The 72,089-nt window shown below is 37.6% G+C and overlaps 3 protein-coding genes across 6 annotated transcripts in view; 2 read left to right on the forward strand and 1 right to left on the reverse strand.

Annotated features, from left to right (window-relative positions):
* The window catches only part of LOC117993385 (uncharacterized), a 21,311-nt gene extending 21,064 nt beyond the window's left edge, over window positions 1-247 (reverse strand). For all 4 annotated transcript variants that reach the window (XM_069506866.1, XM_069506867.1, XM_069506868.1 and 1 more), the window contains exon 1: window positions 151-247. In XM_069506866.1, coding sequence (XP_069362967.1) covers window positions 151-168 — 18 coding nt within the window. In that variant the 5' untranslated portion in view covers window positions 169-247. The remainder of the gene's footprint in view (window positions 1-150) is intronic.
* Window positions 248-1,313: 1,066 nt separating this feature from the next.
* Window positions 1,314-13,753, forward strand: srl (spargel). The gene is made up of 8 exons (XM_034981522.2): window positions 1,314-1,519; window positions 5,232-5,449; window positions 5,866-7,302; window positions 7,382-9,915; window positions 10,846-10,965; window positions 11,805-11,945; window positions 12,342-12,478; window positions 13,197-13,753. Exons 2-8 carry the CDS (start codon window positions 5,234-5,236, stop codon window positions 13,355-13,357), a joined length of 4,746 nt encoding a protein of 1,581 aa, XP_034837413.1. The 5' UTR covers window positions 1,314-1,519; window positions 5,232-5,233; the 3' UTR covers window positions 13,358-13,753.
* A 14,659-nt stretch (window positions 13,754-28,412) lies between these two features.
* Window positions 28,413-59,092, forward strand: LOC117993628 (homeobox protein HMX3-B-like). Its single transcript, XM_034981430.2, has 4 exons — window positions 28,413-28,712; window positions 35,559-35,867; window positions 49,760-49,863; window positions 57,515-59,092. The coding sequence occupies exons 2-4, from the start codon at window positions 35,590-35,592 to the stop codon at window positions 58,156-58,158; spliced, it is 1,026 nt and encodes a 341-aa protein (XP_034837321.1). The 5' UTR covers window positions 28,413-28,712; window positions 35,559-35,589; the 3' UTR covers window positions 58,159-59,092.
* Window positions 59,093-72,089: the final 12,997 nt, after the last annotated feature.

Below are 72,089 nucleotides of genomic sequence, written 5' to 3' on the forward strand. Positions count from 1 at the left end.
GATGTAAGTAACATCCGTAAGATCGATTTTGTTCGTATAAAATGTAGCCTATGTCACCTGAAGATCAAAATCGGCCCAAAAGTTTAGCTACTGTGGAATACACATAGATACAAACAGACAAACATGCATACCTATTACCTACATACATACCAAGACTGCTAAAATCATAACCCTTCCTTTGAGCTTTGCCGTAGTCGGGTAAAAAAGTGAAGACAAATTCGTACGCTTCGTTTGTAGCTAGTTATGGTTCACACATAAGACGTACTACCTATAGTGTTCAACGAATATGTGGAATGTGCGAGATCAGCATCTAGACACTGTGGCGACCTGCGCGTTACATCATTATTAAAGTAGCCTCAATATCGGCGTCACGTGTTTTAATTAATCATTTTCCCTGATCAAAATATCAGGAAGACCCCCAAAAGCTCCCTTAATCAAAATTAGCTTGTGTATACTATGTGATACATAATAATATATGCGTGGCATCTAGCAGCGACACAAACTAGTTTTATTCATATTGGCACGGGATGTTTCTAGAACCTAAATCCCCGCGGACAAAGTCGCGAATATCATCTAGTATTATTTTATTGTCACCACGTAGTAATCAACACGTACGTTACCTATCAACTTTTTCATACAATTTGATGTTTGATTTGGCACGATTTATAAAATTCCGATGCATAATAGCAGTAGGTACCTATTACCTACGTAGTTACGCGTGATATCTGAATACCTACTTATTATCTACCTATAAATACCTAATGTGTATATTTTAGAAGTTTGACTATTTCATGAGAACGTTTCAAAAATTATAAATAAGCTACCTTCATTGATTTTCTTTATTTAAGTACTTAAGTATTATATATCGATGGAAAACCCATATTTACCATAGAAATTATCCATACAGAAAGGAACCCCCAAGAGTATTGCCTTAACGGTAAAGGAAAACATCGCGAGGAAACCTGCATGCCTGAGAGTTCTCCATGATGTTCTCTTGGCCAGCGTGGTAGACTATGGTCAAAACCCTTCTCACTCTGAGAGGAGACCGGGCTCTATAGTGGGCTGGCGATGGGTTGCTCATGAGTCATGAATCATGATGTTAAGATATTTTCTTTTACCTCTGGGGACACTTAGTTCAACGAAATAATACCTTTACTTAAGCAAAACTTTTTAGATAGGAATGGGGTCCTAAAACCTCCGCTATTGTTTCAAATCCGAGCCCGCTACTATACCAATGTTACCCGTTTCTATTGTAGCTGTCAACAGGAGCTGTCACAAATGTTAACAACATTTGGCAACATTGAAATAAAATTTGCTGTCGTGCGTGAAGTTTGTAGCATGTGATGTTTCGTGAAAAGTTAATTTTTTGCGAATAATTTAGAAAAATATTGGACTGTGCTGTGCCTGAATGTGTTAGAAATATTATAGTTAGTGCGCCAAAATTAGTGTTTAGTGTATAAAGTGTTATTGCTTCGGAATACAAATACATGGATAAAGCCGTCACTTAGGGTTGGTTAAGGTTAGTGCTTTTTCCGTCTGTTGTTTTCTTAAAATAGATTTCAGTGCGGGTTGCAATGATATTTCAGTTTTGTTTGTGTAACGCCTTCATGTGACTTCTCAGTTTTTTCATGGGACCTTGAACTACAAACTTGTATCAGTATCTTGTATCTCGATATCAAGGTTAGGTTAACTAGCGCGCGTTTTATGTCACTCGCCTAATGTTTATTTTGCTTTACATAATAACTTCAAACGCACTATTCGAACATTAACTCGCATTAATTAACTTCTTTGTTGTTGATTTTAATTGATTATCTATTAATTTCGAAGTTGCAATGTCCGTTTTCGGACCTAACCTATATTCGGGATAGTACAGATTTTTTGTGTTAGTTTTTGTCTAAAATAACGGTCTGTCACTAAAAACAAGGCATTGAGGAAGTTCGAGGTATTCCAATTGCGTTTTTTGGCACAAATTCTGGGTTTAATAGCTTGTTTATGTCACATGATCAGTTATTTAATAGTCACTCTCAGTTTGACAGGTAAAACCGTGGTATCTCCAAAAGTTTGTCAGTATCACAATTATATCTCTTGATTGATAGCAAACAAATTCATAAATTGTACATTTCTGTTCATTTATTAGATAACTGGGTATCAATGTCATGAGTGAATTTTAAACAGTTAGGAATGGTAAATCTGGAAATGTCTTGTATGATTGTAATGTGAGTGTAATTCCAATAATCCTCACGTCCATACAAAAACAAAACCTTTATTACTGACTAGCTTATGCTCGTGATTTTGTCCATCTGGACTACACAAATATCAAACCTCTATTTCATTGCCTTAGGGATTGAATTTTCAAAAATCCTTTCTTAGAGGATGCCTATGTCATAATAGCTATCTGCATGCCGAATTTCAGCCCAATCCTTCCAGTAGTTTGAGCTGTGCATTGATAGATTAGTCAGTCAGTCAGTTAGCTTTTCCTTTTTTATATATATATAGATAGAAGATACACATCTACTTCTTTTTACATAGTAGCTGATGCCCGCGACTATGTCTGCATGGAATAAGGTTTTTGAAAATCTCATGGTCTTTATAGATCTATATATGCACGCAAAAAATCACGTCAATCCGTTGCACCGTTGCAACGTAATTGTAGGACAAACACACTTTAGCATTTAAAATAAGGGTACATATAAATGTCATCATGATTTTACATATTATTAGAAACAAAATGAAAATTTTCACAGTAACCAGGCAAAATTACCATAAACAATTTTATTATTCTTTGTCTTAAATTAAGTCAGTCATAGAAGTGGCCTTTAGGAACAAGGTCTTTGTAATTATATGTATCTTCAGACCAAATATTCAAACAAGCTTTTGACTCAATAGTTGTTTAATTGTTTGGCCAAAGTCTACCACATTGGCCACATGCAGATTGGCCCGTAAGATGATAAGTATAGTTGGTGACAGGTCGAGATGGCAATCAGGGTGGTGACGCTCCACACACCGGCATAGCCCTAAGGCCCGGTATCCACCTAAGCGGGACGGAGAGGAGATGTGTACAGTAAACCAATCCGATTTTTAAAAGATGACGTGATAATTTTTTCGCGTCATCTATTTTGAATCTGATTGGTCGATTGAACGCATCTACTCTCCTCTCCGCTTAGATGGATACTTGGCCTAACCCGGTGCGGGCGAGCGCGGGTGACGTCCCCCCGCCTCATACCTCATATTATATACGGGACAGGTCTAGATTGCAATCGGGGAGGGAACTAATGATTTAATGGGGAGGTAACGCCCTGCACACCTGCGCGAGCCCCGCGCTAACCCTCCCTAAGTATGTGTGACGTGTGGGTATGCAGGGCGTCCCCCGTCTCGTACTCTGATGGCCATCTCAACCTGTTACGGACTAAACATAATATTTATTTTTTTGAAAATTTCTATTAAATAATAAAAATAATTAATTCATGATTCTATGTACCTTTAACTAAGTATGTCCTCTTCTTAATAAACTTTCTTCATTATTTTTGTTGCTTTTTGGTTGTTTTACTATTTTTTTGTTGTTTATTTGCATATTTTTTTTGCAATGTCAAGCTGAATTTTATCAGCTGTTAATTGACATTTGACACATGGTTTGTTATTAGAAAATATTACAATAAAACCTTAAGCTAGCCTTATTGCGAGTGCTCGGCGCAATTTCGAAATACGTATAAACGGCCACCACAGCACTGTCTCGGCCGAGTGACATTTTACTGTCTCGCTTCACTACTCGGTAGGTGTAATCAGTGTTCGGTGTAAAGCTTTTCCAGGTTATCTTGAGCATTTTCCTGTAGATCCACATCTCAAAAGCGTGCAGGTTATTTGCTTCCTTCTTGAGAACCCAAGTTTCACCCAAGTATGTTATCACTCCACATTTTATAAATGGAACTAGCGACCCGCCTCGGCTTCGCATGGGTGCAACATAGATACTAATGTGGTGTCATTGTGTCATTGCCTCGGAAACTCTCAAATGAGAGGATTTTTTTCTGAGCTAATTCACATTACTTCAATTTCTCTAGGGATCTCTAATTTTTTGAGAATTAAACTATAGCTATAAACCTTACTCTTGAATCACTATCTATTGGTGAAAACCGCATTAATATCCGTTGCATAGTTTAAAAGATCTACGCGTTCTTACATACATACATACAGACGCGGGAAGCGACTGTATTTTATACTATGTAGAGAAGTGAATTTGTTTGTTTGTTGGTTTATTGGTTTGTCATTGTATGGTTCTGGGGTGGTATTCTAAATGTGAGCTATGTAGTAGGTTGTCCTTAAGAGAAGTAAGTTGCCTTCTCCCTCGCACATTCTAACATGTTCAATGATTGTGAAAGAATCAGTACACTTTTAAGTTTTAACAAATGTGACTCAACAAAGTCTTAAGCAATAATATTATGTTTATTTCAGACATATTTTTAGGGTTCCGTACCTCAATAGGAAAAACGGAACCCTTATAGGATCACTTTTTTGTGTCTGTCTGTCTGTCTGTCCGTCTGTCTGTCAAGAAACCTACAGGGTACTTCCCGTTGACCTAGAATCATGAAGTTTGGCAGGTAGGTACATCTTATAGCTGACATATAGGGAAAAATATGAAAACTGTGAATTTAGGGTTAGATCACACAAAAAAAAACTGAATTGTGGTCATGAACTAATAATTAGTATTTTCAACTTTCGAAGTGAGATAACTATATCAAGTGGGGTATCATATGAAAGGTCTTCCTGTACATTCTAAAACAGATACAGAACAGAAACAGAAACTAGACATTCTATTTTTATGCATCATAGTTTTTGAATTATCGTGCAAAATGTCGAAAAATACGACTGTACAGAACCCTCATTGTGCGAGCCTGACTCGCACTTGGCTGGTTTTTTATTGTAATATAAATGTTTTGACAAAAAAATGGGGATTAAAAAATACTACTGATATTACAGTAAAAATATGCCTAAAATGAACATAATTTTATTGTTTACGACTTAGCCAAGCTACATTTGTTAAAAATGTACTGAATTACTGATTCTTTCTCAATTATTGAAAATATTAAATTGTGCGAGAGAGAAGGAAACTTCGCTATTCACGGCACCTTAACTTATTTGTATTTGTTTTTCGATTTATACTTATACAAGTGCTTACGAAAGTCAGATCGGCATATTAAGAGCAAAGTAACATAACTATTCTCTTTCTATCTTTACAGTCATGGAGTCGCATATTCTAAATGTGTACCATCAGACCCCATACCGAAGTATAGGGCACAAGATTATGCGCTCGACGAGCGAGTCCCTATCTTCTGAGAGCAGTTGCAACCAGAATAGTCCAGAGTACTCGCAGAGTCAGCAAACAAATAGGTATGATGATGAAGGGGAGTATTGGGACCCTCAGGAGCGCCGTAAGGTTTGGAGTCAGAACCAGAATGTGAGTAGTACATTTTAGGTGGAGGTATAGTCCGCGCCAATTAAATAGTCGTTCTACAAGTTAACCGCAAGACGCGAGGGAGTGGAACACAACAGCCCGCTCGCCGCGTCGAACCCCGCGTTTGACATCTGCATTAGTGTGAGTGCTACATTCGTACACCACTATTCGTGTACTACGAGCGCGTCTAACAATACCTGCGCGAGCTCACACTTGCACTGTAGGTCAGACGCGACTATTTAACTGCCGGGCTATTAAAAATAAATTATTATGTTGAAGAATAAACAATAGATTCAATCGTGGTCAATCCCAATGGAGACTAGCCAATTATGTAGAAGATATTTGATTGTCCACACACTTGTGCACTATATCACAAACACACATATTTACATTTTTTACTTATTAAAATTAATTTACAGGTCAATATAACACAGTCTAACCTAGACACAAGTATAGATGAAGATGAAAACATAGAAGTACAGGAAATATCTATAGATGACAAGAATTCTGATTCTAATGACAATACAGATTTGCTAGAAGCAGACAACATGGAGGAAGACTCACTTGTGGAAGGTGACGATTATGATGTAATCCAAGTCTTTGCTGTCGACCCTGACTTAGACCTTGAAGCTTCATCAGATGAAGAACAGGAAGATTTTTGCATAAATGAAGATGCTAATAATTCTGATGACGGCGAATACTTAAATACTGCAGAAAAAGAAGAGCTTACTCGCGCTATATATGGAACAAAAGGCAGAACAAACAGTATATGCCAAGATAGCTTAGGAATTAACTTTGACGCACCAGTAGTTTCAAATGTCGATGAGTATTTCATTAAGGCCAATAACGAAAAACGTTTATTGGAGATCAAAGACGAACCGGTTGTCAAAGATGTAGACGAATACTTTATCAAAGATACAAAAGAGGATTTAAAGGTGCCAAGTGTTGAAAATTACTTAATCAATAAAACCAAATTGCCAAAAGACACTGACTTTCGGATATCAATGACCGTTCCAGACAAAATTTTCGCCGATGCTGATACTGTTGATCACAAAAAGCCAGAAACTGGAACTGAATATGTAGATCATGTGGCAGATGTATCAATCAATCAGTCTGATTTAGAAGTGCTTCCTAATATTGAAGAGTTGAAAAGATTTCTTCTTGAAGATATGTCTTATAAAAAACTGAGAAGTGCACAGAAACAATGTTCAGTCTCTCTCCCACATTCTCCCATGCATAATATTTGTATGGACATAGAAGCTAAAACATGTTTAAGTTTCGAAGATCTCAATTTGGATTTGTCCGATCTAACATTTGAAAATGATAAAGAAAAGTCAGGTACCAGTACTAAAAGTGACGATGTTCCTCGCACTTTGACAGAAGAAGACGTTAACAGTTTCCTGATAACGGACAATAAACCAGAGCCGAAAAAAATTGTTAAGGAAGAAGATGATTTGAGCCCTCAGGACATGGATATAGATAGACCGGTTGATGCGATCATTAGCAGTGTTGAACAAACTCCCATAATAATACCTGACATGAAATGCACTTCCACACCTATTCCAGAACCAAATGTTTTAGATTTCTGCATAGAAAAGCAAACTGTTAAGAAGGAGCCAGATATAAAAGTGGAGCCAGATGACTTTGTAGATGTAGAATCGTGTAATGATACTGTCATCCCTGTTTTGGAGGCAAACAATTTAAATTCTCTTCTTGAGCAATTTGAGGCAACTGAAAAATTTAACATAAAACCTAAAAAGCCTGGTAATGAGCCGAAAGTGAAAAGTTTGACAAGTGGGATGCGTTTGCAGGATGCGGGCGTTCAACTGAACAAGACTAAAATGCGTCAGATATTGGTAAGTACTGCGACATCAGTTTTAGGGTTTTCTCAGGTCCATTTGAAGAAAGCATTATCCTACTTTGACATTATTACAGATGCCGTCGACAGTTAATACGGTGATCAGACGATCGCCTAGCCCTGTTCACTCTGATCACGACTATTGCTCCTCGAAAAAGCGGCTCAGCCTTCCCAATCTAAAGGGTGGGCAAAGTCTGCTGAAACCAGAGGTTCTTTCAAGCAACAGCAGGATATTAAGCTCTAGACACAGGGCTTGTAAGAGTAAAAAAGTAGTGTATCATCTTAGTAGTGATGAAGAAGGTGAAGTTAGTGATGCTAAGAAAAATAAACTCATGTATAATCGCGCTAGTGATGATAGTGACATTAAATCGAGTAAGAAATCTAGTTTAAAGGTAACTGTTAAGCCGACAGTAAGTTCAAACCATCGTAAGAAACTATCACCTCCACATAGTGTATCGAACGATAGTGGTATTGATAAAAATAACGGTTCTGTGATTGCGAAAACTGCTTGTAAAGCAAGTGATACTCCTTGTAGTCAAAGTTCTAATGGTAGTATTAAGTTAACGATTAAAAATAAATCAGAAGTTATCATTAAAAACTGTGATGTTAAGGACAAACGTAAAGACACGGTTTCTGAAAAACATAGAAGTAGTAGTAAGTGTAATAGCACAAATAAATTATCTAACAATAAAAACAATTCTATTAAAAATGTTGAACCAGTAGATAGGAACAAAAATAAAGACGTGTTTAGTGTAGAGAAACATGCTAGTGAACAAATAAAGCAGGAAGTAAATTCGAATCCTGAACACTTTTATACGGCACTGTTTAGTAATAAGCAAGACGTTCAAGTTCCTCATTCAATACCATTGAAAACTGAGAAGACAGTTAATGAAGAAGACAGCAAAGTTGTTGCCGATGTACCCTCAAGACAAGACTTTGAGCAACCACAGAAAAAGAAAAAACTGAATCTCCAAGAATACAAATTAAGGCGAGACGGCAATTCAAATAATAGTTCCGCACAGGTCAGCCCAGAGTCAATATTTCCCGATATGCCGTGCAATCTTAACTTTGACAAGGACATCAAAAGCTCTAACATTATAAATACTAGTAACTCTTTACTCCCTAAAGAGCAAGTAAGTCCTGAAACGGAAAATATCATCTTTGATCCGATAAGAGAGGCTTCTCGGAAAATACTAATGAATTCTAAAAAGCACAAAGCCGAGGCTACGAGAAAAAGAGATGAAGATATCGTGATGAGTAAAATCCCAAAAATGGAAAACTTAGAGCTTCAGCCTCTCATTAGTGATGCAGAAATGATGAAAATTGTAGGAATGACTGCTGAAGTTCTACCTGTTCCAATAACGACTCCACCAGGACTTCAAGAAGAGAAAGTAAAATTGGCCACGAAACATCCTCCTACAGATTATGATGAAATGGTTTTGGTCAGCGTCGGAACCAATACAGAAGAAAGCGTTTTCAAACAATTGGAACAACAAAAGTCAACTGAGAGCAAGAAACGGAAATCGGAACCACCTCAAAACGAAAACAAATCAACCATTAATTTTAAAATAAAGAAATCCGATCATGTTTCGAAGCACAATGTTTTTGCTCCCGTCAAAGGCAACAGGCACAGTGCGGACGATAAAAACCATACTGATATCAAATTCAATAAAGCAAGACTCAAAGACATCACAGCTACATTGAAAAGTGTTGAGAAACAGGTAGACACAAAAATATCAAGTAACTCTCTATTTGCAAGTATCCAAGATGTTGTAATGAAAAAGACTCCAACTTCAAATGGGGAACAAAAATCCTCGAAACTTACTTCGCCAACTGAAAAACGTGAATTCAAATATGCAAAAGCAATAATATTTCGAGAGTACGATACTAAAATTGAACATGGTGAAGATAAAATTATACTTCATCTTGAAAAGAATAGAAGGAAGCCCGACGTTGCTTCGATATATATCCAAACTGAATCATCATCAGAAGTTATAGCCCTAACTAAGATAACTCAAAAAGCAAGCCCGAAAGAGCTGAGTACATCGCCGAGGAAAAGAAATGATAGTGATATGTCAATGTCAAGCGAAGATAGTCCAGTGCATGTTAAAAAAGTACAAACATCACCTAAATCAGACGAAAAAGTTGTAAGATCAAGACCTGATACTAATACAAGGCGAGAAATAATCAGACCACAGTCCAAAGAAAAGAGGTCTCGGTCAAGAGATCGATATGATGTGAAGTATAGACGCTCCAGATCACATTCTAGAGGGCATAGAAGGAAAAGATCACATAGTCGGAACAGATCGAGGTCTCGTGGACGTTTCCGGCGGTATAGAAGATCAGACTCTCCTTACAGAAGGAAAAGACGATCACGTACCAGATCACCGTATCGATCCAGACATTCACCCTCCGTTCGAAGAGACTACCGATCGAATAGGTCGCGATCAAGATCGAAACACACCGATCTGAATAGAACGAAAAGTCCTGTTAAGAAAAGGCCTAGTCCGCAATTCAGTGTAAATAACGAGAAGAAACCGGTCAAATCGTTAACGCCACCGTTACGAAAACCAACAGTTTCTGAAAGTTCAGAGTCGTCAACTTCTTCCAGGTATGTGCAGTATGTTAAAAAAATGTGTAGGTATGTGTCTTTTACTGCCGTACTCAGAGTCGCTAATCGTTACTTAAGATTGAGTTAAAACGATACAGATTTATCTCGTTTTAACTAAACTTCAGTAACGATTAAGCGACTCTGAGTACGGCAGTTAGTGGTATTTCTCACATAGATCTCACCCTTAGTCTCGACCATGACGCAGTCTACATTACGCACACAAGTGCGTTACCCTTATCGGTACACTCACTTATTTTACCAAGACTGAGCGGCCATCTTGAAATGGAACAACTGAATAACATAGTACTAGATATGCAGTGAAATACGACGAATGCAATGCTATAACATAAGTATAGTTGGGCCATTAGGAACGTCCGAACTGGGTCATAAATCATTTTTATCAGACATCTCGCTCGCACTTACAGGCCTTATGGAACTGGAACATGATGCTCTGGTGTAGTGTGTAACAATAAAAAAAAGAATTTGTCTATAGTTGATAACAGGTTACAAAGAGCGAGGGGAAGCAGTACAAAATTAGCTATAAGTCTCGCAAATTGCTATTGCGCTGGAACCATGTCTGTCAGCCGAAATAAAAATTATACCATCAGCTCGAAACTTCTGTCTAGTGCTGACGTCACTGAAATGGCGACCACGCGCATTAGCAATTTGCGGGACTTATATCATATTATAGTTATCCTTTTATCAATAACAACTTATGCGGCATTCTTACAACAACAATAGTCGTAATGATTTATGACGCTGTGCGCACATTCGTAATGGCTCAACTATAGGGCTAGGGGTGTTGCTGTTTTTAACTTCTTTTTTGTGTTCTTCCTTATTTTAAATGATGAGTACTTTAATTCTTTATTTGGATCTGAGAACCGCATGCACCAAAAGAATATATGTCTCAATACTTTTTCATGTTTGTAGTTCATCTTCGTCCAGTGGTTCGTCCGCGTCGTCTCACTCGCGCAAGTCTAAAAGTCCTGTGCGGAAGGAGGATAGCTATAGGAAAAAGGACTACCGGAGTTCTTACAGCTCGGAGGATAGGTATGCTTTATATTTAATTATCTTCCATAACTATACATCATCATCATCATTGTCAACTCATCTAATTATATTAAAGGAAAAGGTTACTGAGTGACTGATCTAACAACGCACAGCTAAAACTACTGGACGGATCTGACTGAAATTTGGCTTGCAGAAAGCTATTATGACGTAGGCTAAGAAAGGTTTTTTGAAAATTCAACTCCTAAGGGGTAAAATAGGGGTTTGAAATTTGTGTAGTGCACGCGAACGAAGTCGCGAGCATAAGCTAGTGTTAAGGCTCAACCCGAAATTCATTCAGGTAAAGCAGTGGGCATAAATAATGAAAAATATACATAGCTTTTTAGAGTTTCATATCTCCAGAGAAAAAGGAATCCTTGTAGGATCACTACCCCCACTAGGTCGACGGACGACATCAGACGAGTCGCAGAGAGCCGCTGGATCCAGGCGGCGCAAGACCGTGGCGTGTTGAAGTCCCTACAAGAGACCTATGTCCAGCAGTGGACGTCTATCGGTTGATGATGATGATGATGGTGATGATAGGATCACTTCATTGTCTGTCAGTTGTTTCAATCAAGACTTGTCAAAGGATCCAAAACCTATAAGGTTGACCTTGAATCATGAGGGCAGGTAGCAATGTCTCATAGCACAAGTAAAGGGAAAAATCTGATAACTGTTAAAGATTAGGTACAACACAAAAAAAACTAAAAAGTATTATTTTTTATACGATGGTACCGAACCCTTTGTGTGTGTATCCGACTTGCACTTGACTGGTTTAAAAAATAATCTATGAACATGAATCAAAAAGCAAGTAGTAAAAGCTCTGAATTTACTATTTCTAGGGAGAGTAACACGCCAGTGGAAGAGAGACGGATAGTATTCGTCGGGCGGTTAGAAAAGGACGTCACGAAGGCCGGGTTGCGTTCGCAGTTCGTCAAGTTTGGACCAGTCACTGAAGTGAGGTTGCATTCTAAGGAGGACGGGTAAGTAAAGTGGGAGAGGGACAGATAGTGTTCACATGGCGAATAGAGAAAGACGTCACGAAGGCCAGGTTGCGTTCGCAGTTCGTCAAGTTTGGACCAGTCACTGAAGTGAGGTTGCATTCTAAGGAGGACGGGTAAGTAAAGTGGGAGAGGGACAGATAGTGTTCACATGGCGAATAGAGAAAGACGTCACGAAGGCCAGGTTGCGTTCGCAGTTCGTCAAGTTTGGACCAGTCACTGAAGTGAGGCTGCATTCTAAAGATGATATGTAAGTAAAGTGGGAGTGATCCTACTGAGGAGAGAGTGAAGGGCATACAGATTTGTTTGTTTCAGCTGTTTTTTTTTAACTAAGCAAACTAAGCTTTTGCCCATAAATGTTTGTTGTTTTCGTTGTAGGTCCCGCTACGGTTTCGTGACGTTCCAAAGGCCCAAGGACGCGTGGTCGGCCGTGGAGGCGGCTAGTACGTTTCCACAGTACGACGTCGGGTTTGGCGGACGGAGAGCTTTCTGCCGGCAGAGCTATGCGGATCTTGGTAAGACATTTTTTAATTACTTATTTCTTGAATTATCGATATTTCGAGTCAGTTGCATGAGTCGTGATGCAACCGATTTTGATAACGCCTCGATGGCGCAAGTGTCACTGGGTAAATAAAATTGCATGCAGTGCAAACCGCAGTCAGGGTTTTTTCAAATATTTTTAAATTTCTTGTTACATTTTCATTATCAATGTTCTTGGCTAATATTCTTTTTTAGGGTTCCGTACCTCAAAAGGAAAAACGAAACCCTTATAGGATCACTTTGTTGTCTGTCTGTCTGTATGTCAAGATACCTACGGGGTACTCCCCGTTGACCTAGAATCATGAAATTTGGCAGGTAGGTAGGTCTGTAAAAATCTGAAAACCGTGAATTTAGGGATACATCACACAAAAAAATTAAATTGTGGTCATGAACTAATATTAGAGTTTTCAATTTTCAAAGTACGATCAAATGGGGTATCATATGAAAGAACTTTACCTGTGCATTCTAAAACAGATTTTTGTTTATTTTTATGCATCATAGTTTTTGATTTATCGTGCAAAATGTCGAAAAAATACGACTGTAGTACGGAGCCCTCGTTGCGCGAGCCTACCTCGCACTTGGCCGGTTTTTTTTTATGTTTAAGATGGCAGAAAGATGCAAGAATAGCCCAACTGGTCATACGCAATTCGGCACTGTTATTTGGATTTAATACTAACATTTTGTCTTCAACAGATGGTCTGGAAGCGAAATATACAGAGAGCACTTTCCACGGCCAACCGGCGCTGCCGGCGCGCAGAAACGACGACATGTCGTTCGAACAAATGTTGCTAGACATAAAAAAGAAACTAAACAAACGGAAAGGCGACAAAAGTCGCGACGACGCCACGGCTTGACGTTTACTCCATATTACCCCGTTCAGTGTAATAAAGTATGTGATATCGCTCGCGTTTGTTTATCTGTGCTTGTCAAAGTGACGTTTGATATCTGACACATGTCAGATGTGGTTAGTTTATCTGTGACAAAGTGAATCTACCATAGAGATAGAAATCTACTGTCGTGGTTAGCTCGCGGTACATTTATACAGCTATATCGTTTTAACGCCGTTTTATATGTGAAGTGTCGTTGCGCGTGACACCTGCTGCTCGATTGCGGAAAACCTGTATCAATTATTATTACAATCGCAATTGGGATGATGTCAAAAATAAATTATTTCTTAGGGATTACTAAATAAAGGGTCTTCCAAAATTCCTAAAATCCACGTCCGCTGTTAGTTTTAAGTTTGTCAACCATTTTAATTTTTAAACTATAGATTTAACTAAAAAAGTACGTCAAATTAAGTCAAACGAATTTCATACAAGCTTCCTGCTAAGCGACCGTTTTGACGTTTGATAAAAAGTCGCTGATTTGACTAGAAGTCATCATCCCTATTGTTGTGATTGGCTGAATTTACGATATTCTTGTTGCAACAATGGATTGTAGCCAATAGTGAGCGAGCGTCAACCAATAAGAGATGATTGCGATTGTGACATTGTAGCTGCCATTCTACCGCAAACGAGCTGCTGTTTTTTTTATCTATGCTTGTCAAAATGACATAGTGAAAAAAAATTATTGTCTGTTTCGTTGATAGCTGTCATATTTTACCTTTAGGCTGCTTTTCCACCAGAGATGTGCTATGCAGCATGCTGTAAGGAAGTCAAAGCCAGGCTAAGGAGCAGCGGGTAAGGCCCGGTATCCACCTAAGCGGAGAGGAGATGCGTTCAATCGACCAATGAGAAAATAGATGACGTGAAAAAATTATCACGTCATTTTTAAAAAATCTAATTGGTTTACTGTACACACCTCCTCTCCGCTCCGCTTAGGTGGATACAGGGCCTAAGATGTGCTATGAAGATGCGTGGCCGCGGCCGTAAGGAAGCTGTGCGCGGTAGATGCGCGACTCATGTGTCTACTGTAGGAGAGCATGGAGCAATGAAAATGATTGGTGTATCACCACACACATTCATAGTAACGTTGCATAGCACATCTCTGGTGGAAAAGCAGCTTTAAACTGGAATTCATAGTCAACATAGGGGCTCTTTTAGAAGACAATTCAGACGACATGTGTCATACACAACTTAATGCATTGCATAAAGGTTGAATATGACACATGTAGTTTGAATCGTCTAAAGAAGTTCCTATCTTGACTATGAATTCCAGTGTTAGGCTGCCTGTCCACTGGTGCGGAGCGGAGATGTGTTGAGCAAACCAATCAGATTGTCAGTAAATAACGTGATGATTTTATTCCGTCGTCTGACAGAACTGATTGGTCAACTATACACATCTCCGCTCCGCTCCGCATCAGTTGACAGGCAGCCTTAGCCTCTTTTAGGTCTAGAGCAGACCTGAGCGCATGTTAAATATTTATTTATCTGTGTCAAAAGTGACATTTGGATGTGAATGACAGCTGTCATTTTAACGGACATATATTATGTGCAATGAAAAATAGACTAAGGGCCAGCGTGTGCCAGACCTTAGTTATTTTTATAAAAACTGAAATGTCTGTATATTGTCCCCAACACTGAGAGGAACTTCTTCAAAGGGCAGAGAAATTTTCAGCTTTTATAAAATAACTAAGGTCTTGCACGCGCTGGCTCTCTCTCTAAAAGACATTACGTAGTGTTTTTTTTAATAGTTAAATTGTTTTGTACATTTTATTTAGTTTTTCGTCGTATTAATTTTTCTGTACATATTTTTTTTTAGTTTAGTCTAACGCTACCTCACAAAACGAAAAAAATGATTTGAATTTATAAAAAAAGAAGTCAGCAAGTCATTTTTTAAACCGTTTAGCCGTGTTGAGTTGTTCTGCTTTTTTGTAAAATAATTACTTTATAACTGCATCAATATGAATTAATTGTTATTAGCATGAAATTATGTTAAAAAAACTTTTATAAAGAAAAACTGTTTTAAAAAAATGTAAAAAATGGTAGGTAATAAATATGTGAAAAAATAAATGAGAAAAATTAAAATTAGATTAAGATTGAAATTAAAGACCGATTTTCATGTGTTATATACATAGACATACCTAATAAAACATTATTATAATAATGTAACAGCTGAGTATTGAAGTATATGTTGATACTTAAGTTTGTTTAAAAAATAAGTCTAATTTTTTTCTGTATAACACATAATCCATCCATATTAATATTATAAATGCGAAAGTGTGTCTGTCTGTCTGCTAGCGTTTCACGGCTCAAGTCTCAACCGTTCAAGCGATTTTGACGAAATTTGGTACAGAGATAGCTTGCATGAAAATTAAAGAGTTCCCACGGGATTTCAAAAACCTAAATCCACGCGGACGAAGTCGCGGGCATCATCTAGTATTATGTATGTCCAAAAAAGCAGCGTTACGGATGCTCTAAAGTATTTTTTTTATTCAGACACAAATTAAACCTTGACTGCAATCTCACATGGTGGTAAGTAACGATGCAATCTAAGATGGAAGCAGACTAACCTGAAATGGGTATGACAGTTTTTATTAAACCCATACCCCTTAAGTTTCTACACATCACCGTACCGGAACGCTAAATCGCGGCCGAAGCCTCCCACCAGACTAGACCAGAAATTATAAAATTCCAAACCCCTACCGGGAATCGAGTATAGCAGGCTCGGAATCGGACATTATGGCTTAAGCAATTTTTAAAGGGGATTTAAAGAGTTTGTCACTTTAGTATTCTGCTTTAAGTTATCACGATAAAAATGTTTTATTTTTAAATTTAAATAGAGGCTTACCAATTCATTGTATAATTATTGTAAGTTAATTACTAAGTTATTTAGACTTGTGGTCTAAAAATCAATTTTGAGTTACCTTATCTTAAACAATTTGAACATGAGCGTCAGCTGTATATTATTGTATAACTGCCGCACTTAGAGTCGCTTAATCGTTACTTAAATTTAGGTAAAACGAGACAGAGCTATATCTCTCACATAAATCTGTCTCGTTTCAACTCGATCTTAAGTAACGATTAGCGATTCTGTGGAAGAAATCGTCAACCTTACCAACTTAGCCTGCTGAAAAAAATTGTAATTATAAAAAATACCAACGTCAAAAACAAATATACTACGTCTTTGATTTACGATTGAACCTTTAAAAAAAAATGTTTATAATATTATAAAAAATAGCATAAGTGGACGGTGGTGAATGAAAAGTCAAATTGAGGAACATTTTTAAAAATAACTAATTAACTATAAAATTTTATATAATCAAAACGACTGAAAACTACTTACTTAATAATTGGCATGTTGGAAAATAGATGAGACGAGTTTATTGGCATTACATGTTTTTTATTTATCTATTTAACTGTAGTCTCTAACAGCGAGCAAACACGTCCGTTTCGTTTCGTTGTCTAAACTAGACTAAATAAAAATTGGTCATGTGACCTTAGCAGTCTTGTTATAAAACTCAAGTTTGTCTATATACCCAGCGCTCCAAGCGGAAACGTTGTGGAATTAAAATCGGTGATACTGAATTTTTGTCTTTAAATCAAAAAACTTTAGGTCCATTTTCCTATAACGTTATTATAACGTTGATGAGATGTAAAATCTGATACCGGCTTCCCACGGTGCGTGATATTGCGGACGGACGCGGACCAGCCCGCAACGACACGCCATGGGAAGAGTATCGTCCGTGGTCGTCGCGCGATGCGTGGCTGTCCGTGGTCGTCGGCCGTTCCTGATAATACGCAGAATCACGCACCGTGGGAAGCCAATTATACCAAGCACACTGTAGTCAAAACTAAAACGCTTCCAAAATCGTTAACGCCCGTGCCAAAATGAATTCTGTTCCTAATTATTTTTTTATAAATTTTTAATACAGTCTTTGTCTAGTATTTAGAATAATGTAATAGGCAGCTTAAAAGATTTTTTTGAATACATTTTAGTTTCGATAAAAATCGTGTTTTATCACATAAAAATTCGTATCAAAAATTCTCACCTTTGCTGTTTTTTTTTTAAGTTTTTAAAAATTCCCCCAAAAAATTTACATTTATTCTCGTATCTATGTGAAGTTCGCGACCAACATGTTGTTATGGCGTAAAAAATATATTTTTTGTTTTTATATTATATAAAAAAATTAAATAATGGGTCATGGTTTTGAATATTATCATTTATTGTATAAGTCCCGCAAATTGCTAAAGCGCGTGGCCGCCGTTTTAGTGACGTCAGCACTAGACTGAAGTTTCGAGCTGATGGTATTTTTTATTTCAGCTGACGTCATTTCGATGTTAATGAGATATGGTTCCAGCGCAATAGCAATTTGTGGGACTTATACTAGTTGGTAAATTAAATTAAAGACTAAAACTAAATTAAAGAATTTAAAATGTTAAATTTAAATCTCATTTGATTAAAATTATGTTGCAAAGATATTCTTTAAAAAAAAGAACTGACTTTTTCTGTAACAGATCGAAATGTTGCCAGGTATAAAAATATATATATTTCCCACTTTTAACAAAGACTGCTTCAATAATAGACTGGTTGTTAGATTTGTGTAGCTATATTTACAGTTTATTATATATTATTATTATTTGCAGTCATGTATATTTTAAGTCAATTGTGATTTGAAACTAGATGAAAAGAAAAACCGATACTAAAAAGAGACAAATTCATACATCTAGTGGATTTAGTTGGCGAGAGAATGAGAAAGAATACATTATAAGGTGTTCCTATTATTTCATGTACCTTCTTACTATATTTGTAGTGCGACAAGGCTCTTTTGGCACTTGAATGCCATTGACAGAGGGGCGCTGTTGGAGAACAAAGGCTAAAGACTATTCAAGCAAGAACAAAGCGGACACTTGACGGCAACGTTAGTTCCGATTTTCGCCACGAGCCTTGTCGCACTGTAGATTTTTTTTTCTGAAATCGTTTCTTATCGCTTTGGAATTAAATGAATTTTTCAGATCCTCACGGGTGTATGATCCTAACATTGTGAAGATTTTGTGTACACATAAAAAAGGTACAGTACAGGTACAGTAGATTTTTGATATGTAGATTTGTTCCATAAATTGGACATGTTTATTATTAAAATATTTTATTTTTTTGTGAACTAACTTGAACATCAATAAATGAATTTGCTTCCCAAAAAACTTGTTTAACTATAAATTTTAATAATGGTACTGATTCTGACGGCAACTTAATTTTAGAGTAGGTATTCGCTTCTTTTCTTACCAATGTAATATGAAAAGGATAGACCCTAATTTAATTTGGAACTGTCAAACCTCGTGACTTTAGGTGCCAGTTGTGAGCTAAATAATATGTTTAATTTAGTTTCTAAATGAAAATGGGTGTAGAAATTTTAGAATCACATCCGCAGCTGTTAATATATTAATTATGTTGTTGATAAAGGTAAGTAAGTACCTCTACCTAACATTTTTAATAACCAAACTTACAGTAGCCGGCAGAAAATATTGTACGTAGGTACATTTCGTAGAGCGTTGTCTCTGTCACTCATACCTACGCGACGTTTTATCGGCTTCAACTCAACGACAGAGACAACGCTCTACGTAAGTCGTAACCGCTATCTCTTTCTAAGTGTCGATGTACAATATTTCCTGCCGGATACGGACTATTTTAAAAATTCTTGCAAAGTTCATAATAGGTAATTACTATTTGTATCCAAAAAGCTCAATGCCATCTAGTCTTGTATTAGAAAACTATTAAATAGTTACGCCATCTTGTAACGTTTCCTTGAATGAGAAATTCTGCTACTCGACAAAAGATGTCGATGTGTGATTTAAAATAAAATATATATTGTAATATTTTTACCTACTACTGAATAAGAGATGGCGCTGTAATCCCCTCAGCTCTGTGCGATGAGTGGGCCTGTGCATCATACGAGCTACTCTATAAATTTTATTATGACGGTTTTACATTACAATAAAACCGATATTATGTGCCGAGAGGGAAAACATACAGCATTTATGTATGAAGAAGCAATTATGTACTCACCGCATATATGCGCGCTTCATCCATAAACATGTATATTCCTATGCAATAATGTAGTTTACCTTACCGGATATAGGCGCGCTAGTGTCTCACCCAGCAAGGCAGTGAGCCGCTGCCATCTTGGATGTCATAGTCTTCACCAGGAAGAAGTTCCTGCAATGCTGTATGTTTTCCCTCTCGGCACATAATATCGGTTTTATTGTAATGTAAAACCGTCATATTGATGTGCCTCCGGAAAACATACAGCATTTATGTATGAAGACGTGTTTGTTATCTGCTGGTGAAATGTATTACCCACAACGCTATGATGAATCAAAGGGAGTTAATCTGTCAATTGAATAACAAAAATATTAATCGTTAAGTTAGATCAAATAACCACGTCCCCTTCATTCATTGTCACCTATTAAAGTTATTGTTATTTCTAACCAGGGTTAATAAGTTAAAATATAATGTCTAAAAGACAAACAATTTAAATGATTTATGTCTGTAATTTTGATAAGGATTACTAAAACTCAAACCAGACCATATAATGATTATATTGAAAAATAAGCTTCAGTTATTTTGAGATCTCCTCCGGGCAATAATGATTTCAACAAGAGTGTCTGGTAATCTCCAGTTACCACGAGATACGAGTATATCGTCCATTGATTGGTTATCTGTCCCCAAAGAAACTACTGGGGATACAGGAATGCTGCCACATTGCTTAAGAACTGAACTGTTCCAGTGATCTATTACAGTACGTGATGCGGCTTCAGTTTCATTACAGTTGGTGATAAAAAGATTACAATATATTTAAATTCTTAACTTCATTCTGCTTGACCTATTTTCCTGTGTCAAAGACATACATGTAGTACTACTGTAGTATACTAGTACATTAATAGAGAATTATGTTTTCTGTTATACTATTATGTTTTGAAAGTGTCCATCCGTATTTATGTTAAGAGTGAGTGTCAGTCTTTGGGCCAAATAAAGTATATAATATATTTTTCCCGGTGACACAGACTTTCAGTTGTCAACCCTTCGTTCCAGGGCAACAATTGTCCATATAGGTTCGTCTAGATATCTCGGGAAGTGTGTGCTTAAATGAGAGCTTCTGTAGTTAGCGCTTGAGCTCTACCTTAAGGTCCTGTATGATAAATGGTTTAGTAATTTTGAGTTTAGCCACGTCAATAATTGCCTAGTGTCCACATGTGGATCATAGAAAGTTAACCGCCACCAGGTTTCGCACCAGTTTAACCATTTTTGATGTCTGGTAGGTAGGTAGGACAAAAATTGCTTCCAACAAGCACCTGTTCTTTACTTCTCGTATAGACTACTCCTTTATTTGGGCACCCATCCTCAATTTTTTCAGCTTCCGTGTAAATGTCTGGTGGACACTAATGTCGTGACATCTATCAGAGTCCCTGATAGGTTCTATAGTTCATTTGAGCTCTGCTTTCAAATCTTGAAGCCCAAAGGTCTTTCACGTGCCACATTTAAGTACACCCCAGCTGCACTTGTTCAAGTAAGTCAGTACTTTTGGCAATTAGTTTGGAGAAGAAAACACCCATGCTAAATTGATGTCTCAATGACCTGTTGAAAGCATCTATAACTTGCCGATCAATCTTTGCAGTCGATAAAGACATCACACCATCTTTATTCCCTACTACAGTAATCTGTTGTGCTGCAACCAAATCGATCTCGGACGGCGCTTGAGGGAAAAGATGACACTCTGTGGGAGGTTTTCCTCGTGACAGCCTTGAGCCAATAATGTAATCTGTTATGTGCGGGAGTTCGATTGTTAGAATCAGTAAAACCCACGACTTTGTTCATTAAAATGAACGTTAGAACGAACGAGTGAGTGAACGAATGAGTGTTCGATTGAACTAAGACTTGCGATTTTTACAGAGTTCTTGTGCTGTCTTCAATTGCCACTATAACTGCATAAAGTTCCTTCTATTGCTGTGCTATCATTTTTGATGCACTCACCAAGTTTCTGGCATTAATTTCCCGTTTAATTGGGCACTAAAAGCCAATCAGAGGCATTATTCGCCAAGCAGTGGATGGCAGGTTTTAGGTGTACATATTGGCAGCCTGAGACATGTGGTTCCGCGCCGCCATGTCATTCCCTGTTCCACGATTGTGGATTCAGCAGTCTAAAACATATTATCGAAACGTTTGAGGCGTATTTGGATCTGATCAGAATGTAGTCTGCTTCTGGGAGTTACTAAACTGGCGAAGTCTGACTGTCCTAGCAACCGTTGCATTTCGTGAAGAGTGATTTCAGATATTTTCAGTAATAATTCTCTCAAAGGTCTCGTTGATAGTTTTTTACTCTTTATTATGGGCAAGAACATTGAATTTTCTTATAGTCTGCCAACGAATACCCAGGTATTGTAGGTCTTGTGTGAGTGTTAGAATTGACTTTTAGTAATTGATCCCGATGTTGCTTAACTTCGGTGATCGGACGAGAACCGGTGTCTTCAACATGGTATGGACGTTGGCTTTTGGTAATTGATCCCCCTGCCCCGAAGTTCCAAGGACCTCACGCTTCCGCAGCGTGAAGGCATAACCTGGATTGGTCTTAGTTGACCAGAATTGCCAGCCCAGAAGTTCCAAGTGCCTCACGGCTTCCGCAGCCTGAAGACATAACTTGGATTGGTCTTGATTGACCAGAAGGAAGTCGTCTAGGTAGACTAGCACTCGACATTCCTTCGCATGCAAGGTTTCCGCAACCGAGCATGTTACAGGTGGGGCGCTGCCGCCAGACCCAAAAATTAGACAGGTTGTCCAACTTTTGTTGTAGAAAGCTACGAACCGGTATGACAAATCAGACGGGATAGTTTTGTTTCACAAATTTGTTTCGTTCTCGAGGGTCGAAAATCAGACGCATCGATCCAACGTTTTCCTTCCGCAGAAAAAGCTCGGGGATAAAACTGGGCATTTCCTTGTGAACCACTTCTACTAGTTTTGGTCCAGTAATTCTTGTGTCATTTAAGTCGTGACAGGTGACCAGGTTGCATGTTGCATTATTTGTTTTGTGGGCATTACCGGGGGTAGTTTCTTGTATTAGGGTATTCGAAATACCGTAATTGACATTTACAAAAACTGTTTGCACCAAAAGCTTGCCAACGATATTAGAATGTCATTACATAACCTGTAACATATTGTGTTGGATAGGTTTTTCAATTGTAGGCATTTATAGCTGTAATATTTATAAATATGGGCCACCAGGTGATTGCATAAACGCAGTGAGTGTTGCTTTATCCAAAAAGAACCTCGTCACTATTGTTAAAAGCCAATCCGGTATTTGACAACTAGTCAAATCCTATAAAGCGTTAAAACACACGCTCAGCACGCGAGGCCCCATGAAACACTGGCATGTGACGTCACAATGATTTGACGTACTTTTCCAGCTTAATCAATAATTTAAAATGGTTATCACACCCAAAACTAACAAAGGGTGCGGACCTCACATATCAGATATGTGAGGTCCGAGAGGCTTCCAGTGGAAGACCCTCCATTCAGCCATCACTGAGAAACCATTCACTTTTGACATATGCAAATACTGTATCCAAAATTTCCTTAGAGTATTTAAAATAAACATCTCCATGAAAATTCTGTCTGATATTCATCTCCTGCGCCTTACATAATATATTATGCTATACATTCGCCTGTTACCCAAACAATTTGTAAAGTTTGTTCTGATAATTTTAAGACAAAGATGATTTGCTGAATGTTATTTATTTATTTAACCATCTTTATTGCTAATCATTATATTCAAAAGAATAAAAATGCAGGAGATACTTAGACCAAAGGGCGACTTTATCATCTGAATGTTTCAGTCATTTATTAAAGGGGGTATCTGGATTCTTAACTGAGTTCTGTTTGGTATAATAAAGCATTGGTGGTAACGGCCATGATGTCATCAGTGGGGCCAAATAAGTGTTAGCTATTGTTTAGTGAGTACAGTTCTCTGTTATTTTCAGTTTACGAAACCCCTTTAAATGAGCAATTTAACCAATGTCTTGTTATAACCAACATCTCGCCACGTGGGCGAGATAAAATGTTATCATTCGATTCACTGGCGTAAAATTTAAATTGCACTCAATTAACTTTGTACATAAAATAAATAGATTCAATAACCGATTATAGGTAACCATTGGGACTTTTCCTCGCCAAAATTTGTATTAAAGAAACCTAGATCCAGATTTAGATTTCGGTGTCGGTGTCGACACGTTCGTCAACCAAATCGCCATTTGTTTAATTTGGTTTCTCAATTAGCATCCCATTTGCATTAGATACACAATATGGTAAATGCATTATAAGATATGTAAGAAAACTCACCTGGTTGTATAACGCATCGATCCGAGGATCGATCGTTACCTGGTAATTTCTCGCCGTTTCTCTCGGGAGTCACTCTCAATCCTGCTCGTTGCTTGAATCGCTGCTGGATGTCGAGGTATCCCCTTTTTCAAGAGCCCTCTCAGGCACCAATAAGCGCGAAACACCAGATCGATTAGCTTACGTAGCCTATCGACATTGTTCGCGCACGTGGGGTCCAACCAAAATGTCCCCACGGTAATATTACGAAATAATAAGAAAATATATATCATGATCACCGTATTATCACATTTATTGCACTTATTGAAAATAATTTTTTTGCAAAGGAAGACGGATTAACGATATAATTTTAGATTCGACGCGCACGCGGCGAAAGTACACAACGCTATGACATCCAAGATGGCAGCGGCTCACTGCCTTGCTGGGTGAGACACTAGCGCGCCTATATCCGGTAAGGTAAACTACATTATTGCATAGGAATATACATGTTTATGGATGAAGCGCGCATATATGCGGTGAGTACATAATTGCTTCTTCATACATAAATGCTGTATGTTTTCCGGAGGCACATCAATAAGTTATTTGAACTAGGGGAATTTATTTATAAAAAACGTAGTATCACATATACTTCCTCTTTACCGCTTTTAAACTTTTAATTTTACTTAATTTATTTTTACTTGATTGTTACCTACCTACCTTAATCATGAAAACACGGCTAACGTTCCATACATAATAATATTATTACTTAGGTAGGTACCTACCTGACGTAACGAAAATGAAATCAACTCACATACTAGGTAGGTAGTAGGTAGTAGGTAGTAGGTACTAAATACTTTCCAAATATTAAGGGTAGGTTGTCAAATAAATAGAAAACAACCCACCATACTTTTAGGGGTAATCTCTACTTAGCCAATGAAGACATAAAGCGCCCCCCAAAGATTTCTACAAGGGCAATTATAGGGGTAAATTAGTCATTAGGACGTATAATTCACCGACACTCGGATTCGCCTCAGGCTGCCATAGTTAAACTACCAAAACTTACTATAATATTTATTATGGGAACATCCATTGCTGCTTCTTCTAGAAGAGTATTAAACTAACTTAATAAGTACTAAGCAATGGATTAGTAGTGATTAATTATGGTTTTAGTTAGGGTTACTAAGTACCGCTGAGGTTTTCTTCGCCCTGAGGCGTAAAAGGGTGTAAGTGAATGGTTGTGTGGGGTGGAAGAAGGCACATTTCCGTACATTCGCCCATTTGTTACCTACTTGTTTATTTTGACGGTTTTGGCTAATTTTTAAATTTTTTCTTTTTTTAAAATAGAGATAGCGAGCAAACGAGCTGGCGGGTCACCTGATGTTAAGTGATTAGCCTACCGCCGCCCATGAACATTTGCAGCATTAGAAGAACCGCCGATGCGTTGCCGGCCTTTTAGGAATTTGGTGGTCCGCCCATGTTGTAATCTAGTGGGAACACCGGCGATCTTTTCTTTTCTTTTATCTTTTTTAGAGTGAGAGTTTTTGAAGTCAAAACTTATTATGGAGCGTTGGGATTTTAGGATGGGTAAAAACTTGAAAAATGAAAACGTCAAGGTGTCGTCACTGACATGCATTAATATGTTGATAGTGCTCAGAGTGCCGATAGAGTTAGAAAGTAAACTAAGTACAGTACCCGTAGTATAAGATTTTACGTCACACCAAACGTTGCTAGAATTCGAGAGTCGAAACACTTCTGCGTTATAGTAAACTGGATCTTAATTGCCTTGTTTTAAAGCTCAAGTTTGTCTACACATCTACAGCCAGCGCTCCAAGCGGAAACCTTGCGAAATTAAAATCAGTGGCATTGAATTTTTGACTTCAATTCAAAGCTCTTTAGGTCCATTTTACTTTGACGTTATTGTGTTTCGATTCTCGAATTCTAGCAACGTTTGGTGAGACGTAAAATCTTATACTACGGGTACTGTACCCGGCAGAAAGTAATATAGGTGCAAAGATAGCGACCGACAAAACGTCATATAGTTATGAGTGACAGAGACAACGCTCTACAAAGCCGAAATGTCATTCTAAAGGCCGATGTAGGTAGGCTACATCACTTTCAGCAACGTACTGTAAATGGTTTTAATTTACAAATTACTAGGTGACGCGTAAGCGATTTTCAAAAATCCCTTTCACACACTTTCGCATTTATAATTATTAAAGGTAGGTACCTAAGTAGAATATTATATTCTAATTAAATGATGACCACGACTTAAACTAAAACTTAAATTAAGACGTCTCTAAAAACCCTGTTGTTGGTTTTTCGTGATATAAAGTATTCTACGTACCTACCTACTTATATATTATGTATGTATTATGTATTATGTCACTCTCCAAGTCTCATCTAAAACTTAAAGTTTTTAGGCATCCTAACATCCGTATGTAAAAGGATAGATAATATAGCTTTTAGGTTTCCGCGACTTGAACTAAAACTTAAATTACGACTTTAGGTCTTTAAAAACCCTGTTGTTGATTTATCGTGATATAAAGTATTCTACGTACCTTCTTATATTATGTCTCTCTCCAAGTCTTATCTACTTATACCTACTTAAAGTTTTGGGGCATCCTAACATCCGGATGTGAAAGGATAGATATTTGTGCCATAATAACCAGTTTAGTTATTATGGCACGAATATCCTTTAGGTAGATTTAGGTTAGGTTTTCAAAAATCTCGTGGGAACTCCTTCATTTTCCGTGATAAAAAGTAGCCTATGTCACTCTCCAGGTCTTCAGCTATTCGGTCAGGAGTACAGAACTCGCTGACAATACAGACTTATGGACAGACAGTGGACGCAGAAATAGGATTCCGTTGGCACCCTTCGGATACGGAACCATGGAAATCAAAATTTCATCACTACCCTTATTATAAATGCGATGGCACAAATATCTATCCTTTCACATCCGGATGTTAGGATGCCCCAAATCTTTAAGTAGGTATAAGTAGATAAGACTTGGAGAGAGACATAATATAAGTAGGTACGTAGAATACTTTATATCACGATAAATCAACAACAGGGTTTTTAAAGACTTAAAGTTTTAATTTAAGTTTTAGTTTAAGTCATCATCTAGTTAGAATAATATTCTACTTATAGGTACCTAGGTACTTATAATAATTATAAATGCGAAAGTGTGTTTGTTTGTTGGTTTGTCTTTCAATCTAGCCGCAACAGAGCAATAGATGGATGTGATTTTTCGCATGATGATTAGGGGGACTAAAGTTATATTTTATCTCAAAAAATCAAAGAGTTCCCACGGGATTTTAAACAAATTCACGGCGACCAAGTTGCGGGCATCATCTAGTCATAGGTAGGTATTTATTTCACTTCTCCTATAATAAATATAAGTATATATATATAAGTATAATAAGTATGCTTAAAAACTAATAATTTAAAAACCCGAACAATAATTCAATGAAAAACCCATAACAATTCACTTCTGCAATGCGCGGGGCTGCAAATATTTTTATACATCTATATACCTACCTATATGACAGGAAAAGCTGACTGACTGACGGATCTATCAACGCACAGCTCAAACTACTGGACGGATCGGGTTGAAATTTGGCATACAGATAGCTATTAAGATGTTGAAATCCGCTAAGAAAGGATTTTTGAAAATTCAAACCCCTAAGAAAAATAGGGGGTTTGAAATTCATGTAAGTGGTCCACGCGGACAAAGTCGCGTGAAAAAGCTAGTTATGGCATAATATTCCAAAATGAATCTTTGGAAAGAGAAATCGCCGAGTTTCTTGCTGTTTCTTTTCGGTAGTAAAGCCATTCCGAACCAGTGACTAAGTATGCATTTGAAGATTTAAATAAATAAAAAGATATTCAGTTAAACTTTTACAAGTATGTACTTTTAGATCGTCGTATGCATCTACCACTGGTTTGGAATGACTTTTCTACCGAGAAGAACCAGCAAGAAACTCGGTGGTTGCTCTTTTCAAATATTTGATTTATAGGTACAATATTATGCCATATACCTTTGTAGGTATATACCTACTTATATAAATAAGTATGTAATTATATTCCCGCGCATTGCTAGAACGAGCTGCAGGTCAAATCCACGCTCTTTTATGATTCACATAGATAATCTTAGATTATGTAATATGCTTTTTTCAGGAGCATACTTTTAGTAGATTTTTTTTAAATTTGTCTAAAGGCAAGTGCAAAATAGATTGCAGAATTTTGTTATAAAAGGTTACTACCTACCCATTCCCACAAATGACTTTTAGACTTTTGGATTCAAAAGTAGGTAGATATATATTATTATGTTAAAGTTTATTTAAAAGAAAAATATGTCTATTTACACAATAAACACATAATAATTAAAGACACACCGAAAAAAATCTCACACAAAGGTACGAGTTTCCACAAATTTCATAAGCGCCCCGTCCCTTAATCGTGTTAGACGACGGACTATTACACCACGATCGATTACCCCATCTCCTCTACACCCTTATCCGAACGACATAGGATCCACATTGACAGCTTCCACCCGTTAGAGAAGGAGGGGAATATAGGGGTGGTTAGCCAAGGGGTGTTACTGTGAACTGGAACGCCCAAATTCGCTAAGGGTAAGTCGTCAGTTATCAAACTAGGTTCACTAACAACGCTTGTTTGGAGTGAACCTTTAGTACGCAGTTCAAAAAAAACCTTTTAGAGTATTTTTGACAGATTTTAAGGGTGCTTTTGTTATTCTAAATCCCTGATTAAACATTTCTATTAGCAGCAATATTAAACGTCATATATAAAACTTTAAAAATCGGTGTTGATTTTTGGTTTTTACGCGAAACAACTATTTATTTGGTACTGAAAAGGTGTAAAGTGATTGTTTAGACTTATGTTTTTTAAGCAAGTGATGATTTTATTGAAATAAGTGCTGTGAAGGGATGAATATTTTTAGTTGAGAGGTGAGTAATAATAAGAATATCATAAAAACTTACTAGTTGATATCCGCGACTTTGTCCGCACAGATTTAGGTTTTTTTGACGACCTCCCTGGCACAGTGGAAAGTGCTGTTTCCACTGCGCGAGGGATCCTTATTAGTGGAAGGTTCCAGATTCAATTTCTAGCAGGGATTTGGAATTTTATAATTTCTAAATTTCTGGTCTGGTCTAGTGGGAGGCTTCGGCCGTGGCTAGTTACCACCCTACCGGCAAAGCCGTGCCGCCAAACGATTTAGCGTTCCGGTATGATGCGGTGTAGAAACCTAAGAGGCAAGGGCTTATAAAAACTACCATACCCCTTCCAGGTCAGTCCGCTTCCATCTTAGACTGCATCGTCACTTACCACCAGGTCAGATTGCAGTCAAGGGCTAACTTGTGTCTGAATAAAATAAATAAATTAATAAAATCCCCCGGAAACTCCTAGATTTTTTGGGATGAAACTTATCTTGAATCCATTTCCGGGATGCCTACAAGGTATCTTCTATTCTCTATGCCAAATTTCGTCAAGGTTGGTTCAAAGGTTATATCATGAAAAAGGTAGGTGGTAGGTAACAGACAGACGGACAGACAGACGACATCCCTGGCGCTGTGGTCTGGTTGGAGGCTTCTGTCAAGGCTAGTTCCCACCCAACCAGCAAAGCCGTGCTGCCAAACGATTTAGCGTTCCAGTACAATGCCGTGTAGCAACCGATAAGGGGCTGTATGGGCTTAATAAAACTGCCATATCCCTTCAATCTTATACTGCTTCATCGCTTACCATCAGGTGAGATCGCAGTCAAGGGCTAACTTGAATACTATATTGGAAAAAATCATATTACATTTGTCAAGTCACGACTTCATTCTTCTTCTTACCATGTTTGTCTGGCGGAAGGCTAATTACCACCCTGCCCTGCCATCAAAACTACAACGCGATGGCGAACGTGTAAATGCAGGCTTTCTGCTAATATAACGACCGAAGTGACCTAATATCAATATATCTGTAGTGTAATCTATCGATAGCGACGTTGGTTTATTTTTATGGAAACAAACAGTTACAATTACGCCATGAATAGTTAGTAGATATATAAAACACTTATAGCCGGACACCCCCGATCGCTAAGCTTAGGCAGTTGCTTAGCATAAAAGTCGGCCCACGCTAGTTCGCTACCCTCATTCCGCACATTGTCTTGATTACGTGACTTTAGAGTCCACCAATCACAACAAAGCATTCTCCCCTGTCCCCCGCCAGGACAAAAAATAATCATTTTGTCGCGTTCTAATAATAGCTTAAATGCATTTAGCTATCTCGCTTTAACAGTAAGAGTCGCATTAGGGCTACTGCCACATGTATTTGTTCTGAGGATTATACGCATAAGCGATATCGAATGTGTCAATGCCGGGTTACAGTGCATGAACTAGAAACTAACGATTAAACAATGATTAACTCTAAACTATAGTAGTTATTTTAAAAACACCATCAAAATAATAACGTCCCATAGGTCTAACATTAAGTTCACTCGCCCCTTGGCGCTTGTAACATTTACTTTTTCAGTAATTAACTAATTCTCAATGCACTTCACTTAATTAATAATTTGTTTTGTAGGCGTATTATAAAGTTACTGTTTGGCAACTTTGTAATTAAAATTAAATTTATAATGATTGATGTAATAAACGTGCCTGTATTTGTTTAGCCCATTTAGCCTTTCTTTTTAGGGTTCCATATCTCCAGGAAAAAAAGGAACCCATACGGCCGCACTCAGAGTCGGTTAATCGTAACTTAATGCATGCATTAGTATGGATAAGGATTCACTTCGTTGTCTGTCAAGACCATTGATCCTATTTACACAAGTTTAAAAAATGTGTTAAAAGTATGCTCCTAAAAAAGCATAAGTATTATACAGTCGCAGGATATGTAAATGATAAAAAAGCTTGGATTTGACTCGCTCTAGCAATGCAAGGGGCTGCAGTGGCTTGTATAGTACGGTATAATAACATTGTAAATTGAAAAATTAAAAAGAGCAACCGCCGAGTTTCTTGCTGTTGTTTCTTCTCGGCAACGGAAGAGAACGGCATTCCGAACCAGTGGTAAATTAAAACTACCTGACTATTCATAAGTACTTGTAAAAAGTTTACATGAATAAAAAAAAAATCTATTCTATTCTATTCTATTCTCAGAATGAGAAGGGTTTAGGTCGTAATCTGACACGCTAGCCCAGTGCAGATTGGCAGACTTCAGGCACCTCAGGCACCTACGAAAGAGAAAATGCACCTACTTATTCAAAGCCCTAAACAAGACAGCGCAGTCAGCTGGCCACTTCGCGATACCATCTCTAGCCCGCAACCCGTAAACTTTATGTTGCTGTAAAATGTTTAACCCTTCCCACTAATCGAACTGCTGGCTGGCTGTTACACCGAACTATAACACACCTATAACATAAATACCTTCAAAACCAAGAGTGAATAGGCATAAAACTTATAGAGTCTCGATGACCTAGAATTATTATCAAACTAGATGATGCCCGCGACTTCGTCCGCGTGGATTTACGTTTTCTAAAAATCCCGTGGGAACTCTTTGATTTTCCGGGATAAAAAGTAGCCTATGTCCTTCCCCGGGATATAAGCTACCTCTGTAACAAATTTCATCAAAATCGGTTAAGCTGTTGGGCCGTGAAAAGCTAGCAGACAGACAGACAGACGGACAAACAGACACACGCATTTCGCATTCATAATATTAGTATGGATTTGGCAGGCAGTTTGGCACTTTTTTGTGATGTAACCACAAATTCACGATTTTCGGATTTTTCGCTTAAAGTTTAAACCCATAACCATCTTTTACCTATAAATCCGAAAATAAAAAAAAGTAGTTAAAAAGTGTTACTTCTTGTACGATGGAACGAAACCCTTCGTGTGCGAATCTAACTTGCAATTTACCGGTTTTTCTTACTTTCTTTCGCATTTTATGTGAAAGACGGTGTGAGGGTCGGCCTCTACAGCACATCTCAACACCGTAAAAGGGTGGAATTAGACTTTGTAACGTTTTATGATTGTCTCGCTGTTGAATATTCATAAACTAATTAACGTAAAACTATGTCGCGGCAATAGAGGGGGTATTCGTAATCAATTAAGCGACGCATATCTCTAAATCTTTATTAATGTAATAAAGATAATATGTCAGTCTGTAACTCTGTATAGTCATGGTTCCATAAAACGCAAAATAAATAAGTAGGTACCTACCTATCATCATGATCAACCCATCACCGGCTCACTACAGAGCACGGGTCTCCTCTCAGAGTGAGAATGGTTTTGGCCATAGTCTACCACGCTGGGCATGTGCGGATTGATAGACTTCACACACCTTTGAGAACATTATGGAGAACTCTCAGGCATGCAGGTTTCCTCACGATGTTTTCCTTTACCGTTAAAGCAAGTGATATTTCATAACTCCGAAAAGATGTGCGTGCCCGGTCTCGAACCCCAAACTGCTCAACTAAGAGGCCGATGTTTTAACCACTAGGCTTATCACCGCTTCCTGTAAATTAATCTAATAGGGTAACAAAATCAGAATAAAATCTACCCTTAAAAGTGGTATTAAATATCAAAAGGTGTTACTTTTTAATAAAAAAAATATTTTGACGTCCTCAAGAACCTAACAAAGAAATGCTAATTAAAAATTCAACAAAAAATCAATGATATCGATTAAAAAATTAATCGAGCGCTAAAAAGATGATCGATTTTATAAAGTATCGATTACACCTACGCTTCACTAGGCTCGAACACCTGGGGGGTGTATATTTTGTCGATAGATTTACCACGATATCCGATTACTAGAGAAATAACCGCTCATAGACCGACAAAGTATCAAAATATTGATTCAAGCCCCAATAGCTCAAGTGTTAAAGCAGTGGACTGAAATCCGAAAGGCCGGCGGTTCTAATCCCACCCGTTGCACTATGTCGTACCTACTCCTTGCCTGACGCTTAGTTGGAAAGGAAAGAGGAATATTAGTCATTTAACATCGCTAATATTCTTTTAAAAAGAAAGAAAGAAAAAGTTATATATAATATCTGACCTGGCTTTACTCACGTGTTTTTTTTTAGTCCGACTAGTTTCGAACACATCCGGGGTCTTTATCCATCCGGGTGGAACTGACTTTCCTTGAAAAAGGCCCCCGGATGGGTTCGAAACTAGTCGGACTAACGTCGACTAAACACGTGAGTAAAGCCGGGTCAGATATTATATATAATGATTCAAGCCCCAATAGCTCAACTGTTTAAGGAGTGGACTGAAATCCGAAAGGCCGGCGGTTCTAATCCCACCCGTTGCTATGTCGTACCTACTCCTAGCACAAGCTTAGTTAGAGGGGAAAGGGTAATATTAGTCATAAACAACCACATACTTTATTTTTTACTAGCTTTTGCTCGCGACTTGGACCGTGTGGACTATATAAATTTCAAACCCCCATTTAACCCACTTAGGGGTGGAATTCCGAAAACCTTTCTTAGTGGATACCTACTCTTTACAAAGAACACACCCTCAAAATTTCATGTCTCTAGGACCAGCGGTTTAGGCTGTGCGTTGATATATAAGTCAGTCAGTCAGTCAGGAGTCAGGACTTTGAATTTTATATATACCTACGGATTTGGCAGCACACACGGAGTTTAAAAGTAAAATTGTCCATGCAATTTGAAATGTGCACCGTATTTAAAATACCCAAAGTGGCAATCAAACGAGCGATTCCCGCTGAAAAGCGTATTCCAGGTGAAATACTGGAATACTGGAATGCTGGAATTTCTGCTGGAATTATTGCGGACCCGATGGCTATCAGTGGCGGTCAGCGGTACATTTAAATATACTGTTTAAGTAATTTGCGCGGCCTTTTTGTGGCGTTTTTCAGTGATTACCGGAAAGTGCAATTCGCATTTTAAAATTAATTGCATCCTTACCACTTGCATGGTTGGCTACCTCGTTGGTCTAGTGATTAGCATGGTCGTCTGCGGATGACGAAGTCCTATGTTCAATTCCCGGGTGGGGCCAAATTCCAGAAATAGGTACCTACTGGATTTTTCTGTTAAGAAATTCTCAATAAGTACTAGCCGGAATAAGGAAATTGGCGGTGTTTTTTAAATTTGGACAATCCATATTACTAATATTATAAATGCGAAAATGTGCCTGTCTGTCTGTCTGTCTGCTAGCCTTTCACGGCCCAACCGTTCAACCGATTTTGATGAAATTTGGTACAGGGATAGCTTGCATCCCGGGCTTCCCGGGAAGGACATAGCCTACTTTTTATCCCGGAAAATCAAAGAGTTCCTACGGGATTTTTAAAAACCTAAATCCACACGAACGAAGTCGCGGGCATCATCTAAATATATAAAAGGAAAAGGTGACTGACTGACTGACATCTATCAACGCACAGGTCAAACTACTGGACGGATCGAGCTAAGAAAGGATTTTTGAAAATTCAACCCCTAAGGGGGTGAAATAGGGGTTTGAAATTTGTGTAGTCCACGTGGACGAAGTCGCGAGCATAATCTAGCCTAGTATAGTATATACCTAAGTCCCGCAAATTGCTAATTCGCGTGGCCGCCATTTTAGTGACGTCAGCACTATACCGAAGTTTCGAGCTGATGGTATATTTTTATTTCAGCTGACGTCAAAATGACGTAATTTCGATGTTAAAGAGACAGTTCCAGCGCAATAGCAATTTGCGGGACTTAGACCTATGAAGGTATCAATATATAAAATATACAATATAGGCACAGTAAAAAAGACAGATAGGTATCGATACCGTACCTTCACCTTCACACTGATGTTTTGAATCCGTGCCTCATCCGTGCCTCATCCGCGCCTCGTCCGCGCCTCGTACGTGGCGTGCCACATACGAGGCGGCGAGGAGGACACGGGAGGAGTACGTGGCGGGCTCGGACCGTGTGCTGGCATAAACCATCCCTAGTCAGTGTTTCTTGCAAAACTACCCTAGAACTCGATGGGCACACGATCGGGTAGTCTCAACTCTTAAGACGTTTAACTCATTTATAATTCAGTCAGTTAAGTGCGTTATTGTTCTTAGCTTTCCAGGGAGGTCCCGCGGGTACAGATTATATTAAGAGGGTCCTGTTTCATGCTTCCCTCTCTGAATAAATAAATTAAAGATAAAGACCAGTGGATTTTTTATTATTGGATTTTATGATGAAATCGTATCATCAATTTTTTCTGTGGGTTACTTTTTTTCTTATAATTTCTGATTTGATCGCTTAGGTAGAGGTCGCGTAGCTTTCTCCACCGCCCCCGGTTAAGTTGATTTGAGCTTTCATAGAAAAAGTTAATAGTGTTCTATGTTTTGTACTGAAGGACGTCCGCCTCCAAATCGGATGTCGGGGGTTCGATCCCGGGCACGCACCTCTAACTTTTCGGAGTTATGTGCGTTTTAAGTAATTAAATATCACTTACTTTAACGGTGAAGGAAAACATCGAGAGGAAACCTGTCAACTGAGAGTTCTCCATAATGTTCTCAAAGGTTTGTAAAGTCTGCCAATCCGCACTTGGCTAGCGTGGTAGACTATCGCCAAAGCCCTTCTCACTCTGAAAGGAAACCTGTGCTCTGTAGTGAGTCGGCGATGGTCTACCACTAGGCTATCATGGCTTTGGCACCATTACATTATTGTATTGCAAATTCAGTAATACAATAATGCATATTTTGTATTGTATTGACAATCAGAAATTGTACAATAATAGTAGGTACCCAATTTCAATAAACGTTTTGACTTTGACTTTGATTAGTTGCCATTATTTCTGGAAGAAGAAGAAAACTATATATTTTTCCTTTTACAGATCACTCAAAAATGTACTGAGTACCAACAAAATGGATTCCCCGGTCTCCTCCCAAGACAACGACATAGAAGTTAACGTCGTCTCCGGTGCGAGTAGCCCCGACATCCCCTCATCGCCTTCTAGAAAAGAACAGAGCTTCTACGACCTCAAGAAGGACAAAGAAGAGAAGGCGACGGGCAGTGCTCCTTATACCAGCTTCTCTATAAGTTCTATACTGAATAGGACCGAGCCTAGGAGGGATTCGAATGTGCTGGAAGCGGCGCTGGCGGCGAATCATTTTGGGAATGCGAATGATGCTATGTTGTCAAGGTATGTCTTATAATGCGTCAAAAAACGGTCAAGTGCGAGTCGGACTCGCACACGAAGGGTTCCGTACTGCCGTACAAGGTGTACCAAATTCACGGTTTTCAGATGTTTTCTTTTCTTTCTTTTTTTCGGTCAAAAACATTTACTTAGATTTAACCAACTTCTGCTGTCCCAATTTTTTATTTTGATAGGTACAATGAAATGAACCTTTTGTTTTAACGCTGGGAAATGCGTTTACGCATTCCCCCCTCCTGGAAACCAGCCAGCTAACCAGCCAGCCAACCAACTGGAGGGAAGGTATGTGGGACTCGCCGGCCGAGAGGCGACTGGAATACCCACTAAAACCCAGCGGCGCTCCTGCGCGTCGCCTGGTGACTGGGTCACGGGAACGCCGAAGCAAACCACCGCGACCCAGTCAGCGACATCCGCCGAGGCGGACCCTCCACCGGGGACCCCGCTCACGAGGTTCCCACACCGCACGTCCGAGGCGCACCGACCAAGTGCGTGCGCCTCCCGACCCGGGGACCCAACGGGCGACAACTGCACACTCCGCGCACGTCGCCCGCGTCCCATCCTCCGCCTCGTCCGCTGTGCCCTCTGCTAGTCAGAGGGACACGCGGAAAAACCTTCCCCCTGCCAGGTCATTAGCCATGGCTAACAATATCCTCGAAGAGAGATTGTTAGCCATGTTACCGGGGTGCACCGGCCCGAATACTACTCTTTCCTCGGATGCCCGATGCATCCAAAAGGGACCAGCAGCACCCAGGCACACTGGGAGGTTACCTGCTGGCACCCCACAATGAACCTTCCTGAATGAACATCCTTACCTATATGAAACTGAGTTGATCAACTTTAAAAAAAATTCAGTCAACTTCATTGATTTTTATGGACTCACACTTGACCAAAAACTTGACTATGCCAAAATTGTTTTCACAAAAAAAGAGTTGAAGTTTCTTACGACAGTTTCCCTGTACCTGCTATAGTTTTAGATATCCCCATATTGCGGCTAATTCCGTTATACACAATTTCTAAACTAAACTAAAATGACACGTCTAAATCTATTGCTCTTTCATAATGTTGCTTGCGGAAAAGGATAGCACTAGTTTTAGACCTGTTAATTTAGTTTAGTTTAGAGATTGTGTACAAGAGAATTGGCCTCACTTGTCCCAGTTAAAAAAAACACACAGTATAAAAAAACATAAATACAAAACTAACATAAAATCCAAATGAAAAGGTTTTAAAAACTCAACTAAATCTAATGTCTGTACTAACCGAAGTACCTACCCAGATCCTCACTCAAAAGGCCAAGCTGAATGAAATTAGTTGTAAAGTTGTAGTGGCAGACCATAGGATCATGTTGATCGTACCCTGCCACAGCTTAATCTAGCAAATCGATTGTGGCCCGTTGAGTTGAGCAAGTAACTCGAGCAAGTAGAAAATCAGCAAGTTCTAGGGCATGTTCTAGACAGTATTATAGATCTTTACAATAAAAAGAGAACTGACTAATTGACAAATTCAACGTGCTGTTCAAACCGCTAGATCTAGAAACTTAACTTGAACTTAGTTTTCTGTGTTAAATAGATCCTCCTTAAGAAAATACTTTCAAAAACTTTACCCCAACATAGCTAGGATAGATCTGCTGAGTATTTAATAAACAGCATTGCTATTAGTGTTGGCATACGAAATTACGACTCTTAACTTCCACTATTAAGGTAGGTACTTATTGAAAAAAGTAAGTAATGGATAGTGACTGAATGAAATTAGTTTTAAAGTTGTAGTGGCAGACCATCGGATCATGTTGATCGTACCCCGCCAAAGCTTAATCTAGCAAATCGATTGTGTCCCCGTTGAGTTGGGCAAGTAACTTGAACGAGCAGAAAAATAAATTTTTAATTGGAATTTGAGCTAGTAGAGAGTAATACTAGAGGAGACAGGAAGTAAGCAACTTGAGTCAGGATTTTGCAAGTTTTAGACATAATTTGCCAGTTATTTTGTTTCATAATGTAAAGATTGGTTGTTTATTTTAATAAACAACACTGTAATGAAATTATTTGCATTTTCTTTAGCAACGGCAATAGCGTTTATGATATTGTTATTTGTTACATGACTTAGTAGCTCAAGCCTGAATAATACTACGGTAAAGGACCTGCCTGACATGTAGTAAGTACTTAAGTAATTCTTCGTTTCCTTCAAAAATTCTTCTGGCTGCCCCTTACGTAACTCTCTTGCTAGTCTACAAGCAAATAACCCAAACGGAGCATATTAGATAACCAAGAAGCTTCAGCCGAGCTATGCATATACCAATTATGTCTGCGGTTGCATTGATCTGAGCAATTATATACCAGAACTTAAATGATATAAATCGTTCATGCTATATCGAATGCCCGTAGCCAGTTAGGCGGTATCTATCTATTCTAATAAATAAAACTAAAGTGTTTGTCTATATTGCGATTCGATATAATTGACTTTATTTGCATTAAATAAAAATTAAACAAAATAAATATGTTTCAGTAATTTTGTCTGCCTAGGCAGACCTAGGCTCAAGTATCTTTAAAAAGGTTGAACTGATTCTGACGGGTTTGAAAACATTATACGGAGTGAGTTAGACTACTATAAGTAACCCTATGGTTAATATGGTTATGGTAATATTATATGATACTTAGCTTTCGTTCACAAATCAATAAGTACTATGGAAGATTTTCAAATTAATATTTTACACAGTAACCTTTTCTTCTAACTATAATAATTGTTGTATCGTGATCAACCCATCGCCGGCTCACTACAGAGCACGGGTCTCCTCTCAGTGTGAGAAGGGTTTTGGCCATACCCACGGTCTACCACGCTGACCAAGTGCGGATTGGCAGACTTCACACACCTTTGAGAACATTATGGAGAACTCTCAGGCATGCCGGTTTCCTCACGATGTTTTCCTTCACCGTTAAAGCAAGTGATATTTTAATTAGGTACTTAAAAACGCACATAACTCTGAAAAGTTAGAGGTGCGTGCCCGGGATCGAACCCCCGACCTCCGATTGGAAGGCGGACGTCCTAACCACTAGGCTACCACAGCTTCTATCATAATAATTGTTGTATGCTTGTTACAATCTACTTAATAGGTAAGTAATCTAAACGAAGCATATTAGATAAGCAAGAAGCTTCAGCCGGGCTATGCATATAACAATTATCTAAATATATAAAAGGATAAGGTGGCTGACTGTCTGACTGACTGACTGACTGATCTATCAATGCACAGCTCAAAGTACTAGATACACAGATAGCTTTTATGACATAGGCATCCGCTAAGAAAGGATTTTTGAAAATACAACCCCCAATAGGGTGAAATAGGGGTTTGAAATTTGTGTCCACGCGAACAAAGTTGCGAGCATAAGCTAGTAACAATTATGCCTGCGGTTGCATTTAAAAACAGTGTCTTACCTAGGCATTCCTGACTCCCAAACTAAGATTCCTTGTACCCACTACCCTTTCACGTTTTGCCATTTATGTATGGCGTGCAAAATATATGTGGCACTTAGAATAAAAATAAATTTAAGAAAAAAAACAAATAGAAATGACAACGACAGTAAAATTTTAAAAATGGTTACACTACTTCCTTAATGAAAGTTAAAAAATAGCTTATTAATAATAGATAATAAGAAAATAAATTTTGCATGCCCACTGTATGGCGGATTGTAGCTGTAAATAAACCACTGTAACACCATCATTGTACCTGCAATCGTGCAAATAAATGATTTGATTTGATTTGATTTAATTTTAATCTTATAGTTACATTATCAAAATGTCATAATTCATAGTAATAATAATTTATGTCAAATCCCACAGTTATCCAAAAAATCTTGGATGAATGATTACCAAAAAATCCTTAACACAAGTTAACACCATAGAAACATTGGTCAATTAAATAGTCAATTTTTTTTTCTTTTTAGACATTGGTAGACTTTTAATGTTGTCAAATAGTTTGTTATACAAAGTGACAGCCATACAATAAGAAGACATTGGTCGGTAGAATCTTGACAAGTAGCTAAAAATCGCATGGAGTAAGGTCAAAAAGGTCTCGCTCGATTTGTAATCGTCATTCTGCCGCAAACATACCGCATGACCGTGTTGAACACGGTCCAATTTGCCGTAACGAAACGTAAAAACTGTTCCGTACGACTTTTACGTCCGTCGGCGAGATAAAAGGGTCGTTTCCACCCCCTAAAGGGGAAACTACTTGTAACATCTGATTAGATGGCGTAATGTGTTTCCCGGAGACTCAAGGAAAAACTAGATAGGATTATACGATAGGTTGCCAAAAATTAAGCAGGTCCTGAGAAGCCGATTTGAAAACAATATTGAAAATATACAGGTTGTAACCAGTACCCGTACCGTAGTATAAGATTTTACGTCTCACCAAACGTTGCTAGAATTCGAGAATCGAAACACAATAACATCAAAATAAAATGGACCTAAAGAGCCTTGAATTGAAGTCAAAAATTCAATGCCACTGATTTTAATTTCGCAAGGTTTCCGCTTGGAGCGCTGGCTGTAGTTGTGTAAACAAACTTGAACTTTAAAACAAGCCATTTAAGATCTAGTTTACTATAACGCAGAAGTATTTCGACTCTCGAATTCTAGCAACGTTTAGTGAGACGTAAAATCTTATACTACGGGTACTGAACGCAAAAACGAATACAGGTGAAAGTACTGATGATTACTGATATGCTAACACAAAAAAAACGCGAAAAAAAAGAAAAAAATTACTATATTTTATACAAGTTCACGATAAAACATCTGACTGACGCTAGAGGTCGACGAACGATCCGTAAGTAGGTCACTGCCACGTCGCAGGTGGAGCGTTGACCCAAGTTTTGCACGCTATACATTGCGGGTTTGAAAAATACTAAATCACTAAAACTACAAAATGAGGCAAAATATGGTTATTGGTATTCGATTGTGTTTAGGTAGTATAACAACTAAGTTTTGGCTAGCATTCTGGCTGTATAGGCTTGTCTCTGATTTTCAATTTGTTGCAATTTCAAGACCACGGCCACGCCCACGGTGACTTTTTTTGTAGCAATACAGCCGTGCGTATCTTGAGCGTAATTCTGAGTCGTATCAGTAGCAATACAGAATCGTGTGCAGTAGACAGGCTAGCCATGCATCGCTATTGTTTCGACACCTTTTTGCAGCTATATCATTACTGTATTGCTGCAAAAAGTCGCAGTTGGAGATCTCCTTAAGCCGCTGTATCGATTAGGTTAATCAAATTAACAAAGAGACAGCTAGCTTCCTCAAAATAAACGAATTGCATTTAATTTGCCCCGTCGTCGATTTAACTGCACGAAAGTTAATATTTGAAATTTGACTACATACAATAAAATAAAGCAGGTTTAGGTTAGCAAAATGCGTGAATTCAAACTGAATTTGGCATGACTTAAACGTTAATTAGTCTTAAGTCTAGTCTTAAGGCTGAACAAAGTTAATGCGCGCTCTACAAATCTTAGCTTACATGTGCTCTTACATACAGTGCGACAAGGCTCTTTTGGCACTCGAATGACATTGACAGGGGGGCGCTGTTGGAGAACAAAGGCATACCCCCGTATTCACAATCATTACTATGAGGTCTCACAGTGCGCTTGAACGCACAGTGTGTGGTTCCACCAATCAGATTATTTTGTCACGTCAATTTTCGATAATCTGATAGGTGGAATCCACACTATGCGTTTGAGCACATTGTGCGATTTCATAGTTATGATTGTGAATACGGGTGTTAGACTACCTATTCAAAAAAGAACAAAGGACACTTGACGGCAACGTTAGTTCCTATTTTCGCCACGCGCCAAAAGAGCCTCGTCGCACTGTTCAACTTCAGTTTTCGTTTGCAAGGACTCTTTCTATTTTCCCATTTAGTCTGTGGTACTTCTTAGGCCGGATTAAATGGGCACCCTTTATTTTTATTCCGTTAGGGTCGTCTCGGATTAAGAAGTTCGGGGGGAGTTTGTGTATCTTTGATGTGTTTTACAAATTAGCGCCATCTTTACCGGCTGAAGGAGATACGTAGATAATCTTTAGTTAGGGATTCTTTATTAAGTTGGAAAAGGGCGTATTAAAGGGTTTAATATACCTAGGTAATTTGCGATCAAGTTGTAAAGTAGGTACAAAAGCGAAGTATTTATTTGATCTTTCTAGTTTTTACGCGACTACGTAAAAAAAGGAGTGTAATGTTTTCAGCTCAAGCAGCCCAGCAGAGTCAAAAAATGTAGTTACATATATTATACATATACTTCTTGATTATCAATAAATTTTAAAAAAAAAGTTCATGTATGTGAATGTATTCGTGTGAGTTTCCTTATCCATACTAATATTATAACCGCCGCCTCTCATACAATTTTTTTTTTTAGTTTTAGTTTCTTTGTCATGTTATGTAATATTTTTTGTGTGCAATAAAGTATTTCTATCTATCTATTTCTATAGATGTAGATGTATGGGGTATCCTTAGAATCCACGCATCATCCCCACAGGCTACAATTGTTTTGGAAAAAATTGATATTGATTTTACTTTACTTTCATCAAAAAGAGTAATTTATTACCTATTTTGAATAAATCATTTGACTTTGACTTGACTTTGACTTTGACTTTTTAGTTCGTTATTTTAGCAGGGCAGACGTATTTTAATTTTTTTTAATAGACTAACTTTAGTCTAATTGGCTAAGTTATTTATTATATTATTTTGGTCTAGCTTTTGTCTGCAAATTCGTGTGGTTGATTTAGGTTTCAAAAATTCTTGCAGATAGGATAGTACGCGACAGGTCGAGATGGCGTGTTCGTGGGCAAAAAAGAGCTACTTTTGGTCCTGGAAAATCGAAGAGTTTCCACGGGATTGTTGAAAACTTAACTATAGTCTACATAAGTGAAGTCGTGGGTATCAACTAGTAACAAATAGATAGACAGACGGATGGCACGGGTAGCTCAGGGTGAAGATTATTGAAAGATAAAAAAAACCCTTTCTTTTTCTTATTTACCTTCGATGTGTAGATAGTCCACGCCCTAAAGCTAAAAAGAATCAAATTTCTATCGATACTCTGCATTGTACTAACTTTTTAAAACCCTCTAATTAATACAGATAAAAATAAAATACAAAAACCCGATTCCCCCAATTTGCTCCATTAATCATTTAAATTAGTCGTAAATCTTCCTTTATAATTAATTTCAAGATTAGGCTCTACAAGAATAAACATTGTACGAATTAATAAAAAATAAAATGAAATGAAAAAAACCCGGCCAAGTGAGAGTCGGACTCGCGTACGAATGGTTCCGTAGTACAGTTGTCTATAAAAACGAGCAAAAAAAAATCACGTTTGTTGTATGGGAGCCCCCTTAAATATTTATTTTATTCTGGTTTTTAGTATTTGTTGTTATAGCGGCAACAGAAATACATCATTTGTGAAAATTTCAACTGTCTAACACCGTTCATCATGGTTCATGAAATTCAGCCCGGTGACAGACGGATAGACAGACGGACGGACAGTGGAGTCTTAGTAATAAGGTCCCGTTTTTTACCCTTTGGGTACGGATCTCTAAAAACCACCCAATCACCATCGCCACCCTCAGATTTCACTTATATACCGGGAGTTGATGAAATTTGTTCCACAAGTCTTAATTTCTAATAATTGTGCTGGGCCCATTGACTTAGATATATAGGTATTACTTTGTATGGACAGGGTTATTGAACAAACAAAATGGCACCGACTCATTTGTGCTTATGCACCAATGCAACCTCTGGATTAGAGTAACGTCTGGATTTCAAACGGGTCGTTCATTACTACTTATCTAAGAGGTGAAGCTGATTTATTTGGTTCCTAAAAATTTAAATTTCCTAAATTTTGTTCGCTTGACCATATCTTGTCATTTTTATCGATGGCTGGGCCAGAGAATACGGAGAATTACCCTAAAGCAGAGAAAACCTTAGTGGTACGGAACCCTAAAAACAAAAAAGTTGAGATGTCAACAGAATGGCGCGAACAATGACAGATGCTTTACGGTTTAACAAAATGTCCGCCGTCACTACAGGCGTAATTAAGGAGGGTGAAGACGTTTGCCAATTTTCTTTTGGGGTGCTTGTTGTTTTATTGTGAAATAAACCATATTTCAGTACCTAATTTAAACGTCCTGAAAAGGCGAGGTTGTGGTTAAAGAATTTTATTCTCAAAAGAAATCAGATATACAAATTTCACTTAATGAGAAATTATAGTAACAAAACTTAAACTAATTTTTAAATTTTCAAAACTAAAACAAAGGTTAAAACATAAAAAAGAGACATTTTTGCATATGAAAGAAACAGTTCTTTTATTGATTGCAAGTTGTACTTAATTCTTTATTTAAAGGTAAAACCACCCCCAATCTAAATATATAAAAGGAAAGGTGACTGACTGACTGACTGACTGACTGATCTATACTGACTGATGATAGCTCAAGCCACTGAACGGAGTGGGTTGAAATTTTGCATTCAGCTATTATGACGTAGAAAGGATTTTTAAAAACTTAAAACCACTCGTAGTATCAGCTACTTAGTATCGAATAGGTGGGTAATACATAGTTGGACCAAATTGGACCCGATCTGTCATAGAGTAAATATTATAATAGAGAAAGTATGCCTACTTGGCATATTTAAGGCTCGCTTCACAAATGCCAGGTCTTTATATTCTTTGCGAGACATATATTAAAACCCCGCTTTGTTGCGAGTCGTTTGGTAACCGCTCCGCTTTTATTCCCGTTATTTGTGCACAATGCGGAGCACTTAGAACTAGTTTTGTGTCCGCGCTTACAATGGCAAAGAGCCTGTTAATATACCACTACGGGGAAATCTCTTTTTACTTAGTGTTTTCTCTATACTCAGGACGTTTAACTACTCTATCTATACTACTTAATATTATAGATTCGAAAGTGTCTGTCTTTCGGTCAATCCATTAAAGTGTCTGTCTGTGACGCTCACAGATGGATGGATTCTCTCTCACAGTCGAATGAGACGTCAATATGACATTTCAAGGTCTGATCAAAGTATGTAAAAATTTAAACAATTAAAATATTTCTATGAAATACTTACCTACTTAATTGTTACAATTTATAATAGATTGTTTTTTTTTTTTTTTAATTCATGGAGGGGTTTGACAATGCATATTTTTTGAAAACAGAATTAGAAAAACAAAATATTCATAGCAACATAGATTTCATTATTCAAACCCAAATCTAGATAATGCTTGCATAAGCCCTATATCAGCTTACAGCGTTTAAATAAAAAGTAAAAACCTGTAAACATTTTTGTAAGAAGCTAAATAGAAAAAAAATGGAGCCGGAAAATCTTTTAAGACGTCTTCCCCTACCGTGAGTATGTACACTGTCAAATATGTGTGGTACAATTTTATTAGAAAAGCGATTAAATATTAAATTAAATAAAACTGAATTCAAAAAATATTTATCTAAACATCACTAAGTTCATTATCATCAACCATTTAACCATTTGTAACATTTTACTCATTTTACTATCCTGGTCATTTCTAAATGTTTTATTTTTATTTTTACTGTAAGCAAAAGTCTAACCACATAATTTTGCACGCCACACAAAAATGGAAAATGTGAAAGAGACCATCCATGAATGTACCATCATTTACTTTGTTACTTTCATTTCGAAAAATAAAATAAAATGATTTCATTTCATCATCAACAAAGCGCTACAGCCCTGGGTGGCCCTTGGCTTGGTCAAGCAAACTCCGCCATCGGGGCCGGTCAGAAGCAGCTTCCTTCAAGCTCCGAACCCACAAAACCCTCAAGTTCTTTAAATGTTAAAATTATAATAATTTTTGTGAGCTATGTAGACATAGAAAGATTTTGGAGAACACGCCATTATTATTTCAAGAAAACTTTTATCACTACTGGGAGAGGATACGAATTGTAGCTATAGGGAAATAATATGACGCAAGGAGAGAAAACGCGCTTAACTGCATCCTGTCTCTGGGATGCAGTTATTTTTGTACCTTTAGTCAAAATTCATTAAAAAGATAGGCTATTAAAAGGTAAAATAAAGACTTAGTAATAATAGACAAACCCTTTACTGAGGCTACGTCGTATGATAAAGATGAAACTCAACTATTATTATTGGAATCGAAACGAGACGCAATGTTTGCGCGCTTACAAAGAATTTATGACACTGCGTCAGAAGTAGATTCTGACCGCACCAAATTAACATCATTATCGATACAGGCGTCTAATATAGATACGTTACGCAAAGAGTTTTAATTAAATTTAGATCAATATAATTTAGAATTAATGAAATTAGATTCTAAATCTACTATTAGATAAACCCATTATAATATTAGTACGGATTTTTAACAAATCGCTGTCTCTCCTAACTTGCGCCATACAAAAGTCGTTAAGTTATTTATGTTTTAGAGGGGCAAGTAAGACACCCTTCTGAAACCAACATTTTGGGGTGAGGCGTAGGTACTTAGGTACCTACTCCGTATTATTAGGTGTTTAAGCTGGGGCTGCTTGTCTCGAGATTCCATTATATTTATACGTGAGAAAGATATTGGCTGCGGGTACATAATAATATTTGGTATGGGACCTTTTTAGGGTTCTGTACATCAAAAGGAAAAACAGAACCCTTATAGGATCACTTCGTTGTCTGTCTCCAGGTCTTTAACTATATCCATGCAAAAAATCACATTAATCCTTTGCGACATTGAAGGACAAACCAACAAACAAACACACTTTCGCATTTATATACGCCTATCACTTATCAGTGATGTGTGCAATTTATGAAATGTTGTTTGAATATGTGATGATAAGATGTAAAGTATAGAAAGCCAACATATAAAATCAGGTAGATACCCCTATCTTTTTAATCAGAAAATTACTTATTATATTTTAACATCAAATACTTGTAAGCAAAGTTTAAAGAGAAACTGACAAGATACGGAGCTAAAACAGAAAATACGGAACAATTTTATACGGTAAAAGAATATCATTTATTTCTTCCAACACATCCCTTATTCATTAGAAGCGACAGCTCGCTATATTATATCGACAGTTAAAGTGAAGAGTAGACGACCTGAATGGTCGTTACGCGCCACATTGTCGTCTCCGCTCCGTAACCTAGGAAATAAGTGAAAAGATATCTCTTAGAAGCTTTTAAACGCGTCCGAGAATACCTCCCTATCTGTTAAACCAACAAAAGGCTCCCGTGTCGCTTGCACGGACAACAGATACAACTAAACACTTTATGCTATAAAAGAAAGTACAAACGCCATTATCAGTAACAAGCGCGGAGTGTCAGGCAGACGCGCCGCGGCAAAAGAGTGCGCGGGTGACGCGCATCGATTTTTATACCCCTCGAGCGGGGCGGGGTCACGAGCTAGCCAATCAGCGCGTGGTGAGCCACCCAATCACGGCGCGGCGTCTTCCTTTCCGCTTTAAAAGGAAGCAGTACTTTATCGAGTAATGGAATTTGAGTTTGGAAGTTCTCTGCGGGGATTAAATGCGGGACCCAATGCAAATTGGCAATGTCTCCGATTCTTTTCTGTGAGCCATTGAGCTCGAGTTTTAGCTCTTTGCTTCTTGTTTTTTTTAAGTTTTTACGGTTGATGATGTATTCAACTTAAGAACTGAATGGTATTTAATATATTTGGCCCTGTTTACTATAACTTATTTTACTTGATTTTTATTTTGCATCATCATAATCTTGGCCTTGTAATACTGTACGTTATCCAATAATGTTTTTAAGAGATAATAAATAAGGTTGTCAGATTAGCAGGACTATCACATGAGTTCACTATCCAATGTTTTGAACAGGGATTGTTGTTACTGCATAGCAAAAGATCCATCAAAATTAGTTTAATCTGTTATTTAAGTACCGGTAACTAAAATGGGTATAAAATACGTTGATCAACGAAGTTTAACTTTAGGCATTTTTTTTAATTCATTATAGATATACGCTTGACCACAATCACACCTGATGGGAAGTGATGATGTGGCCTAAGATGAATTAAAACAGAACTGCTTACTTAAAAAATCCCTATACCTAAGCTTATACTGATATAATACGGTTATATATAGTATATATAAATAGGCTTATACGGTTATAACTTGTACTGATTTTGAAAATAATGAAAAAAGCCATATTATTATTCTAATACATGAACGGGATACTCTAGAATCAATCTTTGAATGTTCATTCGATATTTCAAACATTCGATATTTTCGAACAAAGATCGATATTTTTATAGACTTGACTATTTCAATTGAAAGACGGCAATAAGGAAAGGCATTCCGAACCAGTGGTAGATGCATCCGACTATTCGAAAGTACTTGTAAAAGTTTATTCGAATAAAAAAGTTTTTTTTAAAAATCTTTTTTGTTTTAAATATATCAATATAGCGTAGTACAGCTACGAGGTAGCTTTGGGAATAGTGATGGTCATTTCAAATTTCAAAAGAATCACACGATATTCACGGATTAAGTGCCAGCGCGTGCCAGGCCTTCGTTATTTTATAAAAGCTGAAAGTTTTGCGTATTGTCCCCAACACAGGGAGGAACGATCAGCGACTATAAAGTTTAATAATAAAATAGATCAAAGCTACAACGTAGAGGATACGGCGTAGAGTACCCGTAGAGACTCGTAGCTGCATTAGTAGCACGTCCGTAGACATAGGCTTATTAACGTTTTGTCGTATTTTAAAACCTTTAAATGGGTTATAGAAGTGAAAAGTTCTGAATTCCTTTAAATTAAAGTTCGAATTGGACCACTTTTTAAATTATTATTAAACTAATATTATAAATGCAAATCCTATCCGTTTAACCGATTTTGCAGAAATTTGGTACAGAGATAGTTTACATCTTGAAGACAGATATAGGCTTAGGTACTACTTTTTGTCCCAGATAATCAAAAATATCACACAGTATGTTTAAATAACCAAAATCCACGCAATTAATTTAAAACTAGCTAATGCCCGCGACTTCGTACGCGTGGATTTAGATTTTTAAAAATCCCATGGGTACTCTTTGGTTTTCCGGGATTAAAAGTAGCCTATGTCACTGTCCAGGTCTTAAACTTAACCCATGCAAAAAATCACGTTGACCCGTTGCTCCGTTGCGAAGTGATTGAAGGACAAACCAACAAACCAACAAACAAACACATTTATAATATGGGTATTGATTATAATAGGTATGGGTAGTGATGTATCGATAAAAAATGTTACGGCACTACCTCTCGAGACCGATTCATCTCCCTTTTCTATTGAATCGATATTTTATATATCGATATATCGGAAAGGGTTTGTCTACGTCACAATAGAGAGTAAACTTTTTACTAAAAAAGCATATTTTACTACTTTTTCTCTGTGCACCTTGCTTTTGTACAAAATATTCCAGCACATTTATTACTTTTACTTTAATTTACCTAAATGCAGCTTTGTTTAACCTGAAATATTAAAATTTATTTATATCGTTTTTGAGTTCAAGCTATATTTTACCAAATTGCCCCCGCCGGAAATCGAACCCGGAACCTCCCATTTATAAGACCACAGCACTCACCACAGCCAGAGAGGTCATCAAATGACATATTATATCATTTGATAATGATGATGACATTAAAAATGCTTTTAAATGCAAGTTGCTAATGCGCGTGGCCGCCATTTAAGTGACGTCAGCACTAGACTGAAGTTTCGAGCTGATGGTATATTTTTACTTAAATATACCTAAGTCAAATGACCTCAAAATGACGTCATTTCGATGTTAATGAGACATGGTTCCAGCGCAATAGCAATTTGCGGGACGTATACCTACTTAATTTTTTTTTTACTTTTATCTTACTTTAAGGTCTATTTTGTCGTTGGTTTCAGGTTAGGCCTCATATCGCAATGGAGCGCGCTGGCGGGCCGGTACGGAGGCCTCGTGCCCGCGCCCTGGTACTGGCAGAGGCCTCATGAGAGGACTCCACCTAGAGGTAAATATAATTTGATTAAGTACGAAAAATCAACGTCGGCAGAGCCCTCATTAGGTAGACACAAGTTTGTATGAAAGTTCATCATTTTTCAAGGTATCAAAGTATCTATTAGGTACCTATATCAGTAGTTAAGGAAGTTAAAAGTGAAGAAATCATAAATTCTATTGCGAAGGGGGAGTTGAAAGTTTGTATGTAAGTTAGTCGTTTTTCAAGTTATACTACGTATCTCTATTTATGACAAGGTTTTCGGTCAAAATTGAACGACAAATTTGTAGATTTTTTGATAATTCCACCAAAAATTTCACACGAGCGAAACCGGGGTGGGTCGGCTAGCAATACTCATAAAGTGCAAATATTTTCATTGAAACTTGGTTCAGTGTTCTACGAACAAAATAACAAAACAAAACGAAAAATGTCACATGCACATCGGATTAAAGTCACTACATAGGTACATTAAAGTTAATGTAAATCAAACAATCACTTACGATTTAAAAGCACTTTTAATTTAATAAACAAAAAATGGTAGTAATCGCGTGTTTGAATATGGTAACACCATGCTAAACATGAAAATACCGCAAAATACGTCAATCAGACTTAGCATATGGCATTGAAAAAGGCATATGGGGCATTCCGAATGGCCTAAGAGCCAGCGCGTGCCAGAACTCCTTTATTTTGTAAAAGCTGAAATTTTCTCTGCGCATTTATTGACTCCAACACTGGGAGGATCGTTTGTGTGGATGTGTGTTTGAATCATGGTGGCCTTGGGAGATAACAGGTAATAAAGGTGTAAAAAATCTTACGTCAAAGTTTTTTATATTTTCTTCGGAGTAGTATTAGAAATCACGTCATGCATTGCCAGACACTAACTGCCGTACTCAGAGTCGCTTAATCGTTACTTAAGTTTTGTTAAAACGAGTCAGAGCTATATCTCTCACATAAATTTGTCTCGTTTTACCTCAATCTTAAGAAACGATTAGCGACTCACGCCAGACACCCTTAAACGTTAATAATTTATTTAACTTTCACATAAAATATTAACAAACCAAAATATCAACAAATTCAAATAAAATAGGCTAGGAGGATTAAATTTATAAAGGCGTAGCTTTGTATTAAATTATTAATTAATAGAACATTATTTTAATTACAAGTGACACACTTTTAAATTGAATATCAATGTCGAAACAATTAATGTCAAAAAATTAACAGGTAGGATGCAAATGTAACAAACCTTAGGTGACTTATTGCTTTTTTTATGTTGACAGGGATTTCCCTGTTTTTCATAAGTACAAATGACCCACCTCTAAAATGACACCTGTCAGCATTACACCGAACTAAAAATCAGACAAGCTGTGATAGCCTAGTGGTTAGGACGTCCGCCTTCTAATCGGAGGTCGGGGGTTCGATCCCGGGCACGCACCTCTAACTTTTCAGAGTTGCGTGCGTTTTAAATAATTAAATATCACTTGCTTTAACGGAGAAGAAAAACATCGTGAGGAAACCTGCACGACTGAGAGTTCTCCACAATATTCTCAAAGGTGTGTGAAGTCTACCAATCCGCACATGGCTAGCGTGGTAGACTATGGCCAAACCATTCTCACTCTGAGAGGAGACCGGTGCTCTGTAGTGAGCCGGCGATGGGTTGATCATGATGATGAAAAATCAGACTATAGAAGCTAAATAAGAGCCCCTCGAAATCACAGCTCACACAGCACAGAGCAAGGGAATCGATTATTGGTAAGGCGAGGCCGTAGCAGTGCACATCCGCGTGTCACGGTGACATCATTGGTGTTATCGTGCTCCCATCGCTGCACAAACCTGCGGTGTTGCCATATTTAAGCATATGATTACTACCATACAAGTAGGTATTTAGTTAATCTCTATATATAAAAATGAATCGCTGAATGTGTTGCTGATCGCAAATCTCGAGAACAGCTGAACCGATTTCGCTAATTCTTTTTTTATAATATGGCTTGAATTACGAGAATGGTTCTTGGCCTGAAAAAGAATTGACTGTTCGGCGGTACGAAGTTCGCCGGAATCTGTTATGAGCGCAAACTCGCCAACAAACTGATGTACAGTTTGGCGAGATATAAATTGTTACCTTACGTGTTAATGCATTATAATAAAAAAATTAAAAAAAAAATTACGGTTCACTGCAAGCGACTGGTTGATTCCCGGGGAAATGCAAAAAAAAAAATTACCATAGAAGTAGTACCTACCCGTCTGACGATCTTCTGACGGTAGCGGAAAGTGGGTGGATTTTATTTTGTTATGTTAAAGCGTAAATAGAAATACTTACTGTTTGAAAATTTCAACTCTACCTTTTCATGAGATACAGCCCGCTGATAAACAGACAGACGGGTAGACGGGTGGACAGCTGGGGCCCATTGATACCCTTCGGGTCATTATCATCATTATCATTATCAACCGATAGACGTCCACTGCTAAACATAGGTCTCTAGTAGGGATGTCCAATTGTCCACAGCACACGATATCTAGTCGTGTGTCCACAGTCTACATGCCGCGACCTTGCGCCGCCGCCATCCAGTGACTCCCTGTGACTCGCCTAATGTCATCCACCCACCTACTGGGGAGTCTTCCTGCTGCGCTTTCCGATGCGAGGTCAGGATTCTAGTACCTTGGAACCCCAACGTCTATCGATTTTTCGAACTATATGCCCTGTCCATTGCCATGCCATGTCGGTTACTGATTTGGTCACATAGAGAAACTCAAAAAATAGCTCTCTTCGGGTACGGAACCCTAAAAAGCGATTCCATACAAATCAGCTGCTATTAGGTATTAAGTTGCATCATCGATTTTGTATCAGGCGTGATTTGTAAAGGGGAAAGCTGTCTACATAAGCCCTTGGCTACCTGTAAGCTGTGTGGTGTTCACTTTTTAGTAGGGTTAGTAGGGTGTAAACGGGACCCTATTACAAAACCTCCGGTGTCTGTTCGTCTGTCTGTCAGCGGGTTGTATCTCGTGAACGATAACAGATAGACTGCAGTTGATTTTCACAGACTGTGTATTTCTATTGCCGCTATAAACAACAAATGATAAAAATGTTGTATTGAAGCAGACGTTACTATATCAATGATATACCATCAACCAAAAGCTTAATCTAAATACCTATATAAAACGAAAAGGTGATTGACTGACTGACTGATCTATCAACGTACAACATAAACAGTTTTTTGTATGAAATGTAATGTAATAAGGGTTTCTATAAACAATTTATATTGTTTATAGAAACACTATTATTAAGAAGTAGACGGAATGACACACTTTTTAAACCTTCGTGGTTTTTTGCTGTGTTTAAATTGGATTTGTTAAACATTCTTTATGTTGGTACTTAAAAAAAAAAAAACTACTGGACGGATCGGGCTGAAATTTGGCATGCAGATAGCTATTAAGACGACGTAGACATCTATTATAAGCAGTTAAGCACGATAAGCTAGTTTACTATAATCCGCTGAAACAGATAAAATTTATATCTAATCTATCTGCATGTCAAATTTCAGCCCAACCCGTCTTGTAGTTTAAGCTGTACGTTAATAGATCAGTCAGTCCGTCAATCAATCAGTCAGTCAGTCAGTCTGTCAGTTTTATATATTCATAGTCACTCGCTCCAGAACTCGGCTCGACCAGTTCTGATTAAAGTATAACTTTATCATTTAACAATATCACTACCCATATTACCTATCCTATATATAAATAAGAAAGTGTGTTAGTTTGTCCATCAATCACGTCAAAACGGAGCAATGGATCGACGTGATTTTTTGTATAGTTATTTATAGTAAAGACCTATGGAATGACAGTTTACTTTTTATCCCGGAAAAACAAAAAGGTCTATCCATCCGCACTTGACCAGCGGTAGACAATAGATTATGGCCAATCTTTTGTCATTCTGAAAGGAAATCTGTGCTCAGTAGTAAACCGGGGCGATATGTTAATCATGATGATGATTCCAGTAAGGACTTACCGATTATACTTCTCGCTGGTAAGAGCCTACTGGAACCAGGTATAGAAATATTGTCAATCTGTTTTAGTAATCTGACCATCACAGTTCTGAGCTGACTATTATCACCATAGAGAATCTAGAGTGCAAGCATATACAGCTCTTATAGAACGACCTCTATAGTCTGTACACTTGCTTTGTTTTAAGCTTGCTATACACTCTCCAGCTTTGCCAAACAGATTCTATTTCACTGATTGTAATTGGTCAAGACTGGACAATGCGAGAATGCAAATTCAAAATTCGAACACGGCGCAAAGGCGCGAAGTCAAATGTCATCAACGCTGTTGAACGAATCACTACAATCGAATCTGGTACACTCGTATTACTGTCACTTCATTGTACACCCTAAATTAACACCGACAAGGCTTAAATTACCCAGCCCTATTTCCGTAACTTTTGAGAACACTTACCAGCATAAATAGACCCGTATTTCTGTAAAACAAGCCTATTTAAATGGGTCTCGGGTAAATGGTTGTGGTAGCAGTGATTCGCATTGATTTTAGAAGCCGTATCAGGTAATCCTTTGTTACCGTTGGCTTGCTGTTTACACAAACGCTTACTAGTTAAGCAGTTTATGAATACGGAATTGAGTTTTAAAAGTTATTTGATAGCTGCTTATATTAATAAATATTGAATATTAGTTTTTTACATGCCCCACTTTAGGAGAACTAATCCAATAATATACCTATATAATCTTAAATTAATTTGTATTGCTTACCTACTTAGCTTTTTCTTCTAATAATAAGTCGATGTTTTTATTTTTAAAGATCTCGTAATAATTTCTCAAAATCACTTTTTAACTATAACTACTATATAATCTATTTTATAGACAGAAACTTGTGTAGTCTACGCGGATGAAGTCGCGAGCATAAGCTAATAATATATAAAAGTTAAGCTAACTGACTAACTGACTGACTGACTGATCTATCAAAGCACAGCCCATGCTACTGAACCGATCGGGTTGAAATATGGCATGCTATTAGCTATTATGACGTAAACATCCGCAAAGAGAGGATTTTTGAAAATTCAACCCCTAAGAGGGTAAAAAAAGGATTTGAAATTTTTGTAGTCCACGCGGATGAGGCTGCGGGCATAAGCTAGGCTATAATTTATGAACACTGTGAAAATAAACTACCGGTATGATGATTTGGGAAGGTCCCATTTATAAGTTTCCGTGGCATGCGCTGCGTAGGTGCCTAAAGAAGTGTTCCTCACAAGCTAAGCATGCATGCCGGAGCGGGTTGCTAGTTTCTTAAAAAAAACTACTTATATAGAAAACCACAAAATTATTTATTTATTAAAAAAGAAGTATTAAAGACTCATACAATGCAATTCCACCACTGACTAAGGCGAAACTAGGAAACAGTAATAATAGGGTATTTATTTCAAAGTAACTAAGCATTTAGAAAAAAATCTATTGATAGAAAATCCGTATGCAAGTGGAGTGCAATTATCTAGGGAAACCCGAGGTGGATAAAAAAAACTATTCGTTTCGAGTATTCAATCCTAACGGTAGTCAACTTCGATCAGCTTGCAAAAAAATAAAATAAAAAAGGCTCAAATGCACTCACAGCAATCCGAACAAACCGCATTCGAAAATTAAAACAACCGCATGCGACATCACCGAAAGAGATACCGCTTTTGGTGAAGGGGGATTTATACGTGTGGGAAAGAGACGGGTATATGTTTGCATGTTTGACATTTTACCAGTGTTGCTATACGTATAAAAGCGGTAGGTATGGTAGAAAGGCATTGTTCGGTCGGTTTGGACCGCGTGAAATGGCGCTCGCTTTGTTTTCCCCGGAGATGGGTTTTGGAAAATTAAAGCGAAATGAGCGGGGTTGAGAGAGCAGACGAGATGACGATTGCTTGTTTACTATAAGTGCGAGAACACACTACAGACTTGGTTATCTTGCGACAAAAAATCAGTACCCTTATTATAAATGCAAAAGTGTGTTTGTTTGTTGGTTTGTCCTTCAATCACGTCGCAATGGTGCAACGGATTGATGTGATTTTTTGCATGGGTATAGATAAAGACCTGGAGAGTGACATAGGCTACTTTTATGCCGAAAAATCAAAGAGCTCCCACGGGATTTTTAAAAAACCTAATTCCACGCGGAAGAAGCCGAAGAAACTCAGCGGTTGCTCTTTTTAAGTGATTAAGAAAGAACTTACAAAAGTTTATTTGAATACAAATCTATCCTATTCTATCACGTTTGTAAGCTTGATAATCCACACTCATAACCTAGCACAAAAAGTAGTAAGATAAAAACTCATAAGTTAAAAAGTCGCAAATGTATAAGGATTCTAAATATAGCCCGCTAACATACAAAATGTGAATGTGAGAAGTTTTCGCTGTCGCAGCAACAACGACAGTATGTCGCGCTTGGATGAATTAATTGCAGACTTTGAATAAACTTCGATTACACACAATAGTTTGTTGGCAAAGATTGTCGGAGTATGAAATATTTTCGATTGAAGTAATATTTCAATAAGTTCTCGTTTCAGAGGGGTTTCAAAGGATTTATTTGCGCCGTGTTCTCGAGACTTGAAACTTCTGTGTCTCTTCTCTGTGACTAAAAATAGGTAGTGTTAAACTAAGTCCCTATCCACGGCTGTGCTGTTATATTCGCCACAACAAACAAAATTCAATGGCTGATCCATTGCACACTTTGACTTGCTCAGACAACGAGATGGATTATATCCATATCCATATCCATATCCATATCTATACTTCTATAAATCAATATCCATCTTTGACTTGACTTTGAATCAACTTCGATTACACACTTGTTTGTTGGCAAAAATTGTCGGAGTATGAAATATTTTCGATTGAAGTAATATTTCAATAAGTTCTCGTTTCAGAGAGGTTTCAAAAGATTTATTTGCGCTGTGTTCTCGAGCTTCACAGCTCATTGAGCTATGTGGGCTACAAATCTCCTTTATTCTGATTAGATCACGTTGAGAAACTCTGAGCACAGCTCTCTATCGCCCGCTGAGTGACTTTGAGTTTTTGTATGCCAGACGTACATAAATAGTTCAGATCATGTTTGAATACCTTCAAAGGTTTCACGGAATCGAGTCGACACGTTCCATTCGATTACAATTGCGATCCAATTACAAATGTTAATCTAATCGAGGGATTTTACGCTTTTGATTAGGCAATCTGGCGAGCTATTCTTGTTCCCTTTTCACCGCAAACGGAAGCCATATTGATTAGCTGAATTGATATGTGGGACACAAGTGTACGTGGCAGTGTCACAGTTCACGACAGTTAGGAAACTTGTAACAAAACGTCGAGGCTTTACCTACACTGGCAGGCGTCAAATATTACCTACATTTGACACTGGGTAGGCTATAAAAAGACTAGGTTTTTGATTTCACGTCACCCCTAGACTAATATTTGACAGATGTCGATTCAGGATCAAAACCGAGTTTCCGCACTCTAGTTCACTCTGGCTATTGTGTTATAAACAAGTTCACTTTAACCACAGTATAAAGATAGACAGTAGTCCAACGCCTTTTATATCATGGTAAATGACCCCTATAGGAGGCCAAAGCTTATACCCGTAGGCTATCATCGCTTGAATACAATATAGTCAATGATATTTAATCGAAAAATGTTTGTTACAGAGGACTCAACGACCAATGAGGAAGGTTCAGCGGCTGGTTCTCCAAGACTGCGCAGCCCCCCACGACCGCCTTCTCCTCCGTCACCCTCCCGCTCCTCACCCCGCTCCCCTCGCCTCCATCCCGCTCTCTATCCCCAACAACAAGACCCTCAAGACTCCGACCCAGATATAGATGAATCCGACGATTTCGACAAAGACGAAAAGAGAGACCCAAATGCCAGCTTAGGAAAGAGAAAGAAGAAGACAAGAACAGTCTTCTCGCGGTCTCAAGTCTTCCAATTAGAGTCTACATTCGATATGAAGCGGTACCTAAGCAGTTCAGAAAGAGCAGGCTTAGCAGCAAGTCTACACCTAACAGAAACCCAAGTGAAGATATGGTTTCAGAATCGACGTAATAAGTGGAAGAGGCAGCTTGCTGCAGAACTAGAAGCAGCGAATATGGCTCATGCTGCTCAGAGATTGGTCAGAGTACCTATTTTGTATCACGAATCAAGACCTACGTCGATGCCGCATACTCCATTAGCAATACATCCTCAGTTTTCAAACGAAACTGGGGTTTATTTCCCCCCTCAAGCGCCGCAATCACTGCAACCGCTTCCACCTTCTCCGGTAACGTCTAGAGCACCGCTGTCTAGTCTAGTGTAGTGTCAGCTTGAAGCCGCTAGAAGGGACGCGGCTGACGGATTCTAAGTTCAAACTTTAAAATTGGTGAACGTGATTTGTTTTCCAACATGGCGGACTAGTCATCAGTGAGTGTGATAATATAGCTGTCAAATGCCAAATTAAAATCGAGTTGTTAAATTTAATGGTGCTATAAATCCAGTCTACTTTTAGAGTTGCAGGCTTATCTTAACTATTTTAAATGACATGTACCTACATATTATATTACATTCTGCCTGTCAGTTGTAAGTACACAAATCTTTATAATTAATTGACAGGTCTAAATAGTGCTATCCTGTTCATAATATTCCGTGCAGAAAGGAATAGCAAGATAAATTTAGATATCTATAACCAAGTTACCTCTGAAGTTAGGCTGGATCCACGATAGGTAATTCGATTGTACACTAAAATTTACCTAAACGTCTCGTTTTGACTTTGCCATATGTCTAAGCAAAATCAAAGTGCGCCCTATAGATCTCAGCCTGACTAAATACCGGGCTATCTGCAAACATCAAAGGTATTGGACCCCTGTATGGTTTTTTTACGCTGTGGTTTAGTTTTAATTTTCTGTACAATCGAATTTCAGCACCATTGTAATTAGATAAGATATATTTTTTAGTTGTGAGTAGTTATTGATAGAGTTAAATGTAACGTACAAATTCGTTGTCATTCCAAAATTGTATATTATTGTAAATATTATGTAATAATTATAAATATAATATAAATGTTTTAATATTTTCTTGTATTTATTCTATGCTAAGCTAGCTAATGTTGTAAATAAATTATAGTAGAGGATAACATCGAAATGTGCTTTTTGCAATGTGCTATGATTTCGAAAGTTCTCTTATTAAAAATACCATACCGAATATTGAGTTACCTACATTATTTGATCAGTTATTTATTATTTTGTACATGGCTGTTAAATAGGCTACTTGACAATTTTTTTAAGTTGGTCTTAAATGGTTAATATTTGTCCTATTATATCAAAAAAATTAACACTATATTTTTTTGCGCCCTAAAAACCGTAAAACTTTAATTTAAAAAAATATTTTTCTTAGACAGGTGAAAACACTGTCGGCCATGTTTGGCCGATAGATTATCTGTGCTCTGACGTCATGCATTTGTAAACAACAGTATAATGGTTATACTGTTGTTTACAAATGCATGACGTCAGAGCACAGATAATCTATTGGCCAAACATGGCCGACAGTGTTTTCACCTGTCTAAGAAAAATATTTTTTTAAATTAAAGTTTTACGGTTTTTAGGGCGCAAAAAAATATAGTGTTAATTTTTTTGATATAATAGGACAAATATTAACCATTTAAGACCAACTTAAAAAAATTGTCAAGTAGCCTATTGTCATTAAAATTAAATCAAGTCAGAAAAAACTAAATTTTGGTAGAAATTTTAATTTGAAGCTAGCAACCCAAAAAGGTAACAAAGAGCATCGTACAGTGCGACAAGGCTGTCTTGGCGCGTGGCAAAAATCGGAACTAACGTTGCCGTCAAGTGTCCCCTTTGTTCTTGTTTGAATACCATTCTAAGCCTTTGTTCTCCAACAGCTCCCCCCTGTCAATGTCATTCAAGTGCCAAGAGAGCCTTGTCGCACTGTATTAGAATGTGCGAGATAGAAGGAAACAGGAAGCTGATAACAGCGCCTAAACCATTCCCAATTATTATTGAGCCTTGTTACTTTTTTTTTCAATACGGTATTTGACTAGTCCAATCAATAACTTTTTATCAAACGTCAAAACGCGCGCTTAGTATGCGAGATTCTATGAAATACCGGTGTGTGACGTCACAATAATTTGATGTGCTTATTTTAGTTTTATCGATAATTTAAAATGGTTATTACACGTAAAACCGACAAAGGACGTGGATTTTACGTATTTTGGAAGACCCTCTATTTAACAATCACTGAGAAATAATTTATTTTTAACCGACTTCAAAAAAAGGAGGAGGTTCTCAATTCGTCGGAATCTTTTGATGTAGTCAAATACCCAATTGTCATTGTAAAACATATTTGCTAGCTTTTGCTTGCTTCTAAATAATTAATGTTATCGATAGTAGTCGACTATCTTCGTAACGCATTGACTATTGTAATATTGCTGACAAGTCGGTAAATAAATACATCATGCAATCATAAACTTTGTTTTCTTTTGTTTTTCTGAAGAACTGCGTTTTTAGGGGTCCTTACTCGAAGGGTGCTAAAGTGGCCCTTTAGTAAGCCTCCGCTGTCCGTCCGTCTATCCTGTCTGTCAGGGGGCTGTAGCTCATGAACCGTAATAAAGTGTGTATTTCTAATGGCACTATAACAACAAATAATAAAAATTTCAAAATGGCCGCCATGCTAATTCAAAATAAATAGAAAGTGTTATTTCTAGTATGGAACCCTTCGTGTGCGAGTCAGAGTCGCGCTTGTCTGAATTTTTTAATAAATAATTTTACATAAATTTATATTACAATTAGGTACAGAGTTAGCTTACATCCCAGGGAAAGACATATAGGCTTTATCCCGGAAAATCCAAGAGTTGCCATGGGATTTTAAAAAACCTCAACCGCGCAGGCAAAGCCGTGGGCATCATCTGGTAGCTCATAAAAATGGTTCATCAACATCGTCATGATCAACCCATCACCGGCTCACTACAGAGCACGGGTCTCCTTTCAGAGTGAGAAGGGTTTTGGCCATAGTCTACCACGCTGGTCATGTGCGGATCGGTAGACTTCACACACCTTTGAGAGATTTATGGAGAACTCTCAGGCATGCAGATGTTTCCTTCGCCGTTAAAGCAAGTGAGTATTTCACTAAATAAAACGCACATAACTCCGAAAAGTTAGAGTGCGTGCCCGGGATTGAACCCCCGACCTCCGATTAAAAAGCGGACGTCCTAACCACTAGGCTATCACAGCTTAATTTTTTTTTTTTTTTTTAAAGAATATTAGCCATTTTTTTAAATGACTATATAAAAATGGTTAATGATTTAAAACTATAGCAGACCACTTGTGAATGTACCCTCGCTTCCGGCGCGGAAGTGTGTAGTGTTGGCCGGAAACATTGGCCGCGCGTCGGCCGTCGCCGCGTGGCGCCACTTAGCGGGACTTAGCTCTTCAATATGGTAAAATTTAGGTTGGTATGTATATTATTTGAAAGCTCAGGGGGATATTTCCTTGTAATAATACTCGAGAATCACATCAAACTCATATTTTATTCATTGTATGCTTTTACTTCTCATCTCATCTCATAATCATATAATCACATAATAATCACAATATAACAACTTCATAACTTAAACACTATCGCATCATAGTTAACGTACGAACACGACTATGGTTGACAAAAGACTGAACCCTCGGCATCCAAAACGTCTGTATTAAATACCAGTCGTTACCACTTCCAAACAGTAATAATTGCCTTTGTCAATATACGTCTTTTCATGCAACGTATATTGACAAAAATATAATGACATTTAATAAGGTATATTGACGTGCCTACACTGTAGTTTCATGACGTTGTATACTGGCAAGCGATAAGAATAATAATTATCCCCAAAATTCTAACATATTTTATTTCGGTTAAGTTTGGAAGACCATGAGAAAACATCGTTTTGTAAGGTTCCGTATCTCAAAAAATCTGCTTCTTTCTGGACGCCCTAGAATCATCAACGCCAGCGTGGTCGGCCGAGGCGACGTTGGCGTGATGAATTAGATAACTTTACAGTTCACGGCCAAGAGGCACGGAATAGGAAATGGACAATGGTGGAAAGATCGGAGGGAGGCTTTTGCCCAGACGTGGGACAGTGCATGCTAATAATTTAGATTTAGATTTAGACCTCAAAAGGCAAAAAGGAACCCTTATAAGGTTACTTCGTTCCCTGTCTGTCTGTTTGTCGTGTATGTCAAGAAACCTATAGGGTACTTCCCGTTGACCTAGAATCATGAAATTTGGCAGGTCGGTAGGTCTTATAGCAGACATTAGGGGGAAAATCTGAAAACCTTGAATTTGTGGTTAAATCACAAAAAAAAAAATTAAATGTGTTCGTGGACAAATACTTAATATTTATTATTTTCAACTTTCAAAGTGAAATTAATAAACCAAGTAGGGTATTATATGAAAGGGCTTTTCCTGTACATTCTAAAATAGTTTTTTTTTTGTTCTTCTGGCTTTGCACAGATTGGATGAGATTTTTAAAAACCTAACTAAATCCACGCGTTGTGTCATTTAGTCTATCTATATTTTAATTAATCTGTGACTGCAATATTGCCAACATTAAAATTCAAAACATTTCCAAACAAGGAACCAATAGTCAAACTTTTCGCATCGAGTGACTCACTTCCAATTAGATAATGCTAATGCCCAATAATTCGACACCAAAAGTCAAAACGAACGCCAAACGGCCCTTTTGTAAAGATATCTATTTAATTAAGCGATCCGCGATATTAATTCGATTATTACTCCTCGTAAAAACTTACAGAACAGACCTTTCCCGCGTAAACGACGTCCCGTCACGCCATACACGCGAAGCTATAAAGCAATTTCGTTTTTATCGCTCGGTAATAGAGATTACATTGGTTTATCACGACAATCCTCTAATTACTGGCGCGCATACTACAACGAATTGCACGCCATCAGTGAAATGAAGATAATATTATTCAAGTACGCTGGAAATGGTGTGCCATACAAAATTACAGTAGCCGGCAATAAATATTACATCGACCTTTAGAAAGAGGTTTTGGCGTCCTAGAGCGTTGTCTCTGTCACTCATAAATATGTGACGTTTTGTTGGACTTAACGACAGAGACAACGCTCTACGAAACCGCTATCTCTTTCTAAAGGTCGATGTACAATATCTCCTGCCGGGTACTGTAGGTATATTTTTTCCCACTGATCATGGTCGGTACTTACCCCAATCGCAGGTCCAGCGCACTTGTATTCGTAGAGGTCAGTGCACGCCATACAACCGTGGGTACAATCCGCGATGCGAACTAAGCTTTGTGTTTTTGAATTTAGAACACATTATTTTACAGCACACGTTGACATTTTAATCGGGTAATCTCGTGAAGTTTCAGTGCAAAGGAAATCAATTTCTAAATTCGTAAACGATAGGAATGATTGTTAAATGGCGAAGGATGCCTTGGTCTAGGGCTGTCACGTCGTCATATACGGAGGGATAATTTTCGTAGCGTAGGTAGGTACAAGGTAGATATATAATATTATTGAGTCAGTGAATTGCAATAACATACATGTCGGATTTTATAAGAAAAGGTGAGAAATAGATGAATTTTATATAATTTATAAAAATCCAAATAAAATCAATCTCCACTATTAATAAAAAAATACTTATTAAACTTTTGCTACGCTGAACGCGGTACCCTCTCGGTACACTCAATTCTCAGAGCCTGGATAGCTCAACGGTTAAAGGAGCGGACTGAAAACAGAAAGGTCGCTGGTTCAAATCCCAACCGTTGCACTATTGTCATACACCTACTCCTAGCACAAGCTTTTCGCTTAATTTGAGGATAAAGGGGAATATTAGTCAGTAATTTGGGTAATATTCTTCTCAAAAAATTAAAAAAAAGTTGGGTATCCATATACCTACTTAAGTAGATGCCTACACATAGATATTACTATCTTCTCGGTAGAAGCGGCATTCTGAACTGGTGGTGGTACTTGGTAGAGTCACAAACGAATTATTACTACATAAAATTACCTAACTACATTTTGATTTGGTTTATTAATATTTGATCACGTAGAGAAACTCCAAGCATAGCTGTCACCACTGCCCGCTAAGTGACTTTGAGCTTTCTTATGTTAGCGACCATGTTTTGGGTTCATAACTCTATAATATTATGTCGTCACTGGCAACTTATTTAATAATTATATTATTGAGTAGGTACTCCTAAGATATTGATATAACGGTATTTCTTAAAATGACAAAATACCTTAATTAAAATTCAATTTGCGGTAACATTTCCTATTAGGAAGGGAGTGGCAACCCTATGGCTGCGTCATCTATCGCGCATTAGATCGAGTTAGTTGGTTCCAGAATGTTGATTTAATTAAAAACGTAGCGTTTTATCGCGCGTGCCTCCAAGTGCCGCCACGCGAGCGGATTCAACTGTCACTTCATTATTGGAATTGAATTTGTAATGTTTCGGCGTTCCATTTTTATTTGCTGTTATCTGATTGGTTGTTTAGCATTGTCACAGACTAATTATTTTATGATAGACAGGAATTAATTTATAATCTGTATATGGATAAGTTTACAGACGGTTTTAATCTGTATATGGATAAGTTTACAGACGGCCAGGTTGTAGCCAGGAATTGCCAAACTCTTTCATTAGAAAAAATTGTTTGGACTGACTTGATGGGGTCCCTGTTTAGTAAAAGTTTTGCTTGTCAATTTCACAGTAAGATACAATACCAAGCAGAAGCGTGAGCGCAGCGAGCGTGCAACTTTTAGTAAAACGGTCTTGAAAGTAAAACGTAAACAACAATAATATTATGTTATTGAGGTATCTTTCAAAAGGTAGGTAAAGGTATGATGAAATAAAAAACTAAGTAATTTATCGATATTTTTATTTAATTTATTTTTTTGGGATTTTGGGACATTCAAGAACGATTGGTTAATTTTTTTTAATTATTTTGTTTTAAGCTTGGGATTTCAGTGGGAAGGAAAGGGGGAGTGATGATAAAAACATATTTTTTAGGGTTCCGTACATATCAAGAAAAAATGGAACCCTTATACTCAACCAGTAAACTTCGTTGTTTGTCTGTCTGTCTGTCTATCTGTCGTGTCTGTCAAGACTCATCAAGGCAAGCAAAACCTATTCTTCCCGTTGACCTAGAATCCTGAAATTTGGCAGGTAGCAAACAACACAAGGTAGCTTTGGAAGATAACAGGCAAAAAGGTGTAAAAATCTTACGTCAAAGTATAAATTCTAATTTTTTCGTCTTATAGCACGAGTAAAGGAAAAAATCAGAAACCTTGAATTAGTGGTGACATCACAAAAAAGTGTTATTTCGTGTACGATGGTACGGAACCCTCCGAGTTCGACTCGCACTTAACCAGTTTTTTTGTCATCACGCCACAGCTACGAGGCTATGAGTGGGTAGGTTCCATAATGTCATAATTCATAGAAATGCACCATTAATCAGTATCAGTGACGTCACGGGCCGTTAATCCTATTAATTGCTACAACTACACTATTGTAATTACACAGATCATTAACTGCTTTGTAGCTTAGCTTACCCATCATAATAAGAAACTTTTATTTTATTAGTTTTTTTTTAAATTTATTTTAAAATTTACTCCTAGGTTATGTTGACTCAAGTATTGTAAATAAATAATTGATTTGTTTCATTGTTTTTTGTTTTTGAAGTTATAGTATTGTGGGTTGCGATATACTCGGCAACTACAATAGCCGAAGCGAACGTAAAATAGACGGAATAACATGTCACAAGGAAGTACCTCTCCTTGAGCGAGAGGGACTGAGGGGGCCACGCTAGTTGCATATCTGGACATATCTGTGACAAATATACTGTTTGCTATAAATATCTACTCGTGTGCTGTAGTACACACTCATAATTTGATATTTGATCAAACTTGTATCCTGAAAATGAGTAGGTAAACCAATTATACGAAATACGAAAAACCATTAATTACTTGTTAATTTATATGAAATGTCATCATACATCCACTTTGCTGTCAATTCACTTAAAACTGCCGGGCCACGAACTTGTCACTTCAACACAAGCGACATAGAGAGAGAGCCCGCGAGGGCCAGACCTTTGTTATTTTATAAAAGCTGAAAGTTTCTATGCGTATTGTCCCCAACACAAGAAGGAATGAACGGCAAGAAGTTTTGGATCAAAGTGGCTTTGGGAGATAACAGGTAAAAAGGTGTAAAAAAATCTTACGTCGAAGTATAAATTCTATTTTATTTAAATGTTTTCTTCGGAATAATAATATTAGAAACCACATCATGCATTGCCAGATACTTAGTGTTACCAGACGCCCTTAGACGCAACTTTATCCACGTACAATTTCAAATTTCCCATGATATTAAGAAATTTTACGGCTGTAAAACACCTTACTTATTCAATTAGAGACACTAGAAGAATACCATTATGGCCAAACTTTATTCAGCATTCATTCAATCTTCCAACCCCTTTTTTACCCTCTTAGGGATGAATGTTCACACTGGCCATCAAAACGTAGTGATCAAAAAAGAGTTGCACTACAGTGCAGAATTGCAGACCCTACTAGTGCATAGTTATACCAACTACACAGAAATTGTTGCCCGTTGTTCGCATCGCTCCACGCCATCGTCACAAAGTCATGACCCCGCGTTAACAGTGCCACAGATAAGCGAAATGGCCGCTAATGGTCGGCTCGGTGTCAACCATGTTTGTTTTTAAAACTTGTAATTATTCAAATTTCGAATGGCAGATGTGTTCAGGAGGTTCGGATATACGTTAATCGATTTTCAACGCGTGTGCGTTTTGGATATTAATACCATACCATTTGACCGTTCCTAATTTGAAATTTGGATGACATTAAACCTTTTCCCATAGCCTATTTCTGTAGGACGGTTCTTATTTTTCTGTGGCTTTTTGTGATTGCGACTCCAACCAAGAATAGCTCAAGACTTTACTACCGTTAAAAGGACAGACAGACAGAAACACTTTCACATTTATAACATTTGTAATGGATTATTGTTAGAGTTAGAGTGTATGTCATTTCATTTCATTTCAAGATATCGGCCTCCTATTCGAAGAGTTAGTTAGTTTAACTTTTCAGAGTTAAGTACAGTACCCGGCAGGAAATATTGTACATCGACCTTTAGAAAAAGATATCGGTTTGTAGAGCGGTGTCTCTGTCGTTGAAACTGACAAAACGTCACATAGGCATGAGTGACATGAGTGACAGAGACAACGCTCTACAGAGCCAAAATCTCATTCTAAAGGTAGAAGTACAATATTTCTTGCCGGCTACTGTATGTGCGTTTTAAGCAATCAAATACCACTTGCTTTGACGTGAAGAAAAACATCGTGATCCTGCATGTCTGAGAGTTCTCCATAATGTTCTCAAAGGAGTGTGAAGTCCGCCAATCCACACTTGGCCAGTGTGGTGGACTTTAGCCAAAACCTTTCTCATTCTGAGACGAAACCCGCGCTCAGTAGTGGGCCGGCAATAAGTCGATCGTGATGATGATGACATTTAATTTTGTGAATATCACTCACAATAGTTGAAAAACTAAAAATCCTTTCTTAGTTGGTTGTTCCTTATTTTGAGAAAACTACTATACTCGTATAAGCAAAATCTCAATTGCGGTTTGAGCTCTACGTTGATTTGTCAGTCAGTATAAACAACCGTCAGTTTAGGTTAACAACGTTCCCTAATTAACGCTGAAAAAAAAATTATCCGTGCGTTCGATTGTAAAACACACAAAAATGCGAAAGACTGTCACACTAATGATCTAAACATGTCCAAAAACGAGTCGCGTGCGTCACATCCGTAAATTAAAACGCATAATAGGAACTCCACTTTTGACTCGTACTTATTATTTTATCCAGAGGCCTTAGCCTTAGAGAGGTTATGTACTAGAGGTGGACAAAGGATACTACTACGATGTAAAGGATTATTTAAATGATAAGAAAGCCTGGGCAGCTTTGATAGTTCTAATAAGTTTAAGTGATTTTGTAAAGGGTTGATGGTAGAAAGAATATCCGGCTGAGTTTGTTGTGGGCTCTTCTCAGACCTGGGCGCGTTTGTGAACCTTCGTAGCTTTAGTTTTAATTTTACGTAACTACGTTTACGTTTTTGATTTTTTGACGTGTCATTCAAATCAGCCTCACTTTTTTACCCTATCCGCGGATTGAAGTTGGTATAGCGCTCTCTCTGTTTGGCTCTGTCATTTGTATGAATTACGTAAAAAAGAGAGCACTATGTCAACCTATACAACACACAAAAATGCGAAAGACTGTCACACTAATGATCTAAACATGCCCAAAAACGAGTCGCGTGCGTCGTGCGTGCGTCACATCCGTAAATTAAAACGCATAATAGGTATCTACTCCACTATTGACTCGTACTTATTATTGTATCCAGAGGCCTTAGCCTTAGAGAGGTTATGTACTAGAGGTGGACATGTCATTCAAAACATCTACTAGAGCTCAGATTAGAACCACATAATACTTAGTAAGTAGTAAGTACCTTACCTACTATACTCTATCCACGGAAAGAAGTTAGTATAGCGCTCTCTCTGTTACGTAATCCATCCATACTAATATTATAAATGCGAAAGTGTGTGTGTCTGTCTGTCAGCTAGCTTTTCACGGTCCAACAGTTCAACCGATTTTGATGAAATTTGGTACAGAGTTAGTTTAGATCCCGAGGAAGGACATAGACTTTTTATCCCGGAAAATCAAAGAGTTCCCACGGGGTTTTTAAAAACCTAAATCCACGCGGACGAATTCGCGGGCATCCTCTAGTCCCATATAAATGCCAGAGAGAAAAATCGCATTTTGAGTCCCAATCAACCAATCACGACTAACCCAAAACGTGGATAAAGTCACAGGCATAATATAATCACTAAATATATAATTGCGATTTTTTTTGTGGATTTGTCTTTTTTATTTTTATTTTATTGGTTTGCCGACAGATAATACACATATAAAATAAACATTACAATGCACAAAGAAAAAAAATTAGAGTACACCCAATAATTACTGGCAAACCAGTATGCATTTTAAAAGTGTGCAAGTGCGGGATTAGGTACCTCTTATTTATATCCCAGAAAATAGAAGAATTTAACGAGATTTTTGAAAACCTAAGGCAAGGATATAAGGCATGGACATCATCTAGTAATAATAGTTATTTGTTATGCAAGGTTGCAAACTTGTTATTTTGTCGCGAGAGTTTGTATTTAATTCCGAGCCAGCGAAGGATTCTAAGGTTGAACCACGAGCGAAGTGAGTGGTTCAAAGATAGAATCCTGAGCGTAGCGAGGAATTCAAAGGCTCGAGCGCAAATAAATTTGCAACCATGCGAAACACACAACTTTTCATCTCATTACAAGAGGCGCCAGTACCGTGAAGGTTTCAATAAGAAGTTTCTATATTAATAGGCCACAAGTCAGGCAATGAAGGAGGTTCTCACAAGAGGTTCTAATTAAAGAAGATTCTATAAATGATGAATAAAGTTTTTTTCAGGTGCGTTCAGAATTCAAATTTAAAATTCTTACAACAACAAAAAAACATTTTCATAATTCATTGAACTTCATTATATTGTTTACTCAATAAAGCTGAAACAGATTATGTTTTAAATAATTACCTACCTAAATAAAAATGGAAATGAATTATATTTTAATTTAATAAAAATAAAAGTTCCTCTGTGGGTCACTTAACAAGTTAGTAAATAATAATAACAGTAAAGACTGTAAGGACGAATCGCGTTTCTGAACGCTTCATTAGAACGTTTCATGGAATTTTTAATAGAAAGGAAAATTTAAGTAGGTACGCAACCATAGACCACAGTTCATCACGTTCGAATTTCAACTCGTACTTTGCGCCCTAGCGAGCAAAATTACCACTTTCCACTCAGATTTCAAATGGCAAACGGATTCTTTCCGAGCGAGTGAGATGAAAATAATAATACAGCTCCATGGTCTATAGCTCAATGATTATTCATTAAATTTCGGGCGAATTTCGGAAATTATACATTTGGCGTGCGCCCCTGGGCGGCCGGGCCCGAAAATGTGATAATTATCTACCTACAGCAAGATCTAACCGAGATAGTGGCCAAATAACGGCTTTCGACGTCATGTTTGTATTGTAATGCTAAGTAGCCATGTTAGATGGGTCGTCGCTTTTAACTTTTTGGTCATCTTTTTTAAATTATCCATAATATATTTTGGCTGTAATGTAGTCGATTTAAAAAAAGTAGTAGTCTAGGTCATAGATTAATTATTGGTCTCGCTCCGCTCTACGTCTAGAGGTAAATAAATTATCAAACAGCCCTACCAAAAACCAACTAAAAAGCATCAAAAGTAAAAAAAAACACATTTAAAAATGACATCATTCAGCCGTCATATCTATTAAAAAAATCTTAAAGAATATACAGTGCGACAAGGCTATCTTGGCGCGTGGCGAAAATCGGAACTAACGTTGCCTTCAAGTGTCCCCTTTGTTCTTGTTTGAATAGTCTAAGCCTTTGTCGTAGATAGAATACTAGGTAGATAATAGATTTAAGTACTGTGTAACCGCGTATGAGATAGCGATAGCACGACGTAACGATGAATAACACGACAATTATTACCATTGTTTAGTAGTCAATATTTGTATAAACCGATCAACAATATTTGTATTAAACGTTTTTTATGTGAAAACAAGGAAATAACTCATGAGAAATACAATTACGCCACGAATTCTCACAGTTTGTTTTGCAACTTCTTGTATGTATTCTTGAAAAAACCAGTTACACGATAAGGGACAAAAAATAGGCTAGCTGCGTCTCTGTTTATCACATAAGTAACTTTATCTGTGCTCTCTTTTTAGTGCGAATGAGAAAGCAAACGTTCCTTTATTACTCTATCTACGGCCTTTGTTCTCCAACGGCGCCCCCCTGTCAATGTCATTCAAGTGCCAAGAGAGCCTTGTCGCACTGTAGCTATTTCAGTTCTTACTAAAGGTAATCTTGTGCGCTAGTCGTTACGCAACGCTACGTTCTCGATCGTACCGTAATTGGATTTGACTAATTCCGAGTGAGGACGCGCGCTTTACATAAAATAAACATTAAGGCTAACCATTGAGCATTACAGTGACGCGTTCCACCAAATTAGGTGCAACCTACAAAAAAAAAGTAGGATAGATAGAGAGACCTGAGCAATCTATACTTTTTTTTTGTCACCAACAGCTTCTAGGTAAACGCGTCCCATCTTAGGCCGCATCATCACTTTTCATCAGGTGTGATTGTGGTCAAGCGTTCGCCTATAATGAATAAAAAAAAACTTCCATACATGAAATGCCATAAAACATTTAAATACACTAACAGCACTGTTGTCAATTACAGGTGAAAAAGAATAATAATAACTAACCATGCACTAACTTAAGGTTTTTTATATTAATATGAAAATTGAGCAACGAAAGTACCTACAACATTTAAGTATTAACAGAAATCATACTATTTACGATATTATAATATAGATATCAAAAACCAATTTACTCATACAAAGTCGCTAATTCCTTTGTACACAATCTCTAAACTAAACTAAAATATCACGTCTAAATCTATTGCTATCCCTTTCATAATGTTGCTTGCGGAAAAGGAAAGCACTAGATTTAGACCTGTTAATTTAGTTTAATTTAGAGATTGTGTACTAGAGAATCGGCCCCAAAGAATAACTAAAAATAGGATAAAATATTAAATTAATTTAATTAATAAATACTAATATTATAAATGCGAAAGTGTGTCTTTCTGTCTGTCTGCTAGCTATTCACGGCCCAACAGTTTATCCAATTTTGATGAAATTTGGTACAGATTTAGCTTTCATCCAGGGGGTGGACATAGCGAATGGAAAAACCTATACACGCGAACAAAGTAGAGACCACGTCATGCATTGCCAGACACAGTGACCTGGCAACCTCATGCGATGCTATTGAACTTTAAAAGATTACAATCTTCAAGCCCCTTATCATTTTCTAGGTGGCACAGAGTTCCTCGCACCCTTTGCAGTCGCATGTCAATTAAAACCATCCAACCAAGTTGTAAACGCATTGCTATCTCGTCATAAGGAAGTTAAATTTACTGTCTATCTGTCTGTCCCTTCCGTAATATATGCAAAACAACATTATGCATGTAACGGATATTAATTGTTTTTGGGTTAATTGCTAAATTAGTTAGTCAAAACAAGG

The sequence above is a fragment of the Maniola hyperantus genome, chromosome 24, assembly GCF_902806685.2.
Source record: "Maniola hyperantus chromosome 24, iAphHyp1.2, whole genome shotgun sequence".
In the NCBI taxonomy this organism is placed as follows: domain Eukaryota; kingdom Metazoa; phylum Arthropoda; class Insecta; order Lepidoptera; family Nymphalidae; genus Maniola; species Maniola hyperantus.

What these genes read in the sequence shown, in the direction of transcription:
- LOC117993628 (XM_034981430.2), top strand. Translation starts at nt 35,590, where the DNA reads ATGGATTCCCCGGTCTCCTCCCAAGACAACGACATAGAAGTTAACGTC. An exon ending in AATGATGCTATGTTGTCAAG is followed by an intron (nt 35,868 to 49,759) that starts GTATGTCTTATA and finishes CGTTGGTTTCAG; the next exon opens with GTTAGGCCTCATATCGCAAT. An exon ending in TGAGAGGACTCCACCTAGAG is followed by an intron (nt 49,864 to 57,514) that starts GTAAATATAATT and finishes TGTTTGTTACAG; the next exon opens with AGGACTCAACGACCAATGAG.
- srl (XM_034981522.2), top strand. Translation starts at nt 5,234, where the DNA reads ATGGAGTCGCATATTCTAAATGTGTACCATCAGACCCCATACCGAAGT. An exon ending in GAGTCGTCAACTTCTTCCAG is followed by an intron (nt 9,916 to 10,845) that starts GTATGTGCAGTA and finishes TCATGTTTGTAG; the next exon opens with TTCATCTTCGTCCAGTGGTT. An exon ending in TCTTACAGCTCGGAGGATAG is followed by an intron (nt 10,966 to 11,804) that starts GTATGCTTTATA and finishes TACTATTTCTAG; the next exon opens with GGAGAGTAACACGCCAGTGG.